Source organism: Scleropages formosus, chromosome 3 (assembly GCF_900964775.1).
Source record: "Scleropages formosus chromosome 3, fSclFor1.1, whole genome shotgun sequence".
Taxonomy (NCBI): domain Eukaryota; kingdom Metazoa; phylum Chordata; class Actinopteri; order Osteoglossiformes; family Osteoglossidae; genus Scleropages; species Scleropages formosus.
In genome coordinates, this window is record NC_041808.1 from 12429051 (window position 1) to 12501139 (window position 72089).

The window sequence follows — 72089 nt, forward strand, 5'->3', positions numbered from 1 at the left end:
TTTTCTTATTTTCCAACCGCTAGCAGACACCGATTAGGAGGCACGCCGCTGAAAGAGCAAGAGTGTGCCAGAGATGTGGTGAGAAAGGAACGATAACTGAACAGTGCCCCTCCTCGTTTCCATGGCAATGCCAAACACCATAACACTAACACTGTGACAGATAAAAAAGAAGGTGGTGGTGGTGCCGAGGGTTGGATGGTGGGTGGGCGGCTGAGGAGGGGGTAGGGGTTTCCTCACACCTCCCGCCTACGCAAACATAACAACCGGTTGACAACAGCGTCAGAACAACGTGCAGAGCTGTTGCAAAATATCTAGAGACACGTTTAACCGTTTCAGTTCCAGAGGCTCCTTAGTGCTCGGGAGAGAATTTGCAGCTACGTAATAAAACTGTAACTCCTGTTATAAACAGAGCCTTTATTATGTTGAGAAAGCAGCGCAATCACATTCGTTTTACTGTCAGCGTGTACAGAGATTTCCTGCTGGGGGGATGATTCAAAAAATGGCACCCTCCCACCCACCCGCCCTCCCACCTAGAACTGCAGCGGGGGATGCAGAAGCATTTCTCCTAAGCTCAGTCATATGAGGAATTTTAAACATTGAGTTCTGAGTTTGACGCTGCTGAGAAAGGATGCACCTTCGAAAAAAGAAGTGGGCGAGAGCGGTGCTGTTTGTGCCGTTGTTTTTATTGACATAATTGACCTTATTTCTTTGAATAAGGTTAATGAAACACAACCCATTAATTCTATAATTATGAACAGACCATTCCATCGAGGGGGTGCGGTGGTGCAGTGGGTTTGGCCGGGTCCTGCTCTCTAGCGGGTCTGGGGTTTGTGTCCCGCTTGGGGTGCCTTGTGACGGACTGGTGTCCTGTCCTGGGTGTGTCCCCTCCCCCTCCAGCCTTGTGCCCCGTGTTGCCGGGTTAGGCTCCGGTTTGCTGCAGCCCTGCTCAGGACAAGCAGTTCCAGCCATTTCATCACTTAACCAGCTCTTTTGTCCAAAAAAACACCGTTTTTTAGTTTTCACACCTAGATTCATTACGAGAGTAACATCACTGTATTTTTCAAGTGTTTTGCAGCAGGTCTCTTCCTGGGACAGGAACCAACAACCTTCAGGCGCTCTACACTTTCCATTGCCCCTAATCAGTGGTATGTCCCATGTACCTGTTACTGGAGTATCCCTTTGAAACCCAGCCATTCCTTCTGTCCACTTTTGATAACGCACATTTTTCAGTGTACCACCTGAACCTTACAATGCCGAGCCTATTGCAAGTCACGGATAATATTGTATGCCTTTTAAAGAAACACGTCTGGGATGGGGGCTTGGAAAACATGCTAGAAATATATCGAAAACCTTTTTGGTTTAGTCTCAGGAGGCTATAGAGTGAAACATTTTAGCCAACACACATTTTCTGAAACCGCATGTCCCGAGCGGGGTCGCGGCAAACCGGAGCCTAACCCGGCAACACAGGGCACAAGGCTGGAGAGTGAGGGGACACACCCAGGACGGGACGCCAGTCCGTCGCAAGGCACCTTTAGCCAACAGGTAAAAGCAAAAAGACAGCATTAGAACAGCTGAACAGGCAGTTCCAGGTTTGAACATTAAAAGCAACACTGAAGTGCCATAACTAAACTGCCTAAAGCATAAAAATAATGCATGTTAATTGCTGTGGATAATGAAAGCCTAATGTGCAGTTATAAAAATGCAAATGAGCCAAATCATATTAGCAAATTTAAGCATTTGAAAATGAAAAACGTTTAATGCACATATCAGTTGATCCTCAGTAACAGTTAAATAAGATTATTAATTATACACATGCTGCAACCTGTACATATTTCGAATTCTTTTAAATGCCCAATTAAAATGATAATAGTTTTTAATAATACGTAGCTGCTGTTCTGTACAATGTGCCTTATTTATACTAATTAGGGAATAATTTAGGAATAAATAAGTCTAATGTAATCCCATTCTTTGTGAATGAATTGTTTTTAAAATGATTTTTTCCCTTTTACCCTCATCAGTTTTCGGGGATCGGCACAGTTGTCATTTCCTGTTAAGTTAAGCAACAATACCATTCACATTCAGCAGTGATGCAATCTGTGGAGAAGCTTGGCAACAGGAAGGACACGTGGCTCAGGCGGTAGCCTATGTCACTAAAGCATGTGTCTTATGTCCATGGTCTTGAGAGTCCCGCTTCTGAAAGAGCCTGAGATAAAACTGGCTCCTGGGACAGTCCCTGTGCCCTTCACTGTCCTTGACAGCCACCAGCGGAAACCCTAGGCTGGAACATAGACCAACAGATGAGGCCATCATCAGAAAGGTGGACAAAAGGATGATCCATGGCCACACTGAAGACTGAAATGAAAATAAATGAAAAATGAACTGAAATGAAAATGGTAACTGTATACCCAACCGGTGACAGTGAGGACGGAAATAAAAAGTACTGACAAATCACTGATAATGCCAGATTACCCTGTTGTAGTGAATGTGGGACTAAAAAGAAATGGGATTCTTGGTTACTGCAGGATCTTTCTGTTGTTGTGAGTATCATTGCGCGCACACACACACACACACACACACACACACACACACACACATACACACACACACATTGTCTTAACTGGTTGTCCCGTTCGGGGTTGCGGGGAGTCAGAGACTAACCTGGCAACACAGGGCAAAAGGCTGGAGGGGGCGGGGACACACCCAGGACGGGACACCAGTCCGTCGTAGGGCACCCCAAGCGGTACTCGAACTCCAGACCCACCAGAGAGCAGGACCCGGCCAAGCCCGCCTCGCCCCCGCACCCCCAGTGGCAAATCATTGCTTTCAATCCACTTTATGCTTGTATCATTCTATCAATTCTAATACTGCATTTCAGATTTAATAAATATTTTAAATAAGTACTGTAGTAAATACTCGGATAAATATTTGCGTAGTTAATACCTGTAATATATGAATTTGCTGTATGTAGATTTATTTATCAAGAGGAACTCTATAGGAGTTTTACAAAGAAAAATACTTTTGCGTATTTTCTCTTTTCAGAATCTTGCAGATACATTTGTCCATTCTTTTGATCGTCGTTACTGGTACAGGTTCAGATATTGTAACATGAAGTACAACACTATTGTCATCCATAATATGGGGATGGGTGTCTTTGAACCAGTGGTACATGACTTTCACATTTACTATGCTCAGCACTTCTAGCCTCGTCCTGGGACAGCTTGGAGAATAGCAGGTAGCACTGTATTTAAAAACTAGGCTTGTGACTGAAAGACATATACTTGACCCAAGTCCTTAACCCAAAGCGATCTACTAAAAATACATTCCAATATAAATGGAGGGGGGTGCGGTGGCGCAGTGGCGCAGTGGGTTGGACTGCAGTCCTGCTCTCCAGTGGGTCTGGGGTTCGAGTCCCGCTTGGGGTGCCTTGCGACGGACTGGCGTCCCGTCCTGGGTGTGTCCCCTCCCCCTCCGGCCTTACGCCCTGTGTTGCCGGGTAGGCTCCGGTTCCCCGTGACCCTGTATGGGACAAGCGGTTCTGAAAATGTGTGTGTGTGTATAAATGGATTAAATGTGAAACTGAGAGTTATGTAATTCACTCATTGACTAAATAGCTAAATTAAACATTAATTGTATTATTAAACAGGGGGTGCGGTGGCCCAGTGGGTTGGACTGGGTCCTGCTCTCCGGTGGGTCTGGGGTTCAAGTCCTGCTTGGGATGCCTTGCGTTGGACTGGCGTCCCGTCCTGGGTGTGTCCCCTCCCCCTCCAGCCTTATGCCCTGAATTGCCAGGTTAGGCTCTGGTTCCCCACGACCCTGTATGGGACAAGCGGTTCAGAAAGTGTGTGTATTATTAAACACTAGGTACCTATTAAAGAGCTCTTAACCCTCCTGGGCTCAGTCCTGTAACCATATAAAGAAGAAGACCATAGTTGCCCTTATTGATGGTTCTGTGGTGCATCAGCAGTGTGTCAGTGCTGCTAGAGCCATTGGGTCTTCCATCTACTGTAAGAGAACAGTATGGATGATAACAGATCCAGATTTATATCTTCATCTGTGGATCCATGTTCCACCCAAGTTCAGGTACTGTAGCTTGTAATATGGAAGTAGAGTCTACAGACTGGGCCATCAGATGTTTTGGTAAGACTCAACCACTGTGATCATGAGGGCTGCAGTCTCTGCTCATTTGTGTCTCTTTGAGACCCATAGTAAGGCTGAGCTCCAGGCCAGGACATTTTTATATAACCTGTCAGATGAGGCTACAAGACTTGGATGGCAACAGTAGTCTTTGGGTCAGTTTTTTCTCTGTTTACTAAATTCCCCTGCAGGTTTAGAGCTGAGCAGGCTGCAGTAGCTGGGGAAGGGCTGGTTGCTGAAGGGCATGGAGTGCAGTTGTTAGTGTCTGAGAGTTCTGCGACAGGTACAAACAGCACACACTCAGAAAGTGTTAGCTACAAGCCCATAAATTGGTCAACCCTCCCTCAGCAGGTCAAATGTGATTTATACAGTAATGGAAACATAACACAAGTAATAAAAACCAAACACCTTCTGCTCAAGGAAAGAAACATCCATCTTTTCTTGCACCGTCTGGTTAATGAAGTGGAAACCCTCCCCTCAGGAAACTAACAGATGGGACTGATAGTGCACATGCCCCGTCATGACAGCTGTCGTGGGGTCAGAGGTCAAGCCAGCCCCTCAGCTGGTGGACCTGAGCACCCCATCCCCCTTCCCCATGGCCCCACCTCACATAAACTTCATTAAAATTGTTCCACAAAAGCGGCGCAGTCTGAACTTGTTTCACTTCACAGACGGAGCTGGGGGGTGGGTGAGGTGGATGCCCGGGGGTCATTTTGGGGATTGTCAGCTGCCGTGGTCATTCATCACTTTACCCAGAGGGGGGAAATCCTTTGAAGCTGACAATCCAGGCCTGCAATTGTGGACAGGTTCCTCAAAAAGGGCTTTTCCTCTTTACAGCAGGAGCAGGCCAGCGGGCTGAGTAAACACGGGTCCCGCTGTGGTGCAGCCAGCAAAGGATATCCCTCCGCTTCCCTTATCGGTGGTCTGACTCATTTGATAAAGCGTGCATGGAAACAATGGCACCATGGAACCCTTCACAATTGTTTCACTATTTTTAGCAGACTGCGTCACGGAATATAGCTAGCGAGGGGGAGCCTTTTTTTCGTCAATGTCATTTCCATCAATCAGGAAAAATAAATCTCAATTTCCTTCTTTCCTCGCCGACATTACAACTGTACTGTTTCATTTAGGCGATTGCAGATGCTTGGTGACGTAGGCCCTGTGGGAGAAGCTGAACATGCCGTCTTCGGTTTGTCTCTCTTTCGCTCTCTTTCTTTTGAGTGAATTAGCTCTACTGCATTCCAGCTCCATCCGTCACGCCGGCTGTCTGGCCTGGCCGGCTTGGTTCTGTGGTTCACAGTAAATAAACCTGGGTAAATAAACTCCGCCTGTCTCGGAGTGAAATACTGTAGGCACTGCTTATTATCCACCTCGTTGTCAGAGGCCCAGAGTTCTTAATAACCAAAGTTTTTAAAAAGTGGAAAGCAACAGGCCACCATTTCTGAACTTTTTACTGACACTGAGTACAAAATCAATAGTAGAGGAAGAGAGAGAGCTCCGTTTTCCATTATAAATGACTCACTTGGTTGATTTTGATATAATAAATTAACAAACTATCTTTCCTCGTATTTCTAGCCAGTGTAATTATTTTTTTAATTGCTGCATTTTCTGCAACCATAATTTTGTCAGCGTGTAGAATGACCCTTTACTGAAAATGGAGTACATTAATTTTGATTTCCATGATATTCATGCATCCTGATCTTAAATGGAACCAGCATTCCAGATAAATGTTAATTCCATTCCAAAACAACAGATTTTCAGCTATGAATCCAAGACTATGTTTAATTTGAGTTTGGAAAGATCTCTATATTGAAAAAATACTGATGGCATTCATTACTACCTAAGCATACTTGAAATCTTGCCTTACAAAAAATATTTGCCGTTATTAGCACACGAATACCTCTTTTCTTCCGTTATTGTTTTGTACATTGCTGTACTTGGTCAGATTGGAAAAGTTTCCACTGTCTCTGAAGATCACTGAATTGGTTAAACAGTTTTCTCAAGCTTTCCTGGCACAGTTCCAGAGCTTCATGAAACAGATTTTAAAACAGCTAGATATGGTAAGTTTGGTAAACTTGCATAAAACAATGAGAGCATGTCTTTAGGAGAACACTTTCTTTTTCATAACAGGTTATCCTCATCATCATCATCATCATCAACATCCCCTTAAGGGTGTGGTGGCACCGGTGATGACCATTTCATAATGTCCCTCCATCCCTCATGATCTGCTGCTGCTCAGATATCACATCTTTCCATTCCTGAATACTGCCTTCCCATATTTTTCCTTGCCTCTCCTTCATCCGCCTGGCACAGTCTCGTGCAAGGTGATCATTGCAAGACCGTTTGACAATAGCTGTACCACCTCAGCTTCCATGATCTTTGCAAGGTCCAATGGCTTGCTCAGTCACGTTATGCCTTTCTCCATGAATGATATGGTCCATAGATGAAGTGCATAAGATCTTTTGGCAGCATCTCATCTCCATGGCCTAGATTCTTCCCTGTATGTCAGCTATCAGAGTCGATGTCTCACAAGCGTAAAAGAAAACTGACAACATGAGTGAGCGCTTCGGTCTCATTTTGGGGGATTGGCTATGTGGGTGTATGACAAACCAGGCTGACAGGTTAACTATTGCACCAACCTTAAAATACCTAAAAGCCAAACGAACCAACATAAGGATAGCACACAACAAAGGGACACCAGAACAAAGAAGACACCATTAAAGTAATTAATAAAACCCCTGGTGCATTTCCTTCTCGCTACAGGCCCTCAGATGAGGGCCTCTGTTTCCTGGTTTCTGTCACTTGAGCAATGAAAGAGTCAGTCACCGAAGCAGCTGTGAAATAATTGTGAGGGGAACTGAATTTTTCTTTCATGAGTAATGCAACCAGTTTTTTTTTTAATCATATGCATATACACTTGCATATACCTTTCATTGTATAAACACAAACCTTTTTGCAAAAAGTAGCATGATAGTTAAAGACACAGCCTTGGAAAATATGGCTTTCCAGGTAAATTCTATGAAAAGACCAACTGTATCTATAGTGTCCTTGAGAAGTGAACTTATCCTTATTGTTCCGGTAGCATACCCAGCGATACAAACAAGTACATTTTTTCAGGTATTTTGCATGAAAACAATCAGTAAAAAGCAAAAAAGTAATTCTAAAACAGAAGCACATTTAACCATATAGTTCGATGCTGTCAGACATTTGGCTGGAGTCCGCTGTCTTCAAATGAGATTCTTCTGGATGGGTTTTTGAATTACCCCTCATAACTAAATTAAGTTCCATTGAACACAAAACCTGCAATAAAAGTCACTTTCAGAGTTTCAAGTTTCTTGCACACAAGCAGCTGTGCCCAGATAAGCAGGTAGTGATAACAGATGAACGGATGGACGTTTTTTCCCGTTTTCTCAGCGAGCTTTGAAGTATTTATCGTTCCCGCTTCCACTACAGGAAGTCCCGTAATTAAACTTCTCATTGATTTTCAGCCAGCAAGACATGCCACAGAATTGATGGTGCACATGAAACACTCTTTCAGTGTCTTTGATGGTGTCCTTTCTGCATCACTCGTGCCGTTCTATCCCGTGCTTTCAGCAAGCGAAAGCCGCGTCAAAAACGGAGCGCACGTTTCCTTCGTCAAAAGCCGGTCACGCCTGGTTAGCTTTCTTCAGAGGTGCAATCAGCATTGTCCTCTAAACAGATCAAATCTGTCTCATCCTTTTCATAATGCCTTCTTACCGCAAGTCTCAAAGTTGGAACATGGTCATAACTGTAGCCAAACAGGAAAAAAGGCCTCAAAGTGTAGACTTCACGTTCTGTTTATTCTAAATTAAAGTTCAGGGGGGACTGTACTGTAACACCTTCAGTGAATATCCTCAGTCCCAATAAAGCATCTAGTGGGATAAAATGATAACAAAGTGATATAAAGTTATAGCTTTTGCCTCATATTTACATTTACATTTATGCATTTGTCACATGCTTTTCTCCAAAGTAACTACAATCCAAAGTAAATGTATAAACAGCATATGAAACATTGGCCAACAACATTATGATAAACTTCTTTGATGTCAAAATCTACAAATATGGATTGTGCAAAAACTATGCCAGCAACAACATGCCATGGAAGACTGGAACTGAAAAAGGATACAAAGGATTTAAATGTAGGAAATATGTGAGAACATCTCTTACTTTGGTTCAGGCTTCCCATCATCAGTTAAAAAAAGATGAAGCAGTAGGAGTGAACTTGAGACCTGGTATTTACAGGGGTGACTATTGTGGTGGGGCTGGGGGCTCTTGCCATTTAGCCATATTTTTCACAGCCTTCATCTGAATTTTATTTTATTTTTCTGCCAGCAAGTAGGAGTGATATTTACACAGCTGTCTCCCCTGAGTCAGTTCACATATCTGATCAGACATCTCAAAGAGCCTTAAACAGATGGTCCCTCATGTTCAAAAAAGGTGTATGTTGTCTTTAACGTGAGTGAGATGTACTGCAGTGCTTCTGAGATCCTTCAAAGCCAGATGTGATGAGGCTGAGCAGCTGTGTGCTAACCTGGGAAATACCCTTCTTGCATGCAAGTCCACGTCCCATTCATTATCCGTGTCTTTCCTTTCCCTTTGCTTAATCACTATTACATTCTGAATATGTCAAGGGAAAAAAAAAATCTTGTCATATTTCATCTTATCTATTTCTTCCTGCATTTTTCATCTTAAAATGATATACATACTTTCTGAAGTTTCACGATCAAAAATCCACATAAAAATTACCAACTGTATTTATGCAAAACGAGCCCAGTGTCTAGACCTTGTATATCAAAAGTTCACTTCTTTAAACCAACAGCTAATGCGAGCACCAAGTTTGCTCTTTACAGAAGGTTAACTGCAAGCAAGACAAAACAACACCAAGTCAGTTGCATGTATGTGTGACCAAAGTGTGAACAGAAGACTTGGAGGCTCTCTATTACTGGTACCCTGTGGTTTGCCGCCCCGAACTCTGAGTGACTTGATAACCTTCTCAGTCTTCAGCTGCCCGGAATTACCTGCTCTAATTTCAGGAAAGACAGTCAGCCTTCTTCTTTATTATTATTATTATTATTATTATTATTATTATTACATTTGTGCCACAGATGTGTAGTTAAGATAAGGTTAAAAAAAAAACTGTGGCCCATTCAAGTTACAAGAATTTGATCTTACAAGAAGTTTCATTTAACACTCATACTTTGATTTCCAAGGCATTTTTTTTGCATTTAGAAGGGCTGAATCTAGACTGTCAGTGTTTGATATGTAATACCTAAAAACTGAGTGCAGGCAGGCATACAGTATTATAGAGTAATTAATGAAGGGGAACTGCTTTGTTATCCTGTGTTATGTTAAATAGTGTCAACATTTGAAGTAACTATATCGATTTTAATGGGATCTTACCATAAATGGATGCCAATTTTGGATCTCAGGAATGCAGAACACAAAAGTTTTATTGCTTGAACTAATGGTTATTGCATCTTCAGTTAATGAACAATTTACCTTACGGTGGGTTTTTCCGGAAACAAATTACTTTAGTAAGGCAAGGGAACAATGGAGAAGAACTTCACCTACCGAAATATTTGCCTTTTTGTATGTGAACAAAAAGATCCTGTTAGGTAAAGCATATGCAAATCATAACTAGCAGCAGAAGTGAAAAATAAATTTTTCATTATTACATAATGCAAGGAATGAGTTCTAAAAAAATCAGTGACACGCTTGTTTTAACAGCGCTTCTGGAGGTTTTGTTTTGGTAGGGCCGCACAACAGATGTGAACATGCTGCAGTCCTGTGGGGCTCTGCTGGGACTCGTGTGTTGAGGGACAGCTGCACACAGACACATACACACAGTGAGGATTTGAACTATTGAATGTGAATGAATGGTCGGTTGAACCGGCGGCTTTGTACGCCCCAGCAGGCAGATGATCCTTTTCCCTTTGTGTGGTACGGGAGGGCGGTTGGAAGATCGGGGGTGTGCGGCGGCTGCGGTCGTTGGGTCGTATACCCCTGCCGTCTCTCTGGCAGATGGGCTTGGTTCCCTGGGGGCTCCCCCTGCCCTGGCATGCGGAACCTGCTGACGGGGGGGTGCCTTCCACCTGCCAGTACCCCACAAAGACAGGCTGTCCCCGGTATTTTCGTTGCAAATAAGGGTAGCTGGTATAGATCAGTAGAGGGGAGTATAAGCCATAATAAAACCACCTTTTAAACACATATTATAGGGGTGAACATATATACATTCATACACAAATACAGATACATACATATATATAGGCTCAGATGGCCTCAATTTTTTTTTCAATGATCCATAGCAATATTTCTAACAGTGACAAAGATAATTTCCTTTTCAGGTTCCAGAAATGTCCATTCCACAGAAGGTTAAAGATTCTTATCTTTATGAGCCTGTAGAATCAATTATAGGAGGCTGTTTAGTAGTAAAGGGGGATGAGGTGATGCAGCGGGTTTGGCCTGTGCCTATTCTCTGGTGGGTCTGGGGTTTGAGTCCTGCCTGGGGTGCCTTGTAATGGCCTGGCCTGCTGTCCTGGGTGTGTCCCATCAAATTACTGTCCAGAAAAAATCTGGAAGTGGTCATTCCACTCCCGGAGGATGAGCGGTCACAGTGACACTCTACCGGTCCTGGCGGTGCGCCCAGTAACTGCAGCTCAGCAGCACAGACACATCCTTCCGCCCCCAGCGGCAGCATTATGGCAGTCGGCGCTGGCGAAGGACCAGACCCACTTGCATCCCTTCTCATCTTGTTCCCCTGACGCATCAGCAGTCTGTGGGGGCTCCGCAGGACACTCACTGCTGCTACCTGTGCTCTCAAATTAATCTTCACATCCTCTTGCCGGACTGCCAGTTCTGTCCCTGCTCTCCTCAAGGACATTCAGGCTGACTCGAGGCCATGGCATTCACAGGCGGCCTCGGTCTGCTTTGCTGTTGGTTTGGCACAGGGTGTCACACTGTGGCAAAAGCGCATTTCTTTTTCAGACAGTCTTTGCAGGCAAGGACAATGCAAACCGTGTTATTCCCTAATATTTCAAGGGAATTGATCATACTCACCTTTAGCCAATTTTTAAATGCTGTTGAGCATTTTTAATGTGATCTGAACAGGGGATTATGCTGGTACAGCAGGTTTGGCTGTGGCCTGCTGTGTGTTGGGTCTGCAGTTCAAGTCCTGCTTGGGGTGCTTTGCGACAGAGTGGCGTCTTGTCCTGAGTGTGTCCCCTCCCCCTCTAGCCTTGAACCCTTTGTTTCTGGGCTAGGCTCCTCCTTAAGACAAACTGTTTCAAAGAGTGTGTGTCTAATTTGAGCAATTGCACTGTGTACAAATCAAAGATCCATATCTTTTTTCCCTTTGTATATCTTTGTTAGCTTACTGTTGCACTGGTTCATGGCCAAAATATAAACCCACACTTAAATAATGGCAGGTAGCTTGTATTGCTCTGCCATTCTGTTTTTTCATTTAACATTTTAAGCAGGAAACCAGATGTCTACAAGCATCAATTCATAGTCTTCAGTTATCCCGTTCACTGAATGACAATAGGGGCGCGCGGTGGTGCAGTGGGTTGGACCGGGTCCTGCTCTCTAGTGGGTCTGGGGTTTGAGTCCCGCTTCGGGTGCCTTGCGATGGACTGGCGTCCCGTCCTGGGTGTGTCCCCTCCCCCTCCGGCCTTACGCCCTGTGTTACCGGGTAGGCTCCGGTTCCCCGTGACCCCGTATGGGACAAGCGGTTCTGAAAATGTGTGTGTGTGTGTGAATGACAATAGACTATACCTATCACCTGGGCTGTCTAAAATTTAGATGTGAGCAGTATTGAATGACATGAATATCGGCCAAGTTATAATAGACCTAGTGTGGAAAATCACGCTCACATAGCGCGTTTGCAGTGGAAGTCTATGGAGCAGAAAGTTGGCTATTTGAAGAAATGTTATGCCTGAAGAATGTCATGAATCGAGATTTGTACTAAACCATTAAAGCTTCAAAAGCTGACAGTAACCATATCTGTCCATCCACCCATCCCTTGGCAGTAAGTACTTGTTCAGTGGAAGGTTGTGGTAGGCCAGTGCGTAGCAAGGGCAGCTGTTAGCATAGTGGTTAGTGCTACTGCTACTGGGTCCACCGATTGCAGGTTCAACCTCCCCCCCTCCAGTTGTAGTAGACTGGGGGAAGGTGCTTACTATGAATAATTGCTCCAGGAAAGTTACTCAGTTGTATAAGTGGGTAAATAATTGTAACATTAACACTGTGAGTTTCTTTGGAGAAAAGTATCAGCTAAATGAATGAACACAAATCCCAAATGCATAGAACATAGACTGAACACACTTTGGAAGTGTTGGCACTAAGCTTTATCAAATTATTATTCTAACGTCTTGTCCTAGAGATTTAATTTTACCATATGATTGTTTACGTGAATAGCCAGCTGCTAAAATGAAGTCTTCATAACTGCTTTAGTCCTTCTTGAACTGTCATACAAGTTCTGAACTGACTATAGTGGTACCATGGACCTTGGTTCATGAAAAGCGGGCTCCAATTATTTGATGCTTAAAGCTGGTGCTCTAGTTCTTCTTATAAAGGTTCAGTGATGTTAAAATATGGTGACTCAACAGATCATGGTATATGACTGCATCTTAGTGTTCAAGAAGCTTCTTTTGCAACCATTTGGGGTACATATAAGAAGTTTTCGTCATGGAATAAAGAATGCATCTTGCTATCTGTCTTGCTATATGGGGCATGGAATCAACCATTGCACAATTATGAAAAGCAATCAGAGACTTAGAGACTTCCATGAGATGCTTGGGCTGCACAAGTCACTACAATTTCAACACATGATTCACCATTGTTGAAGCAATTTCTGAATAATAGCTCTGCTATACAAACTCAACATACATAGTTTAAGACTGGATGACAATAGCATTAATTCTGTGGTCATTTTCATAGTTGTGTTTTTTAATGAATGATCCTTGGGCCCCTGTCAAGGAGCTTTGGAGTGCCAAGGACGGTCTTCTATTCTAGTCCATTTTTTTTTTAAAATTTCTGGAATTTTCTGTCCTTTTGCCTTGCTTAATTATTGCAGGTGCACCTGCAATTTGGATGGCAGCCATTGAGCCTCTTTTGAGCTCTGTTAGCACTCTCGTGACACTTTAGAAACTCACATTAAATTACTTCTGACCGTACCCCTTTTATAGCTCATCATGCTGGTAATTGCGTAACTTCTCTCATGATAGTTATTTCAATGTTTAAGCACACCATCAGATGTTGGAAAGCAGAACATATATTTTGTAATGATGGCATCACAATATTTTATTCATACAACTGGTTGTAAAGGTGATTTACCTTGTGTGTTCAAGGGAAAGAAGTGCCATTTTTGTAGCAGCGACTGTTAAGGTCCTAAAATATTGATATGTGCCAGTAAAGATTCCGCTTTTGGACAGGAAGTCACTTATAAACGTATTCATTATGAATGAAATTTCTACTACATTCATACATTGTGTAATTCATTCATTTATTTCTAAGCCTTTCTGTTGGTGCCAAGCTGTGTGTGGGTTTTGCTTTCTCACAAAGGTGCACATGTGAAGATGGCTTCCAGGTGGATGCGGCGGGCAATTTCTGCAGACGGCATGCTCCTGTTTGAATGTCTGTGATTATAATAACATCTAAATGTGTCTCCCACTGAGGGACAGGCTTGCTGGTATCTCTGCTGAAGCCAAGCAGAGCTCTCTGCGTTTGCCGGAAGGCTGAAGCCCCTGTTGCCATGGCAACCTAGTCAGAATTTTGCTGCTTTTTTTGCAGTTTCTTATTGTGTCGCCTCCGTATGTGTGACAAGAAAAAGACGTCACAGCTTCATTCAAGAGACCTTTTTGGGGCACTTGGAATTCCTGATGCTTTCTGCTGCCTACTTATTATTTATTTATCTTCATTATTTTTTGATTTAGCCAACAGCCTTACCCAAAACTTACATTGGAACAATACCAACTGATGCATACATTGAAAGGTTTTTACTCTAGACGACCATTATATAATAAAGAATGTCTGGTCAACTCCTTTAACAAAGTGGCCACATGGGCACAATGGTTCAACTGAAAGTAACACACACACACACACACACACACACACACACACACACACACACACACACACACACACACACACACATTTTCTGAACTGCTTGTCCCATATGGGGTCGCGGGGAACCGGAGCCTACCCGGCAACACAGGGCGTAAGGCTGGAGGGGGAGGGGACACACCCAGGACGGGACGCCAGTCCATCGCAAGGCACCTTTTTTAAATTCAAAAGTATACTGAAAATCAGGCCATAGCTTCATTAAAGGCAACGAAAATCAATAAAGGTTCCAGAACAAAACTGTCCAGAAACAAACAAACCAGGGTCTACTATAACATCGTGGGTCCGGGAGCCTGTGAGCTCTTTCATAGCTCTTGCATTGTGTATTCCACTCTCAGTCTTAGACCATCTGCCATATATAATACCTTAATTGTTCATTTAGAAAGACTTGGTCTTCATTAACAGAAAATTGGCACAGGCAAGGTCCTGGATGCTGTTCATCAAATGCAGACCTGCCCCACACCATGGGGATATTTCTTGAAAAGTCATGCATTTAAAAGGTTTTGACGGTGCTATTGACAGCATGTTGCGCCAAAGCTCCACTGTGTTGGTCCATGTCCCAATGTAGGTGTATATATTTGCCCCATCTGTGGCTGCTCAGGCAATGTACAAGGATTTTAAACATCAGTTTACAGCAACTGTCCCCTCCAGAGGCGTGAATCAAATGTCTTAAACAAATTCTGGACTTTAGCTTCTGTGGAAGTGGGAGTTCTCTTGACTAATAATGTTCACACTTTCACCCATGTAGATTCTGGCAAAACACATACGATGACGCATTTCCGATGCTTTAGAGATAGTTGCAATGTGAAGGGTACGAAAGCTGTATAAAATCCCTGATCAACACCAGGGTCAAAATCATTGTACATTCAATGTTCTTTACAGCTGAAGTTTCAAGGTAATGCGACAAAACAAGATTCCAAATCTAAATGTGGCTAAGGAATGCCTTAGCATGACAAAGAGAATTTGATGTTTATTGTTCATATTTGTAACTTGTAACAGAAACTGATTTTTTTATTCCAGTACATATCCATGTGTACTGGTGAAGTAATTCTGAAAACCTTTACAATGAATCTGAATGGCTCAAGTAAACAATTTGGTGTATAAAAAGAATAAAACTGTGCATCTGCATTTGAAGCCTCAGAAATACTTTAGACCTGTTTAAAGGAATGGAATTAATGTGAAGTCAGACCTCACGCGCAAGGAAGAAGATATAGCTTACAGGCGACTTACATCACTAGTGATATATGACGTGTTCATAATGAACAAAAGTAAATACTTCAGGGGGAACCTAACATTTACAAAAACGTTGCTGACAGATTTGAGTCCCTTGATAGATAGGGACTGCATAGATGCTCCATTTTAAATATTAATATGGAAACTTTGACACTTGGCTGTTTTAAAATGTACTGTATTATTCGGATCTTTCTCCCAACATGCACTCATACAGAATCCAAAATCTTGTTACAGATGTCCAAAAAGTAAATAAAGAATATAAATTTTGAGTTTTGTGGCTATTGCCATTTCTATCAAGCAGAATTCATTCTTACTTAAACAAGACTTTCAACATTGGTTGAGCATGTGGTTGAGCATGTGTTCAAGTTGATAACCTTTTTATTCCAAAAGAAGGTTAAAACAGGTTGTTCACAGTGTTAACAAAAAACCATTTAACATAATCAGACAACTAGTTAACAAACAGCTGCCATGTCACACCCAAACCTTTCAAGCTGCCACCCGTTCCCTGTGCTTTAACTGATCGATAAACATGATTTTCAAGTTTTCTTCCAGGGAATCCCTGCCTGTCTACATTACCGAAGTGCAGACAACCTCCTGATCCTGGGGACTCAAGAGACGAGACCACACACACACACACACACACACACACACACACACACACACACACACACACACACACACACACACATTTTCTGAACCGCTCGTCCCATACAGGGTCGCGGGGAACCGGAGCCTACTCGGCAACACAGGGCGTAAGGCTGGAGAGGGAGGGGACACACCCAGGACGGGATGCCAGTACATCGCAAGGCACCCCAAGCGGGACTCGAACCCCAGACCCACCGGAGAGCAGGACTGAGGTCCAACCCACTGCGTCACCGCACCCCTGAGACGAGACCAATAAGGTTAAAAGAGATGACACCACCCTCTTACTCCCCTCAATGCGACCAGTCTCAATGTCATGGGAAAAGTCACAAGAAAAACTCAGAATGAGTCATTTCTCAAAGTCGATAAACTCAAGACAGGACTCATGTCTAGCAATACTCTTTCTTGCACTGCTAGTAAGTAATTGACCATATATGCCCTTTCTGTATTATTTAGTCTGGAAGAATTTAGAAATTATACAATAAATTATGAGTGCTCCCCCAAAGGCTCAGAGTGATCTGAAATTATCTGAAAAGCTCAACTCAGCAAAAGAGATGTTAATCAGGAAAGAAGCTAACATAATCACTCTATTGCTCTGCTACAACTGCTATAGATGCTAATCACTGAAGAAGCGGTTAACTTGATCGACATCACATTAGGGCAACAACTGAACATGTTCATCGGGGCAAAATCTGTTATCATGTCAGAATTACATTAGGATAACAAGCAGCTCTTCCTCGCACAGCTGAGTCAAGGAAACCTCCACCCCGCCACCTTCAGACACTCCTCACCAGGCCTTGATCCTTGGCAAACGCAGGTGGTGGGTCTAAGAATGTATGATTTGGGAGATGGAGGTGAGTCACGACTGCATGATGTGATGTCAGATTTTTTTATGTTGCCTGTGGCAACCAGCCCCTGACTCAACACATGCAACTCAAAGGTGTGGGAAGATAAAAAAGAAGAAAAAAAAAACTGTTTCTTAACAACACGGCTCATCTGGACAATATAAACTACTGGATCTCTGGCCAATTTATTCGCTGTTATATAACCTCTGAAGAAAACTTCTCTTATTTGGAAGAACATAGATGATTTATAATGGCTTGGCTGATATTTAGCAAAGTAAAATAATTCTTTTCCTAAACCTGTTGCGTACTTTCCACAAAAACAGGCCATTTCACATTAATTAGTTTGATGGCAAAAACTACCAGGGAATGTCAACAAATAATTAACTGATACCCTTGTCATGTGGACCTGTGAGAAACCTTTTTTGTGGGACCAATCATGCTGTGACCCATCAGTCACACTTTGAATAAAAATAATCTTGTGTCATTCTGCTCTGACAGCACAAGAGAGATGTTTGGCTATTCTGTGAGTACATATCGGCACATAACGTGCTTAGACACAAGACGCAGAGGACAAGGTGCACTCCAACATCAGAATCGCTGTAAGAGTGTTGAAATATAAGCCTAACATAAAAATATTCGTATTCAGTTCATATCAGAAATTACTGCAGGAAGAGCTTTTAGAAGTTTTGCAGCTTTGCAATGATTGATCAGGAGACTTTGTGAGTATAAGATTAGGTGATAAATGTGCAGAAAAGCACACATTTATGCCACAGCATAATCCCACTCTAATACCACACGCTCCCATGCTTTTCCCATAAATCAGAAAAGATTAAACACATGAGGACAATGAACTTAAAATTGAACTCTTGGTCCCTCATCTCTCAGCCTCAGATCAATCCCACAGAGTGTATTCAGTTGTTTCGTGCAATTTAATCCCTGTGCTGTAAAGTGCTCACCACGTGTTCAGGACAGTAATAAGTGCAGAGGTTGATAGTTTATGACCAAAAAGGTATCTCTAAGGGAACCACAATTGATCCATGGTTGATAACATGTTATCAAAAAGCTTATACTCGAGAAACTCTCAACAAAAGTAAATAGAGAGCAGGACAAATATTGTTTTACAAACAGATCGAGTTTACAAGAGTGACCTGTCAGGAAGAGTGATAACCAATAAAATGGGTCATAAAAGAAAATGAAAGTATTGCAGTTGTTTCTGTAATCCAGCTGCACATGGTTCTCTAATGACATAACATGGAATAGACCTAAAATGTAATGCACTGTTAGAACACAGTGGTAATAAGCTGGAAATAAGCAGGTCTAGCTGAAGCAATGCTGCATTATCTGAGTGTTTGGCTTGAGTGCCTGATGATTTAATGCTGAAATATTAAAATAGTTGCATTTGTGTTCATCATAAAATGAAAACTTTTCAAATGGCAAAGAGAAGCCATGCACTAGCCAGGCGTGACAGGTTTCACCAATGTCAAGTGAAAAACACTGTGGCATTTGATCTCTTCTGTATCATATTTTCTAATCTTTTTTAAAGAGTTTTTGAAGGTTGGTGATTAGTACATTTTGCTATACTGAGGTTTTTTTTAAAGATAATACCCCTGCTCTAACTTATTCCAGTCCATTTCTCGATCTGTCAAGTCAATGTTTTACAGGAAAATCAGCTTCAAAGTACTGAGATAAGATTAATTCATATCTCAGAGATGGCCACTGTTCTTAATCGAGAAGCTACGTATACTATTTATTCTTCTAACATTTGTTACTTCATGCATTTATGACCTGAAATGTAAACATTTGCAGTTTTAATATTAACTCTGATCAAAACATTGCATAACCTGCATTTGTTTTAAAGACATTATCAGTAAGATCTGAAATAGTTGCACCCCTTGGCATTGCACATCCTCTGTCTGTGCATGAGTGTCAGTGCTGAAGCACATTTCTTGCTGTGTCAGATCAATCTGTAAAGATTCAGTGCAAAAAAGCTGTGGCAATGGCTGAAGAAATAAAAGAAAAAAAAAAATGTGTGCTCTTATCTGCGGCTATATTAAGCATTCATATCACATAGTGCTGTACTTCTAAAGTCCAACAAAGGACAAGGTTACAAGCAAACTTCTGGCCTTCTATAAAGTGGAATGTTTCAGAGTGTCTGATGGCTTTTAAAATTCCATAAATAAGCCAATGAGGAAAAAATTCTTGACTCATTATAGCATTTTCTCTACTTCTGTCTCTCCTCAACATTGGCATTCAATAACTGACAGGTGCAGTTTTACATGCTTTTATTACTCTGACATTACTTTTGCTTGAAGAATGAGAGTCACTCACAGGCTGGTAGAGAGGATAACCTATTACTGTAGCACAGAGGAAGTCAACAATATAGGCCTTTAGGGTAAATGATGCATTAGTGAATGTAAAGTGATATTGCTGAGCGAAAAGGGATGGCAGACAGTCATTAATGAAGTGATCATGTCAAGCTCCTCAGAACCACTACCTTTCAGGATTAGCACCATACAGAAAGATTAAGTCAGCATTTTGGATTACTGGTAGATCTCTGTCTTCCAGGAGACTTGGTGACACTGACTTCCTGTCTGTGCGCCGTGTACCACCTACACAGAGAGTTGCACTTTGGCTTTCCAGATCATCTGCACACCTGCTAATATGCAAATTAGGCCTTAGACGTTAGTAACAAGGAAAAGATATCAGTATGTGAAGTTGCTGTTCCTCAGATGCGTGAGCACCACACTAGACTTAGAAAAGCAGTGGGTCACCTCATTCTCCAATGATGGGAAAATCTAGGGCTGTGCTTTCTCTTGGGAATCTTATGGGAAAGCACTCCTATACCTCCTCCTTTGCTCATGAGTGTTGATATCCAGGACATTTGAATATTTTTTTCTTGATTCAGAAAACAGGTTGTTTAACATCGGAAAGAAATGCCTCCCAACAGACATTAAAATCAAGGCTTTGAAGTCCAATGCTAGGACCTTGAATAAATATGATTCATTCTGTTGGCGTCTGACCTTCTCAGCTCATGCAGTTCTTTTTTTATAGAATTCCCCCCGATATAAATTGTACAATATACTGCATCCAAAAGCAAAGCAGTACATAATAAATATAAGAAGATAAAATAGAGAAACCCAGAAATTAATGTTTTCTTGAATCCACCTTGAGAGCGATCTGTCACTTACAAAATGTCACTCTCAGCAGTTTCATGCTGAAAACTGATATCATAGAATTCATGGAAATGTATTTATTTTCCTGAAATTTCCAAAGGTAGATACACATTCTGGCAAATTGTAGATAAATATTAATATTAAAATACTAATGGAAATTTTGAGTTTAAAGCAGCCTATGTTGGATCAGTATTGGGCACTTTAAATGTTGGATTACAGCGCAGACGTGGTTACTGAGATAACCCTTCATGATGCACTACTTTCTGAATTAATACACTTCATTAAAAACAACACTTCATAAAAAAAAGAAAAAGATTAGAATAACTCAGCTGTGGATGGTCCTGTGAAAAGAGAACACAAAAAGAACATGAAGCTCAATGGTAATGAGATGATACATTCTACTCAGTATTGACCCAGCAATGGGTATGTTTTTTTTACTCAGAATTTCTGGGTGCACATTCAGCAAACCATTCATGTTACTACATGTGTTCATATCTACATAGTTCCTTTTGTCAACAGTATCGGGAAAATGTGAATATTTATGTTGCCCGCCATGGTTAACCAAAGCCTATCCTGGAAACACTGGTGGCAGGGTGAGGGAAGGCGCACAATTTTCATGTATATTCCTATATTCTTATTCGTAAATTGCGATATGCTCATTGCTGTGCATTACGACTTAATCCGGAGATTATTTAAATTTTCCATTAAAATATGTAGATGTTTACACAGTAGACCTTTGCTGTTAATGACTCTTTATGGTTGTACACGTATAATCTTAGAAACACTGGACACATTATATGTGACATAAGAACGTCAGCTTTCCAGAGCACTCTGGCTTTTTAAACTCTACATTTTAATTTGGGTCATAGGCATGTAAACAAAGTGGATATGCAATCCTATGTCTTTAATTAAAGATATTTGATAATTCTTTTAATGGAGAACACTATACTTAACATCTAGAGAACTTCATTTTGTTGGCTTATCTCAGCTACAGTTTGGACTGCAGGAAATATAATTAATTCACCGTTTTTAAATCCTCTTTTCTTCTTACCTCTCCCCTGTCAGAAAAGAGTTTACTGTAAAAATCTACCATTGCTATTTATAGTAAGGCCAGGTTAAAGCATCCTACTTCCTCTGTCTGTACTGGTAAATCCTTCAATAGAATATTTAGACTGATTTGCCTAATTTTTGTGAGGTTGTGAAGTCCAACTGAGGCTCTTTGTCAATAATTTATATGTTGTTAAGTTGTCTTTATAATTCTTTTTTGAAGAATTGTGGATTCTGAAATGTAAACATTTCTTTACTGCTATGTTTTTTTCATGGCATTATTATTGGTATTTGAAGAAGTAAATACTGATATCCCTCGTGGACTCCTGCAACTCCCTCCTGTCTAGGCCTTCCAGCCTCTGCCATCAAAGCTCTCCAGGTGATAGAGAATGCAGCTGCACGAGTTGTGCTTGACCCACCAAAGCATTCCCATCTATCCTCCCTCCTCATCTATCGCTGTTGACTTGCTGTAGTTGCCTGTGTCATGTTTATAACTCTGGTCATGACCTACAGGATCATCAGTGGCTTTGTTCCCTGACACCTGCAGGACCTGGCCACTTGCTACACCCCAACCCAACTGCTTTGCTCCTCCACCTCTAGCTGCTTTGTTATCCCTCACATAAGAGATCCCAAATCAAAAGCCTGAAGGTGTCTTGATTCTGGCCCTAATTTGGTGGAATGAGCTCCCTCTCAAAATCTGAGTCCTTCTCCATCCTTCTCCAGAACAGTCTCTACTATCTCTGCATATTCTCTGTTGTTGAAATGCACTTTGTTTACTCTGAGCTCTTAATCTCTTTGGAGAAAAGCATCTGCTAAATGAAGAAATGTGAATGTGAGTAGAGAAAGCATTGAATATAACCAACAGACAAAGTAAAATTCCTACTGTAAATCCCCAGACCACAACTTTTTACAGCAATTGCAAAAGTTGTTTTAATATTCATCTCTGCAGCACACTTTATCAAGGTGAAAATTATTCCCAGAATTGAACAACACTGATTTATATTAATTATAATAAGAAATATTGATCTGCTTACTGTATTTTCCTTTTAAGTCACACTTCTGAAGAATGCATGTATGATGTTTGCCAAGGACTTGATCTACTGTTGAGCAGTAAGTCAAAGCAACACTTAAAAACTAGAAAAAAAAAAATGAAACCATTACATCTGAAAAAAGTAACTGATAAAAATCTGATATGAAATGAAAATTTCTATGTGGTTTTACACTAGATTTAAAAACAAAAAAAGACAATGCTTCCTGTCTGGTGGGCTTTTAACGTAGATATGGTTAATCAGCATAAAGAAATCACAGTTGACTTCAGAGGCTTCAGAGACTCCAGAGTCAAGAGAATGTTTCCTCTCGAGTTCCCTTTAGACATGAACATCAACATCACTCAGAGACCCTCCAGCAGAATTTTCAGACCTTCTCACTGGCAAAGGAAACCAACAATAACCACAGGCAATGAGCTCTGTTCTTCAGATGTAAAAAATACTAATCATATTATTAGACTAATCATTAATAATATTACTGACTGATAATATCTGTTTGGTTTCAAATATGCTTATTATTAACATATAATTGTTTACTTTCATACATCTGAAGTACAAGAAAATGTAGACAGTCCACAGGAGGTATGGCATCTCCCATGATTTACAGTGGTAATCCTCAACTTTGTGTTCCCTGTTAGATCGTATGCAGTTTGAGCCGAGTCATGGATATAGACGGACGCTTCCCCTCGAAAGGGACTGGCTCATTGACAAGAGCTTACAGGAAGGCCTGGCAGGTGGTCAAACAGGGAAGGGAGAGGACATTTCCTGGCCAGACTGGCCATTAATCACACAAACACACACATATACGTACACACACTTGAGAAATTCGGCAGAAGGAAGGACTTGTTGTGGACCTTCTAGAGAGGGATGAGGGGGACATTAAATAGAAACTACAGCAGGATGAGTCTGGCATCCTGCCAATTACGTTATTAGTCTAAGAAGCACACAAGGAAAGGATTTCAATGTCACCAGCCCATAAACTAAGCCTCTACAGCCACTGCAATCACCACCAACAAAACCATTTGGAAACTAATTTAAGAACAATAACAATGTACTACTATATATACATGTACTGTGCATTCTCTACCCGTGTGCTGTTTAAATGTTATGTGATTGAATGTGTCACAAGTTTGCTGCAAATTTATTCTTGGGAACACAATAATGCACCAATCTTTTGCACTCTCATAGTACAAGAAATGCACAGCTTAAAACTTGTGATCTGAGAAGCTTCTGCCAAATTTTTCTCATTTTCCTTTTTCCTTACTGGGAACTAGCTAATGCACTATTAGTATTTTTCCCCCACTTATTTGGTTTTTGCTGTCTCGTTCTGCTTTTATGTCTACTTTTTACTAATTTGTTTCACTATAACTCAATTATTCACGCCTGTCAATGGCTTTTGTAGATCTAGAGACTGACAGTAACCTAAAACCTTTGCCTATGGAACGTAATACACTGAGCTTAATGGTATGTCCTTTATACTGTATATATATATATATATATATCATATACTGTATACATAAAGATACATGTACATCTATATGTATATATGTATATAAACACAAAGAAATATGTACATAATTTTTATAGGTAGTGTAACTACACTATGACACTCGCTGTGCTAAAACATTAATTTTTCTTTTAATTTTTTATTTAATTGTTCACTATTAGGGGGGCGCGGTGGCGCAGTGGGTTGGACCGGGTCCTGCTCTCCAGTGGGTCTGGGGTTCGTGTTCCGCTTGGGGTGCCTTGCGACGGACTGGCGTCCCGTCCTGGGTGTGTCCCCTCCCCCTCCGGCCTTATGCCCTGTATTGCCAGGTTAGGCTCCGGTTCCCCACGACCCTGTATGGGACAAGCGGTTCAGAAAGTGTGTGTGTGTGTGTATAACTCTAGCTATACAATGATATTATGTTTGTCTTACAAATAAATATTTTATCGTAAATGTCACGTTTGTTTTTCTTAGTGTCTGCAATTACTCAAACCTGTTGATCAGTGTCTTGTAGTGAGTTGATACACTCCTGTTTTTAGACAGGTACATCTTGTGTATGAAGAGTAAACAGTTTCGGGTCTGATGCAGAAAGTTACTGAATGATGTCACTTTTTGGCCAGTAATCCTTCTGGTGACCCATAATCAGTGAATCATAGGTATTGGAAATGTCAGCAGGAGGCCTGCAGGAAATACATTTCCACCTCAGAGCCGTCTGCTTCCTCCTTTGGTGATGAGGTGTGTGGGGAGAAACCGTGACTCCTGAAAGAAGTGTGTGTGTGTGTGTGGGGGGGCACTGGCAAGAGGGGGTTGTGCATAGACACTGCTACTGTTCCTGTCTGGGGCGATACAGTGCCCCAAAAGTCATTCAAAGTGATTCAGAGAAGCCAGTCATCTAAGTCGCTGGCTGACGTGAGATTTTCAGTTCATTTCAGCATGACACATTTTGTGTATGTGCAATTTTCTCCTCTGGTAACTGAATTTTTAAGCATTTAGAAAGTTATCTCAAGAGGAAATAGTTACTCTTTCTCATAAACGCAGTCCCACCTCCGAGCTGTAAGCCAGATGCTCTTTTATTTTCTTCTCAAAAAGTTTTTCATTGCCACATGCTGATTTTAATTTAGATGCAGTTAAAGTCTGGAAGCCATATAAGGTGGCTGTATGTGAGAGCTGTTCTTTATAATGGTACATGGCCTTTCTCTGCTGCTCTTTTTCTGGGTTCACATATTTAAAAGATTTGTGACATGGTGGGAGTCTGTGCTCTTTGGGAGCAGTGGAACATCTGGGGATAACGCTTCCAGCTGTGGGATCCCAGAAGCAGGCAGCTCACTGGGGTGCCCCGGGAGTCAGGTCCGGTCCTGTCGTGAGAACTTCCTGTGTGGGAGGACAGCGATGGATGGACTCACAGTGGCTTCCTCTCTATGCAGTCATGAAGTCAGGGAGCTTGGGGGTGGTGATCTCTGAAAGCCTGTTAAGGGACCCATGGTTGCCACAGGAAATGTCTGTTGGAAAAACATACATGCGCACAATGCATACACACACACACACACACACACACACATTGAATGGCCTGTCTGTGATTTAGTGTCACATTTATTAATTAGAGAGAGATCTTATCTCAATGTCTATTGTTCTGTTGGGTCATGGCTTGTCTTCTATTTCTAATCGATAGTACTTTTTCACCTTCAATTATTACCTTTGGGGTCTTTCTCAGAAAGACATTTCATTTCAAAGAAGAGCTGAAACAAGCTGGTTTTTTTTTTTTTTTTTCAGAAATGGGGAGCTGAAGACGTCTGGTTTGTTTGAAGGTTCAGTGGGTGAAACCTGGGTTCTTGGTATCTACCCCTCTTTTCAGCATGTATTGTACATTCTTGTTTTTGTGGTTGAAACTGACATTTTAAGATGAAAAAATGCCAAACAATATTTTTTTTTTGGCATTACCACTTCAATTGCTGAGCAACCCAGTTTAAATGTTTGTACTTTCAACGTGGCTTCTTTGCACGCAGCATGTTTAAGTCAAACCCCAGCTTTGAATGCTGGACTAAAATGTTTTCAAACCTTCTTTTAAAACCTTGTGTGAAAATCTAGGCTGGTTCATGAGAACTTACTGGGACCTCAAGCTGTTGCCAAGCTGCCTTCCCGCGAACACTTCTACCAAGTAATTACACGCAAAGTAAGATTTCTTACACCAACTGTTAACCACCGTGTGCTTATACATTGTGCAACCTTCTGCTGTGCAAGGAAACAGTGACAACTTGTGAGCAAGGTATAGACTAAGGTTTCGCCTTTCATTAGAGCCTTTCCGTGGCTTCTTTGAACAGCTAGAGATTTCCTCTTACCATGTGTTCCATGACGACTACTTCTGCTTCACAGGCCTTTTCATGCTCCTTTCTCACCCGCCAGACTGCCCTTTCTGTGATAGCCGGGGAAGGCTGTAGGGAATGCATTTCAAGCATGTTTGCTCCCAGACAGACACCCCTTCATTTATCCTTTGCTTATTTATTCATTTATTTCTTTACTGCACTGTGAAATATTAATGACACAGATTTGCAGGTTGTTTCATTGTCACTTTTAGTAAGTTGGATGTGAAGAGACTTTTTTGACTGTCTGTGTGTATACAGTATGTTTACATGTTTTAAAGGTCAAAATGGCAAGATATTTATAACCCCGTCCTGGATACTGACTCTAGGCTCAGATTTCAAAGTGTTTCCACTTCCGATAACTCTCCTGTATTCAGTCCCCTATGCCCACCCCGAAAAGGTTTCTAGCAGAACATCTATCTGAGCAATGTAAGGAATTCAGAGGTTGATTATCTATGTGCTGCTTAGTATGTTTGACAAAGGAAGAATAACATATTTTTAGAGACGTGGTGTGTCTGTGTGTATAAGTGTGTATGTGCAACTTTTCGTAACCTTGTGAGGATTTTCTAAAGAAAAGACACCCTTACGGATAACAAAAAAAAAAAAAGAAAGAAACTTCCTATTTCTAAATAATAATTAAAAAAATAAATAAATTCTATAAAATTCTGCTTATGGTCATCTTTCTCATGTTCTCAAGACTTGCTGGGGGGGGGGGGGGGTTGCAATCATTTGTTGTATTACCGGAGTCATTCTGAAATCCCCGCAATGGCAGGTAAACAAATATGCATGGATGTGTATGAATAATCCAAAATTCAATGAAAATCCACCCACTTGAATCTCATTAAGAATGTATCATGAAAAGGGTTTTAAAAGTGTCAGAGCTCTTCTGGCGCATCAGAATGTTATTTATATTACTAGTGTCTCAGGGTTTGCCCCTTCATCTTTTTCAGGTGCTTCAAAGTAAATGAATCAGACTACAGAACTGCATGTTGTTACTGTTTATTTTATTGCGCTGCTTTTCCACCGTGGAGTGTTCCAGGCAGAGTCTTGGACGGCCCCGTTCCTGTTCCTGCAATCGAATCTTGAGTGTAGTACCAGAACTGATGCGGGTGTAGGAGGTGCTACTGGTAGCTTAGGTGTTACGGGAATTTTTTTGGAACTTTAGCCAGTTAGCAAAGTACGGCATCATGTAAACAACAGATGCATTGGGCAACACAATGAAGAGTGAAGACGGGTCAATTTAAAAAGATACAAGTTTTTTAAACAGAGGTTAATTTTCAAATAGTTGTGAAACTTACGGGAGAATTTCAAATTTGTATCACTCCGAAAACATTCTTAGATGTACTAGATGTACGATCGTAGTTTTGTAGTTCATGTATCATAGTATGTTAGCTGACCCATCATGCTTTCTATGAATGAAAAATGGATTTTCTAAGACAAATTTCTATACATTTGTTTCCTAGTTAGCTTATCAATAGTTTGCACTCTTAAGATTTACTTAGAAGCTTGTTTCTGTTCTGCTGGTATGTTGCTGAACCGTCAGCTTGACAATGACCAAACATGCTTACAGAAACCGCCATCTTTCCCTCTGTCTTCCCCATCAGTGAAATCCCAGTGCCAGGTTTGATCCAGCCTGGGGGAAATGGAAACTTGGAGTGACACTGTCCCTGCGAGGGCACTATTGGCAAGAACTCATGAAGCATGGCATTATTCATGAAACCCCCTGACACAGCATCTCTCCTTCTGCAAAAATGAGTAGGGACAGGTAGAGGTGACTATATGTGAACATGGGCTGAATACAAATCCCACCTTGAAACATCTTTAACAGGACCTGGTGGACCACACCTTCTGTGGATGCTAGTAAACACATCTGTTACCAGCAGACATCTTAGATTTAATTACTTATCTGACACTTTGTTTCTGACTTACAACATTAAGCTACCTCTACCTTTTCACCCAGTTCTATAGCTGGGCAATTTTACTGGACCAGTTCAGGGGAAGCACCTCACTCAAAGGCATCACAGCTAAAGGCAGGGTGTGAACTTACACCCTTCAGGTCTAAAGGCAGCAGCACTAACCACTATGCTGCAAGTATCCATTCTTCTTGGCTCTTCTGGTCCAGCAGTTTACACCTCAAAGTTACATCTATAGCACAGGCCCCGTGTTTTTCATTATGCTCTCTATTTATTGGGCGTTGCATTACCGCACCATCTGGACCGGGGATTGTTTCAGGATGATGCATGAAGAGATGTGACCAGCATTCCAATACGGATATTCTGACACCAGCCCCCTTCCAAATCCCACAGCATGCTGGATGCACCACCGTGACATGAAAGCACAATGAAGCATGTGGTGATTAATCAGTCCGAGTGCAAACGTGGTGGACAGACGCTGACAGACACAGAATGAACAGCGCTTTTCACCGTGGGGCTCTGTTTGTCCATAAGGGTTGACTGTCGCTCTTTCTACTTGCATGATTTCTGGCAGAAGGCTCAGACAGCACCCTCTGCAACTTGAGAAGACACGAGGAGTATCATTGGTTTAGTATGAGCTCTTGTCCAAAGCTACTTGGAGGACAATTATGTTTTTTCCATTTATACTTCTGGATTGACTCATTAAAACAAACCATACGTCAAATACCATTTTTTTTTCCATTTTCTCTCCTGCTTGTCCTAGTAGGGTCGCGGTGGCAACAGGGAGAGCAGAGAGGCCCAGCCGCCCCTGCTCCCTGCCATTGCATCAAATATTTATTGGAATTATCGGAAATGTTCGGTGAGACTAAAATGTATACAATCTTACACTTTTTGTCCCTTTTCACATATTCACATGTGTAGATGAACTGAACTCTTTCACAATTTGATATCCTTGAAATTTGTTTTACGGCACATTACAAACAGATCAATGAAATTTTTAAATGCCTTCAGTTTCAGCTGGACTCCTGGGGAGCACAAATATAGAGTACCTCCAGAATGTTCTGTCCTCTACCAGTGAAAGTAAAGTGTCCATTGCAGCTGAGCTTTTATCTGGTTTCTGGTCTCTTTTTTCAATCCATCCAAGTAATGATGACAGGATAGAAACAAGAGAGAAACTCTAAATAGCAGGATTCAAAATGCTTTTGGCTATAACTTAAGCTTCTGGATCGGATCCTCTCTAAGCTGCTTCCTGCTCTGTATATCTATTCCGTGTAGTACCATTGAAAATGAACACCCATTTCATTACAATGGAAATCTGGCTGGCACATTTACAGTATAGTATACAGTCTGAAAGGCTGTGTGCAGTCATTTCCATTTGGGTATGACACTGGTGAGATACTGCTGAGCAACTGATACTGGCTGAGACCATTTGCATTGTCTTCAGCATCGCTCTGAGCACTTGGGTCACTAAGCTCTGTTGAACTTCTACGCACAGAACTATGAATTTGTTAATGTGCTCCAAGGGCCCTGTAAATTATAATCACTTCTGTTTATATGTGTGTGTGTATGTGTGTGTGTGTGTGTGTGTGTGTGTGTGTGTAAGAGAGAGGACAGCATCAGCACTCTTATTACATACACAGAAAATAAAGAGCAGCATCTATCTATAAGCCATTTACACACACACATTTTCAGAACCGCTTGTCCCATACGGGGTCACGGGGAACCGGAGCCTAACCCGGCAACTCAGGAGGGGGAGGGGACACACCCAGGACAGGACGCCAGTCCGCCGCAAGGCACCCCAAGCGGGACTCGAACCCCAGACCCACCGGAGAGCAGGACTGTGGTCCAACCCACTGCGCCACCGCACCCCCAAGAAGCCATTTACATTTGGGCATAATTTATCAAGATGGCGTAAACGTGAAGTTCTGGAAATCCCTGCATCAAGTGTAAAGCAGACATAAATCAAATGCATATGCCTTGTCTTTCTTTTTGACTCAGCTGATTTAAATTTTATTCTGCCTTTGGTAGTTTCCTCTTCAGCGCTGTTCAGATGTGTCCTTTTCAGCAATGTTGATGTATAACATGCAAATGATCTCCTTTCTTTGTTTAAATATTACAGTAATAAAACAGGAAAGCCATGAGGCCAGCAAAGGAAAAAAATGATCTTTGGTATCATCTCAGTTTTTATAAGGTTTTTGCACTCCGGATCTGATCCCTTAAAGAGCCATACCTCTGTTTTTATGAGCACTCTGTTTTGATATGCTGTGCACACTGTAGCCACTTGTTTCACCTTAAAGTAAGTTAATTCACAATAATTCACCGTATTTATTGCAAACAGCTTTCAAAAGCTTTTTTTTCAATATGATGCAACAGGATTTGTTGTATCAAAACAGTTTAATAATTTTATATGCACAAGAGGAATTGCACACACTTACGACAGATCACCCTTCTCTGTTAACCATGGCTTTATAAACAATCATTAAGGAGGGCCACAAGTGCTACCGCTGAGTCACATTTCCTCTCCGGAATGTTGATTACAGAGCTGGAGAAACAAAGAGACACAGTGTTCCACATGGTTAGCTTGCCATCAAGGGCAGAAGCCTGAGAGAGGGAGGAAGACATGTGGAGTTGATGAGCGGCAGTGCGGTTGGTGTGCAAGGATGACAGTGGGACAGTACAGCGGTGGCCTACATATAAAAATAAATATATCACGCAATGGAATCAGTGAGGAATTTAGCATGAGAGATGCAACGTTTGTAAACTATCACACACACACACACACACACACACACACACACACACACACACACACACACACATTTTCAGAACCGCTTGTCCCATACGGGGTCACGGGGAACCGGAGCCTAACCCGGCAACTCAGGGCGGAAGGCTGGAGGGGGAGGGGACACACCCAGGACGGGACGCCAGTCCATCGCAAGGCACCCCAAGCGGGACTCGAACCCCAGACCCACCGGAGAGCAGGACTGCGGTCCAACCCACTGCGCCACCGCACCCCCTGTAAACTATCAGTCTCATATAAATCAAACCTCAAATCAAACCTAAAGGGATGTTTTGGTACTGGATTTGAATTGGTCAGTCGTTCACAATTTCATACATGATTTTTGGAGGTGCTTCTCATGGTTTAGAACCATTGTCAAGGACAGTATAGAAGAGGTTAAATTGCTTAAAGTAAAACTATATTACATGTCCTTAAAGATTCTGAATAAAGCTATTGCTGTTTCATAACATGGAAAATTAAACATAAATAAATCAAGCATATTGCTAGCTTCTGTGCAACGGGTTTGGCCAGGGCCTGCTGTGTAATGGTTCTGGGGTTCAAGTCCTGCTTGGGGTGGCTTGTAGTGGTCAGGCTTCCCGTCTAGGGTGTGTGTCCCCTCCCCCTCCAGCTTTGCAACCTGTGCTGCCAGGTTAGGCTCTGGTTCGCTTGGGACAAGCAGTTGTAGGCTGTGTGTGTGTGTGCTAGCCTCTGTTCCTATCATCCTTTTGGATAAAATTTCCTTCCCCTATACACACACACATACACACACATTGAATTCTATGGTTACAAAGTGTTTCAGAGAGAAAGCATTCTGTGGTAATAATACATCATACTAAGTTTCATTTATGCTAGATCAGCTGAAGCAACAGGACTACAATTTCTGCCTGAGGGTATAAATAACCTTTTATTCTCAGACAGAGACTATAGACCTGGGAGCTCATCAGTGAGACAGATTACCAAACTTTGGACAGTTTTTACAAATTTCAGCAATGCATTGAAGCATACGATGCCATCACCGATCCAGTTATACACTTCCTCAATAAATAATAGGTGATCACGTTTATACAGGTAACACTTTTGCATCCATGGAAAGTAGAAACACAAGGTCGACTTGTGATGTACAGAAAAATGTCTGTTTCTTACATTTATTCATGGTGTTCAAAGTGATGCACAATGACTATCATTTAACAGTTAGCAGACACACCTGTCAAGGGTGAGTTATAATGCAAGATAGAATGTACTAAACTCCCTACAGTTATTCACCCATCTTTACACCACAGCAAAGTAACACACATGCAAGGAGCACTTTAAAGTTGCCAATCCACCTAAAATGTGTCTTTGGACTCTGGGTGAAAATGTACACAAACACAGCAGAATATGTAAATTGCACACAAAGCAAGTGATGTTCAAACCCGCATCCAATTGCACCCTCAAGACACTGTGAAGCAGCAGCACTAAAGACTGCACCCCTCATATATTTTCTTTTATGCTTTATACTTTATACTTACAGCTTCATTGCTGGATGACATTACTTTATGTGAAATTCCATCCTGATCTCCTCTACATATGTGTATTCAACAGATCCCAAGAACCTTTTCCTGGTAGAGAAAACACTTTACATACAGCTACATTAAATTCACTTTCAACAGCCTTTTAGTTAGTTATCAGTAGTAAATACTTGTCATTTACTGTATATACTTACAATATATTAGTATCAAACAATTATTAATAATACAGTAAAAGCACATCCCGGCAGTAGACATGGCTTTCAGAAGAAGAGAATAAGACGAGCAATGAGCTCCTCTATATGTGAAAATATACTTGGGCTGTGGTCTGCTATGCAATTGTCTGTAAAAAAGACAAAAACATTCTAATCCAGTCTATGAACCACACCTGTTCTGCTCTTCAACCTGAGACAGAAATTATTCATTATGCAAGCGATGGTCAAATTTAGTTGGAACCCTCAGTGATACAAGGAGTGAGCACTGAAGTAGGGTAGGGAAAGAAAGAAAGAAAACCCACAGAGCCGAGCAGTGGGTGTTTGTGGGTCTTTCATTCCTTGAGCTGCTACTCTGTGAAAATTAGCGAAAAGGTACAGGGGGGCCACGTTCTAAGAACAGCGAGTCGTTTCAGTTTTGGTTGGACACTGCGGCAATGACTGTTTGCTGTGGGGAAGTCTGCTAGGGAGTTTACAGTGGATTGGAATCAGCCGCTCAGATAAAGCAGCCTTTGAGAAGGTGAGCCTGTAGGAGGGATGCAACTGGTTTCCTTTGACTCAGCAGAAAGCCCGCGTGTGTCTTTCCGCCACACTGTCAGGGCTCTTTGTTTGTTCCCCGTTGAACATTTCTCTACTTTCACTGCTGTTGTTTGACAAGGTGTGATCTGGAAGCAGAGACCGTCATCATCCACGGAGCAGACAAAGTTACGGTCACACATGGCAGAAAACATTTTCATGTTTGGAGGTTTCTTCTCATAGAAATACTTGGTTTGATGTTGCTTCAACTTTTTAGGATCAGAAATAAGTAACAACATGTATACACACGTACATGTAAATGCTATTCAGACTAAACACGGTGTGCTGTATATTACAGAGAATATTGCACGTATCCTGAAAAACCTATATATATATGCCTACAGTCACGAAAAAAAAAAACTTCTAGGTTTGTCTGTAAATACCGGAGGCTCCTAGAACCACAGCAAATTCCTTGTATGCACACTTGGCACACTTGGCCAATAAAACTCATTCTGATTCTGATTCTGATTAAACACCAGAGATTTAGCTTTTGCTCACTCAAAATACCAGAAGACGATTTGTGTCAAAAGTGACTTTCAGTGCTTGTAGCAGCCTTGGGTTTTTTGTACCGTCTTTATGGCTGAAGGTGACCTCCAGTGAAATGAATTTGTCTTTTAGGTAAGTCATCTACGTCAGTTATTTAAATACTAAGCGTGGCTCTGTAGAGCTGCCTGTGCTGGGGACATTAGCGAGGTTTGGAGGAGCTGTACAGTCACCGAGCACCGGTGAGTGTGGGGCTGCCCCAAGGCTCCGTCTCCCGCTGAAATGGGTTCCCACAAAAAACTCCCCACCGTCTGTGACGGCAAAGCAGACTTTCTCCAAACAGTGGATGCGTGGTGTGTTTGAAACCTTCGTGAGACACTGCAACGCTGTGCATATGACAGTGTACTTTCACATGTTCGGAGGAAGGGAAAAAAGTACTGTAGCTTCCACAAAATGCACCAGAGACCTCGACTGAATTAGGTTCTATTAAAGATACACACGAGGTCCATTCTTCCAAGCCATACCTGCAAATATTTGGAAAGCTAATTAAATAAGCACTTCTGTAAACTTAGGAGCTGTATACATTATATGTGTCATGATGTGACGTGTGTTGTGTTGACTCCTGATAGTAGGTGAATAAAAGATTGACTAAATAGCTCTGCAGGTTGCCAGTCTGTAGGCAGTGAACGTACAGTAATAGCGAAACCAGCAGCGGAGAGCTGTGACAAAACGGTAACCTTTTTTTTTTGTTCCTTTTCCGCTTCCAGTACATAAGCCGAGGAAGCTCGTATTGTTGGGGTGACACGAAGCTCGCTCTGTCCCGCTCTCCAGCCCTGTGCACGAAACAGAAAGGAACAGAACGAAAACTAATGGAACTAAATAGTTCTGAAAGGAAACAAATGTACAGAAGGCGCGTTTAATTTACAATCACATTTATTCATTTAGTTGATGCTGTTCTTCGCAACAGCTTACAATGTTAAGCTACTTAGAATTATTTACTCATTTATATATAGGTAGGTAATTTTTACTGGAGCAATTTATGGTAAGTACCTTGCTCGAGGGTACTACAGCTGGAGGTGGGATTCAGCCCTGCAGCCTTTGGGTCGAAAGAAAGCCGGTCTAATCACTAAAATACCATGTCATACCATTAACTGCTTGGTTAGTTTAATTTGTTTTAAATAATTATAAATTTCCTTTTCTCCCCTGAATAGAACAGTAATTTGAGCACTTAAATTATAGCTAAAAGGCTGAGAAATCTCAGGCTGTAAGAAGGGAAAAAAAAACAACTTGAAAACTGAAAAAGGGTGCGGTGGCACAGCAGGTTTGGCCAAGTCTTGCTCTCTGGCATGTCTGGGGTTCGAGTCCTGCTGGGGGTGCCCTGTGATGGACTGCCATCCCATTCTGGGTGTGTCCCTGAATCCCAGCCAGGCTAGGCCCCAGCTTGCTGCAACCCTGTTTGGGATGAGTGGCTTCAACCTGTGTGCGTGACAATTAAAGTTTATTTATTTAATGGGGTTATTGATGTTTTTAGGGAAAATTATCTTCACATGGAACTATGCTTCTGTCCATTTTCTGATTTTATATATTTGTGTATTATATATTTGTGTAATTTATATATTAAATATATATATTTATTTTAAGTATCTGTTCTCTTAACAGCGAATATATTGGTAGAAGTGCACATTTGTTTGAATTTACTTTGACAAATATCGTTAAGGTCCACATCAAAGGATTTCCAATCACTGCACTTCACTTTGAATATAAGGCTGCTGTCGATTATACTGCATCATCCATGAGGATCAATGATAAATAAATTCTTTAGATTATTACTCAGTACAAATGCCGGAGTTAGGAAGATTTGGCATCATTTTCAGCCACTGAAGGAATGTTTTTAGCATAAATCAGTTTAGGTGTGTACTTCTGAGGTACCTGTTAATATATGCCTTACCTATCTCCTATACAATAAACAATCAATAGACTGTTTTGAAAACCCCATCTGAAAATTTGTGGACTGCTTGCTCCCCTTAGAGCTCTGCTGTCAGTTATCACTAAACATGAAAGATAGTACATTATGCTTGAATCCTGAATTATTTGGGGTGTCTCTGACCTCTGTATTTGCCGTGTGACAGGGTAAAGATTTGCGGACCTGCGATTCTGTCAAGTAGTAAAGTGATGTACTGTTAAATTGCCCAGAGGGGTAAAGAGCAGTGTCTCCCACTGATACAATACGACTCTAATCTCATGATAAATGGATGCCTGACAGCACAAGTTCAACAGCTAAGACACCTCTGCATCCTATGTTTGAAAAAGTCATACTGGAAACTGGTGGGCCTTTTAAAATGTTCTCATTTTCTCATTATGCTATGCAGTGCAATGCCTTGTTATGCTATTTAAAGACTGAGCAAGCCTAGAACAATACAAAGTGTCTCTGTTACTCATGCCTCTCAGACATTAACGAGAACTAGAGGAAAAAATGTGGGCATCCATAAGGGACTGAAATTATCTAGGCTGAGTTGATCTAGAAGAGTTCTTTCATTATTATAAACTCTGAAAGATACTTTCTGAATGCTTGTGTATTAATATACATTTTATTTTTCATAGAAGTTTGAGATTTAGATTTTTTTTTCAATCTGCTATAATGTTTTTTTTCCCAATAATTTAATTGTTTTTTCAAAAAATTGTTTTTTTAAATGACAAAAAGATTTTTAAAACTATAACACCCCCCCAGGTTTCAGTTACACAATTTAGAGAAGTTTCCCCTTCAGTGACTATGCCAGTTGCTGTGGACCTGACTCCTATGAGTTTATTGGACTCCATTAGCCTTTTGCAAACATGCCTGGACTTGTTGAATTCCACTGGGTCTCAGTTGTGATAATGATCTCCAGTTGCTCATAACTCATTGCAATATGAATAGTGAGGGAAGCCCTGGAACAAAGACCTGGGGAATTTTTTTGAGAATGCTTTCACATGACCACTCTTGCATTCTTCTGCATCCACTCTGAGAGTTCATTCTTTGCAAGCTTTGACTTTGAGGAGGTAATTACTTAAAAAGATGACTATAAATAGGTTTTATATATATAGTCCATGGAGCCTGAATACGTCATCATTGAAGTGTTCAGACACAGGTGTCAAAATGGATGTCTTCATTCATGCTTTGGTCCACATCCTCAATCGATTTCCCAAACTTGTGGATGGGTTAGTTTTAATCTGTAGAACACGAATGTAGAATGTAGTCCTTCTGCAGTTGTCCGTTAGACCTGTTTTAGAGGGGATTTTAACTTTCATGCCGAGTCACATGTCTTAGAGATGTATCAAGCCCCCTTTCGGAAATGACCTGGTTAACCTGGCAACAGATGGGTCTTTATCACTGCCCACTGGCACCCCAGATGGACACCCTTTCCGCTTTTTGGCACATAAAGTCAAGGCACCAACAATCATTTACCTCATGTGCCCCGGGCACCAGCAGGAAATAACTGTCCCTGCACACATATGAGAGCTTGTCCATCTGACCTTGAGCACAATAAGGCACAAATGCTGAATAGTAGTACAAGTTCTGAAATGGGGCTTGTTCATTTTTAATTCAGCTTTCAAAAAACTAGATTATCTTGCCTCTAAATGTACTTTTTGGACTGTGAAATGAATAAAAGATCAACTGGCAGTTCCGAATTGGAAACAAACTCCTGAATATCAACTGGTTTCTGCTAAAAATGTAGCCCTTTATAGAACTCCACTTCAGGCACTTGGTGTGAACCCTTTGGGACATAAAATACATTTCAAGCACCAACTGCTTCCCCTTATTTCCTTTAGGCTTAAGCAATTTTTTTTTCTCTGCATGAGACAAAAATCCTCAAAATTCCTTGTATACAATCATGTCTTTAGGAGCAGCTCTCTTTAAACAAACTGTCGAAGACCTTAATTAATAATTAATTAACCTCTATATTTTTGGGTTAAGCAGACAACTGTTCTCGTTAAGATAATATTGAAGACATGGAAACCTGGAAAAAACTTTTGATTTGATAATCCATGTGATCATCCCTGTGATATGAATATGCTATCTATTTTTAGACTGCACAAGAATTAACTGCACACAAAAAAATTTGATCTCTTAAACACTCTAATCTGTATTACATTAATCTCCCTAAGTGAAGCATGCATTTCATCTAGGCTTGTAATTGTAAGTATAATGCTTACCACTACTATTTAAAGATAATTATAACATAAATATGACAAGAAAATTTAAGGGGGACTGTAAATAATGAGAAATATTACACAACAATGCATCTTAGCATTCTAAAATTTCCCTTTTGCTAGGTTCCGATTAAAAATGTAATATTGAAATGACTCAGCTATTATAAGTGCAAATCCATAATTATGTTACTGAAACTGCTGCAAAGAATGGTGAAGTCTGGAATTTGAAAGATTTGATTTTGTCCTACCATATTTAGAATAGAAAGCTTTTTAAAATTGACATGCATTAATCAGCTCTCATGTTCAGTTTCAGTAGCTTTAATGAAAGCAGTGACAGTTACTAAGTACAAGGTATGCCTCGTGTAAAGGTGATACTGCATAGATTACTGCACGTATCATTTATTATTAAACATATTTAGATGTTTAAATATCTTTTAAAAACTACATATATCTATATATGTATATATATTATATACATATGAATAGGCTATAGAACTGCTGCTACTAGTAAATATTAATCGCTATAGTGATATATATGTATATATATAATGATATTTAATAGCAGCAACTCACTGTTTGATCAATATGCAGTTCTGTAGCCTAACATAAAGCCTTGCCATGGCAACAGTGACCGAGGTGGCAGAGAGCCCAGACATTAAGCTCCTTCATCCGTACTACTGTAGCACAGTGCTTATTTCAGTCCGGTGCTGTGTTTGCCCACTGATCCTGCTCTGTAACTAATCATTTACTCTCAGAGACTGGGTATATTAAAACTTATCCCAAACTAGAGTGCAGGTTACTTACCTCCACAGATCGCTCAAGTCAAACTGGAACCACAGCATTAGAGTCCTAGCGTTTCATATTCAAATTTTTGGAAAAGACTCATTCGTCAATCATTCAAAGGTGAGATTATTATTGCAAATGTGCTTGTCATAGTATTATTATGGCGTAGAACAACCTACAGTGGAGTGGCTAATGCTATACACTTGTAACATGAAACTTGCTGGTTTACATTTTACCGCTCAATGTAATATGTGAAGTATTTAGTATGATTTGTTCTAACAAAATATCAAACTTGTTTAAATGGATCAGAAAGTGTAAGATGTCAGCTAAGTCATGAATTAATACAATTTTGTCATACGGCAATGTAAAGATTTGCATTATGTGTATCAAGTATTGCATGTATTTGGAGGAAGTGATGATCGGAATGATTTATCCAAGATATGGACTTTATGTCTGCTTTAGCAGCAGGTAGTGTAATATTTAGTACTACTGTCTTTGACGCAGCTTCAGATCCCTCTGCGGTAGTTAACTTGAGTGAGGTACTCATTCTGAATTGGTCCAGCAAAAAGTAGAAATGGATTAAAATTTATAAATAGCTTAACTTTGTATATCACTTTGGAGAAAAGCATCCACTTTATGGACAAATGTAATATAGATGGATTGTGGTGCTGAGGACCACTTTTGTGTATTGATTCTCTGTACAAAGAAAAATTTCACAAGAAACTGCTTAGGCAAACTCTTGACTTTAAGAAGGGACTAGCTAAAGACTGAAACACTCACACTGACAATTGCTTAGTATGACATGTTTTGTGTGTGGATTTCCTCTGGGTGCTCCAGTTTCCTCTCACACTCCAAAGACATGCAGTTCAGGTGGATTGGTGATGCTAAATTGCCCTTAGTGTATGAATGGATGTGTGCTTGTGGCTATGCTGCTATGGATTGGCATCCTGTCCAGGGTGTACCCTCCTCTGCCTTACGCCCAGTGATCCCAGGCCAGGCTCTGGACCCCCTCTCCCCACCCTGAACAGTACTAGTGGTAAATGAAAATGGTCAGTTTCCGAGCTCACTTTCATACTCATCTGTGAATGCTGTAATCTTGCTGTCAGAGGTGATCTTTCACAAGCCACCTTCACTGTCACAGAGAAGAGAGATCTGTATTGGGTCTGACCATCTGCTCATAGGTGTACATAATAATAATACGACAACACATTAGAACTGGTGTTTCACACCTCCTTTGCCTTGGGTTCGGACTCAGTCTCTGCGAAATTTGCATGTTCTCCCCATGTTTGCGTGGGTTTCCTCCAGGTGCTCCAGTTTCATCCTGTAATGCACAGATTTGTGTCAGGTATATTTGTGATTCTAAATGACTCTTAATATGTGCATGTGTGAGTGATTGAGCATGTAAAATTGCCCTGCAATGGACTTGTGTCTTTTCTAGGGTATACCTTGCCTCATACCCCATGTTTTTGGTAGGCTTTAATCCAAAGCGATCTTACATTGGACAAGCAGTTCTTAATACCATCTGGCTGAATAGTCAGGATAGTCAGGATAGGTTCATGTATTCATTCTTTTAATTCCAATTTCTGATGTTGCCATCATTTTGTTACGACAGAAACTGTGATTTGACCAAGCAGGACCTTTTTTCCCCTCTTCAGTTTTCAAGTTTTAGTGACTCTGTATTCGCTGGCACTACAGCTTCTTTTTTACAAGATAAGCCCAATGGGGTCTTCTGCTGCTGTAGCCCATTCACTGAAAAGTTTGATGAGTTGTGCTTTCAGAGATGGCCTTCTGTTGTACCAAGCTGGTATTTTAGCACTTGTTTCCTTTCTGTTAGCTTTACTGAGTCTCACCATTCCACTGCTACCGATCATTAAAAACCACACGTAATGTTACATTTTCAAAAAAGAATTTTGAAAAATAAGTTGCAGTAGCAGTTTTAAATCCAAAGGAAGCATAAGCCATACAATGACGTACAAACTATTCATTTAGATAAGACTCATTGATCAAATCCTGAACAGTAGCTTACTGGTGACATAGCACTTGGCTGTTAAGACATAAATGTAACCTGTCTTAATCATATAACTTGGTTGTCTAAATGACAGATTAAGATTCTTGAGGATAGATATGATGTAACCCATGTGATGACAGGATAATGTGTTTCCCCCAGGGCTGCAGCTTAAGATGACAACCCATCATGCATCTCTCTCTCATGACCCTGTAGACCAGTTTGGGGAAACTCTGAGGTCAGAACAAGGGGTTCAGCTGAAGAGCCGAGGGGCAAAGGACCTGCGGAAGCCCAGACCACCACCACTTGTAGTGAAGGGTGCAGAATTGTCACGTCGCAACTCCATGCTCAGTGTCAACCTCAGCTCCCCATTCCTGCGCCGGGAGTCACTGACCATAACCAAGCACCCATCTCCCGGAGCATGGGTACACTCAAGCCGGCTCAGTTTCTCTGGCTTGCCCATACATCAGCCTCCACGTGAGATCCGCCTAGAGAACACTTACAAGACCGGGCCAGATGACAGCTGTCGATTTGACGCCAACCACATTCAGCGGATCCTACAGTCAGCATTGGATGGCTTCTTGGGTGATGCCTTATACTCTGCAGCTGCTGGGGGCCAACTGAGCCGGACCCTATCAGAACGCCTGCGGAGCCAAATCCGAGACATCAGTCTGCCACGCTACAAGCTCATCTCCTTCGTGGTAGTGGGCCAATGCAGTAACCATGACCTCCAGGTGGCCAGCCGCTGTCTGTGGGACACCCAGACAGACAGCTCTGCTGTTGCGGTTTTCCAAAACTCTTCCCTTTTTGCTGTGGCTATCATTTATGGTGTGTATTTTGAGTGAAACAGGCAGCCAGGGAGGTGAATTGGTAGTTCACATCTAGACCATCCATATCAATAACTTGCCTAATGTAGAGTTGCTATAGTTCAGAGTCTATCCTGCAAGCATAGGGCATGGAGCAGGGTAAACATGGACAGGTCTCCACTATGTTACAGAGCAATCACACAGACACATTCACATGCTTTTGGCAACTTAGCATCGCCAGTTCACCTGAAATAAAAATCTTTGGGCTCTAATAGGAAAGACAAACGCATGGGATTGAACTAGTTTATCCAGGCCTAAATGAACTGCCTTATGTTTAAAGTATTGGATGTTTGAACCCAGTGGGACAAAACTAAAATTGTAAGTCGTTAACTCATTTGAAGTGCTCAGAGCATTGCAACAATTTGCAATAAAAATGTCAAAGAAATTCTCAATAAATTTTATTTTTTTTTTTTTATCTGCAACACATGTGACCATATTGAACATCTCCCCTGGTTTCAACGACACAAACACACACAAGCAACATACAAAGTATAAATTAAAAAATAAATATTTAAAGACGATGTGCCACCAAAAATAAATAAATTGTGAAAGGGCTCTGAACTTCTTGACTGACAACACTTGATAATTTAACACTTAACACTTGACTTATTCAAGGTCGTAGTATACAAAGACATGATTTCAGGGCAGAGGAAGCAAAAAATGTGTTGTTTTCAACTGTAAGAGCAAAAACATTTTACCAAACTTTCCAAATGACACAGATGTCTGCTCTTAAGAGCCAGGAGCACTTCACAAGGCAGTGTGATGCTGCTTTGTTGGTTTTTCAGGTCAACGAAAACAAAAAACGGGAAGTACCCAAAAAAAGAAAAAAAACCAGGCTCCTCCCACTTCCTTTGTTTGCAGCTTTTGCGATTCAGACAAGGCAATTATTGCACAGTCCAGACTTCCCTCCAAAAGGCACTTTGCACCTCCAAACTTCTCACTGTATGAATTTTGGAACCACATTAAGCGGTTGATCTCACACGCACATGCGTCTCCTTGAGGTTTAAAAAAAGAATGACCTTTTGGTATCTATAGCTAAAAAAATAAAACGCTGCATTGTGTGATAAAAGGAAGTCTGCCTCACGAATAACCAATTCATAGTGCAAATTGTGTTACATCGAGCCTCTTACCTAGCCCCTTCTTTCCTGGTGTATGCCGTTGAGTGAAATTTAATTCTCACTAAAAACAGTGCTTTAAACTCGAGTGATTTTTAAAGCACAACAAAAATCCCTCTGCACATTTTTTTTTTTTGGGGGGGGGGGGGGGTGTGGGGTCACAGTCATTTCTCACCATGACGCCCAACAGTCAGTACAGCAGGCCTGCGCTGAAGGATCAGGGTCAAGTTATGTGCGGATGAGTGAAGCCAGTAGTGTGATATTGCAGTTAGCTTTAGGTTCATTAAAAAAAGAAAAAAAACAAAACTGTGCACCATAGTCCAAAGAGGCCAGACACTAGCCAAAGAGACTCCAAAGTGGTGGAGTCAAATTCGCTCCACAATGGAAGCAGGAAGCAGCTCATCTTTACTCATTGGCCGAGTCTAAGTTTTGGTGAGGTGCTGCTTAGGAGCGAGCGTGGTGCTGCAGCAGCTGGAGGACATAGCGCAGGCGGTAGCACAGCTCGGTGGAGCAGCCCTGCTCAGCCAGCGTACTCAGATCATATGACGAGGAGACGCGTTCCTGACTGATGTAGGTCAAGAGGTAGGAGTCACCACTCTTACACAAGATGATTTTGGTGTGGTCTGTGTAGAAATTCACCTGGGGGAAAAGGAAAAAAATTAGTCGGCGCCAAACTCGAGTCAATTGCTCAAGATCGCTGTGAACCAAATAGATGTAAAATACCGTCAAACATCTTTAATCTTTGAGAGACCTTGAAACTATGCTCACCTGTAGGGTGCCATTGCTGAAGAGCATGACTAGGGCATGGTCAGTCTTGACCCACTGCAACAGCAAAGGTGAGGGAGCAGTATGGTCCACACACTGAAGATCTCCACCCTACAACCCATAAACATTGAATACATCCAAGGTTAGGACTGTCAAAAGCAAAAACATACATGTACACATACAAAGCCAGACCTATAACATTCACAGCTTTTAACACATGACCTAATAACTAACTGTTTTTCCATGTACTATGGTTTTACAGTAGTAAGTTACTTGCCTCCATTAGATTCTGCTCCATGTAAGTGGCCATGTACTCCACAATCTGCATCTGGGCTCGCAGCTGCTCTGGTACAGCTGATACCTGGAAAGTGTACTCCTTGTTGCTCCTCAGGAAGTAACGGACAGTCCTGAAAAAGACCAGACAGTAAGTGCACTGTACTCAGCAAGTTACAGGAAAGTCATAAAAAGCCACAGCTGTATAACTTAGTGTCTTACTTGCGTTGGTCACACAAACTCAGGTGGGTGCCCTCGTTGAATAACACACCGATGTCCTGGTTGGACAGCTGGTAGCCAAAGCCATACTTGTTTGAGTAGTCGACCCATTTCGTGACCCAGACAAAGGGTTTGGGCCTGGTGAGGCAGGGTGGATTTGTAGAAGCTAAATAAAAAAGCAAGTTGTGAACATGAAAGTTGTACTGCCCTGGCCATGTAAAAAAACACAAAAGCACTCCAAGCAACTAAGCTCAGAATTAAAAATAGAATAAAAATACAATTTGACTTTGATTTGGAAGGTTGAAGGTGTTAAAACGCTTTTTCAAAAAAAAAAAAATCGGCATGCAGATATAACATGTACATTACTGAACCTTACCTGCAGGCATCGAGGACAAACAGCTGTTGAGAACTTTAATGGCTGACTCAGCCACCATGGCAGGGGTGAGGGCATCTTCACAAGCTGTAGGAACAGAAGGCACCGACACATGAGTAACACTAAATAAAATCTGAAATACTTGACCAGAAACCTCAAACAAGAAGGCTCACCTTCAGTACAGCTGGCCACGGTGCCTTTGAAAGAGCGCGAGGTGGATTTCCTTGACTCTTCCTCTGCCTGAGTGTTCACTGGGCTGTTGGTGGGATGTGGACCACTGGGTGAGGTAGCCTGGGAAAGCAGGAGATGACATATTAGCATTACCATGGACCACACACACACACCAAACACTTTTGATGACTTTAACATGACTAAGTGTACACACCTCGTTGCCCTCCACAGTTTTGTAGCTCATCTGACGGCCAATTGAGCTCTTAACAAGACCTGTCACCAGCTTGGAAATGTCATCTCGCTCTTCGCAAGGGACCTTCTCCACTGCAAGGCAAGACAGAGATGCTTGGTGAGATTTCAGTCAATGGGTCTACACCGATATAGACACGGGAGACAGTACAAAATCAAGGTGCGAGGACTCACCTTTAGATTTCTTCTTTCCAAACAGACTTTTGGCCATCTTAGTGAAGAACTTCTTGGCTGGACTTGGTGGGTTGAGCTCTGGCACCATCACACAACTACTTGGAGGCAGTTTCTCTGGGGTGAAGCCCTAGAGAAGAGATCAGTGGGGTTTAAGAAAGTGCATACAGATTCAGGACTTTCAAGTTGTCCCAGTGAATAATTTCTGTTAGGAGTTGGGCAAACAGCATGTAATAGGGTGAGAACCTGGCAAGCCTTGGCATGCTCAGCAAACCAGCCACTCCTTAATGAAAAACCACAAAGTGTACTCACCTTGGTGAAGAACTCATGGTTGAGGATCTGGTCCAAAGTGAGGCGGTCAGAAGGGTTCCTCTGCAGTATTCCAGAAATTAGCTTCTGGGCAGCTGGAGTGAGAGACGTGGGCAAGGTGTACCGGACCTCTTTGATACACCTGTAGGTCTCCTTCAGATCCAGGGTCTCGAAGGGTGGATTGCCACACAGTAGCGTGTACCTGCATCAGAACGAGTCTATGAGTTTCTATAATTCATCACACCTAAGGTGCTTCTTGTTCCATAATTCAAGCATGAATCGCCACATATGACTAATGTGACAAGGAAAACCAAAACTGGCTGCGATTGGCATTTAACATTCTTGCCTCAGGCAGTCAACATACATTAGCTCATTGAAAGACAAAGGAAGTCAAATTATCATGCTTGTTCTTTCACGTCAAGTCCCTTTCAGCAGGAGTCCTCCCCTCATTTTTCTGTACCAGCTTCACAAGTCAGCCAAGCAATTAGGCCACAAACATTTTCTCTGTCAAAGTTCTGCCCTCTGGTGAGAAGGTGCCGATAGTTAAAAAAAGAAAGAAGCTTGAAATCCTCAAGGCTCACGTACATCACACAGCCGAGTGACCACACGTCAGCCTCCGGTCCGTGTCCTTGTCTGTTCAACACTTCAGGTGCAAGATAGTTCGGAGTGCCACAGATTGTCCTGGGGGAGGGGAGAGGGGAAACAAGCGATTCTGCTTTAGCTTGCTCCACATGGAATGCGAAATGCGTAAAAGGCAGTTTATGGACACCTACTTCTTCCTCTGCTCCACAGGCTCCAGCTTGGCCGCCAGCCCAAAATCCCCCAGCCTCAACTCCATATTCTCATTCACAAAGAAATTGCCTAAAAGAGCAACAGCATTTCAACACGTTGGTGAATGCGACCCTTACATCATGCAGGCAGCAAACCATAAGCCACAGAGCATCAGGACAAAAAGAGGGGGGGGAAAAAAAAAAAAAAAAAAAAAAAAACCCTGCTTTGTTCCAGGATTACTTCATTTATGACCACATAATGCAACAATGCAATACTGTGTAACAGATCTAATGAAAAATCCCCCAAATTCCAAAGGCGTGGAGAAAATGGAGGATCAAACAAGGAGAACACACCTAATTTGAGGTCTCTGTGGAGGATGCCTTTGTTGTGGAGGTACTTCAACCCCGATATGATCTGCCGGAGGTAATAGCGCACTTCAGGGTCCGTCAGCGTGTGTCGAGCTTTCCAGATATGTGCCAAGGACTGGGGATGGGGGGGAAAGCAGCAGTGTGTATCAGTGCCAAGCCCAAGCTCGGCGTGTGCCTGCTCTGCAGGAAAGAGACGCTGCGGTGCTCACCTTCCTACTGCACAGCTCCAGGAAGATGTAAATATTGTCATTGTCTTCAAAATGATGCGAGAACTTCACCACATGCTTGTGATGCAGGGTCTTGTGGAGCTCAATTTCATTTGTAATCTGAGAGGGGGAAAAAAAATTGTATGAAATATACACTAAAACATGATGCTTTGTCATGCAAAATGAGTAGCCCACCCCACCCCGCATCACGACTTTAAACAAAAACTAAACATACCTTTTCCCTTTGGTGAGGTTTCGACACTCTGCTTTGCGGTATAACCTTCACAGCATACGACTTGTTGCTGGTAAGGTCCGTCATTTCATAGCATCTCGCAAAACCACCCTTCAAAAAATGAAAATTAAAAAAAATCCATCAAGAAATGCTGAACAATAAACTCCACCCACCTGTACACATGCAGGTACATTCAGTGTGCCGAAGCATAGTATAACACGTTCCTGCAGCAAACCATTTCAGAATACAAATGCATGTTTCTCCCACACAAACAAGAGAATATACACAAAATCCAAAGCACAAACCTGTGCGCTATGGACAGTACTAACCATCGCATGCCGTGACATTGAATGGTGTGGTTTGAGGAAGGTTGCACCCAACATGTATATAAAGCATATTCCATTTTTACATTTAAATATGCGTATCCAGGTGGTAAAACGGATATAAAGTGTGCGATGCCCGGTAAAACACCGCATGTCGAATGACACTTTCTCCATGGTTGTTTGTCTCTGCAAAGAGCCGCATTGTTCACCAGAAGGTCATCAGCACCACCGCCAAGCACCTCACAATCCAGCAAATGCTAGAAAAACCACTTATAACACCATCCTGCTGAATCTTTTTCAGTGCCAATACATGAACTGCTTTACCCTGCTGTGAAGAGACATTTAAATCAGAATAAGGCACTTTATATGAAGCTCATCTCACCAGTCCTACATAAAATACAACCTCCTTGGCTTGTACTTAAAATAATTAAAAAAAAGCAAAACCTCTACAAGAAATCCTAAGAATGAACAAATCTGGAAACTATTCTGCAGTAACAGACATGATATTAGCAGGATGATGTCTTTTTACAGCATTGTCACATGAATTAAACGAGAACACCAATAAATTAACACCACCACTAATAATAATCAAAATAGTTATTTTAATAAATCACCACCATATTTAAACATTATTTATTCAGAGGGGACTGCATTGTCCAAGAACAATATAGTTCAATATGTAGGCATGGTTTCCGAAAGGGAGCACGCACACGCGCACACGCGCGCGCACACACACACACACACACACACACACACACACACACAACTCCATGAGAAAATTTCTCAGAAATGTCACCCAATAATGAATATAAAATAAACGGCCCAGCACTGACTGCCGCCCGGTGTGCGACCATTCAGAGACCAATGAATCAAGCGGCTTATCTCGCACTGCGTGACGATCATGTGTGACATTAAGTGATCATTCATTTCCTACACGTGTGTGTGAGGCTGTTCAGCGGAGGTTCCGAACACACTCGCGGGAAATTAATCAGCCAGGATACCTTTCCCAGCAGCTTCCCTTTGCAGTACGAGCGTCCGCTTTTGGCGTCCTTCACGATGTGGGCCAGTTCGGGTTTGACATGCGCCGACTCGGATCGGTTCTGCTCCGACTTGCCCCCCCGGTTCGCCTTGGCCGCCGGGGCGCTTTGTAGCCGCTGGTGGTGGCTGGCTTTCAGTAAATCCGGGTTCATGATGTGGCAGGACAAACGTTGGGCGTTGGAGAAACACGCCGAATCCATTCATCCGTTCATTCACGGGAAAAAAGAAAATAAATAAATAATTGAAAGCCCGTCCGTAGTGTCTTATTCCCGCCCTTCAAACCTCGCGTCCACAGCCACTCAGCAGTACATCCAACAAAGGTAGCCAGGCAGGGAATTCCTACACCATATAGTCCGAGGCTTTCTTACGTCACCGTTGTAGGCGGATACGTGGGCGGAGACTCAACCAGTAACTTGCGCAAAGATTTTTATTACGTCATTACCATGGGCGGATATAGAGGCGGGATTATAGAAAAGTAGCCAATACTATAAACTTACATTTCCCTACGTCACCGCTATGGGCGTGGAAATGGGCGGGGACAAGTGAGAAGCAACTAATCAATTCTAGCGACGCACCTCCTGAATGAAGTAATGTTATAATGTAGGGAGACGCCTCTAGTCCGTGTAACGTTGAATGAACACACACACACACATTATTGAAATTAAATATATCCTAAACGTTGCTTCATGACTAATGTAACACTTGACTCGTAGTTTTTACCCTTATAGTTTACGTTTTATACAGGAAATCGTAGATATTTTTATCTAATCTTATTGTTACAGATGTAAACTGCTGGATTAAAGAACCAGAGCGCCTAACAGCTATTTCTTTACTTTAAAAATACAGTAAATGCACTGCATATGAAGATATTAAAATTTACCGCAATCAATGAAATGGCAAAGTCACATAGCGCCCCCTACTGTTACCGATGTTTACAACTCCGTAAACAGAACCTCATTGAAGCTGAATAAACGGAATAAAGCGTAGTAAAATTACTTTTTGTCAACGTGAACCACTTTTCCAGGGGTGCCATCAGAAAAAAATACACTGACAAGTACACAGCTTACCTATTAACATTACACAGAATCGCATGCAAATGTAGTGAATATAAAAGGTAGATTTGCTTCAATACTATTAGTGGTCGCTGTTGTAGAGATTTGGACGCATTCTGCGTATAATATTCAAAACACTGTTCCTTCCATAAACTCCAGTGTTCACTGGCGAATAAATGAGAGAATGTGCTTTTTCCCCACGCTCTCATGTCCATGAACAGCTGACTATTGTTAGTGTTTAAATTTTCTGTGCAATACTTTTTCCCTCATTATAATTCATCCCATCTCCCCTTATTCATCCCCTCCTCCCCCTAAAAAAAATGAATCGCTGTATGTATGTTTGCGTGTATGTATGTTTTTTTTTTTGTCTATTTTACAATTTGAGCCACTGGCAACCGAAGCAAAATTCCTTTTATGTGTGTGCACACTTGGGCAAATAAATCGGATTCTGATTCAGAGCTATGGCCACATATGACATTTATCGCTGTCTGACTCGTTCAGATTTTTCAGTTACAACAGAAAGCAAATATCGCCACCTCGTGGCCTAAAGTAAGCAGTCCAAATATTAATAAACAGGTTTAACTGCTTCTATCATATGTCACAGTCAACCCCCAGCCCAGGGCAGTATGCAGGATGAGAATTTGTTAGTCATTATTATCATTATTATTAATGTATAGCTAAAATAATTACGGACTTTAAGATAAATATGCAATGAAGGATGAAACAAACAATGAAAGGAGGTTCAGAGCTCGGTTCTGTTTCCCCATACAGCCACACTCCAGCTACTTGTGTTTAAGTCCCCTCTTCACAATACCACCAAAACCTTGTATGAGCACTAGAAGCAATTGCTGTTTCAGCCCCACAACACTGCAAAGGTGCAGATCTGCTACAGGTCCAAACATTTCACTACCACATAAATAAAATAACATTCTTATGCGCTGTTACTCAATATTTATTTCCAATGTACATGGATACAACAGAAACCATGCTGTCAACAAAAAGACACAACACAAAGAACGAGGCAGAATAAGAGCAAGGTTGTTCTGGCTCAGAAGTCCATGTCCTCCCCCCGGGCCTTCTTCTCTTGGGATTCTGTCCAGGCCTTGTTGATGGTGCGCTTCATTTCATCATCCCCCTCTGTGTAGATCTTCTTCAGCATGCTCATCAGACCCTCGCTGGGGTCTGCATTCTCATCAAAGTTGGGCTTCCTGCAGGGAGACAAGATTTGCTTCAGTGTCTTTTTTTTGTAAAGGTGTAAAAGGGAGTTACGACTACGACTATTACTACATTACCTATGGTAATGCAGCTTGAAAATAAACTGTAAACCCCAATGTGTAAATCAAACCCCTACAAATAAATTAGGACTACAGAGATACTATGAAAAGTGTTGCCTCAAATTTTTTTACATTTCCTCATGTTAATGCACATTCATTTACTACAGATTATTTTACTACACTCATGGACTTAAGGCTTCCACTATGTATAAACAGTCAAAAAAAGGAATCTGTGCATTATGTACAAATAAAGTTTGAGACCAATTCAGTTAAAGTCAACAATTTTAACAGCTTTCGCCTTGTGTACTAAAGCTAAGAATATGCAATTAATAAGTGACCTGCTGACCAGACACAAGGTTTGAAAAACAAAACTAATTAAAAAAAGTTACTGAGATATTTACAGTAAGCCAATGGAATTTCCATTTGAGTACTGGAGAGACTTTCCCGCTTTAACAACTGCTATTTGGTGAAACCACATTTTCCTACAACTTATGTCAGTTTAACCTGACTGCTGCTGTACTCTTCAGACATCGAATGAGTGACGCAGTACATTGAAGAGAAACAGGAAGAACAAAACAAAACACCAGTATGTGACACTACCGAAACACAGCTCAATGTGCACATTACAAGACTGGAATAAAGAGCACAAACCTTGGAGCCATTGAATACAAGACAAACAGAACATTTTACACAATAAACTCTTTGCCCAAGGTTGCGGATTCTGTTCTGCAGGATTCTGTCCCCATTCCTACAGGCCTGGCCCTCATCACTGCTCATCAGTGGTTTTAGAACCTGCTGTGAACTCCTGTGATGTGTAGTGTTGGCAACGTTGACACACTGTCCCAGCAACCCCTCTCTGCAGCACTTGGCGCTCAGTTCTTTATCCATCACTTCAAGCTGTGACGAGGATTCCCAGCCAAAATCACACCTCTGCATTATTACCTATCTATACCTTTTCCATACTTAAACATTTTCACAATATTATTTCAAACATGATGTATGGATGAGTGACCCACTGTAAGTAGTGTATCTAGCAGTGTAAGTCACCTTGATAAATAAGGTGTGTGGGCTTATAACACTACATAGGGCTCAATGGAAGTCGCTCTGGAAAAAAAAGCATCTGCTAAATACACACATTTTCCAAACCGCTTGTCCCATTCGGGGTCGCGGGGAGCCAGAGCCTAACCTGGCAACACAGGGCATAAGGCTGGAGGGGGAGGGGACACACCCAGGACAGGACGCCAGTCTGTCGCAAGGCATCCCAAGCGGGACTCGAACCCCAGACCCAGCGGAGAGCAGGACCTGGTCCAACCCACTGCACCACCGTGCCCCCCTATCTGCTAAATAAATAAATGTAAATATGAAGCTAAATATTATAACTTTAGTAAAATGAAATGGCTCTCAGTACCATGCTTAAGTGGCCCAAAAGCAGTACCCTTTCTGGGACTTGAGTCCCTGGATTTCTGTTAACTGAACTGCAATTATCACTAATCAGACATGCACAGGTAAAATAATTAATTTCCAGTGTAAATATGCTGACCACTAGATTAATATAGTAATGAATGTATATTACTAAATTAATAACTTATTAAATGAAGAAAAACTCACTCTTCGACAAAAAGCAAAGCAAGAAAAAAGAAAGTGATTATTCACATGAGGACCTGTTCTGCAATATATCACAAAGGTGCAAGAGAACATAACCTACATGAGGTATGAGAATGAGCAATGACTTCACATGGATGACTGCATCAAAAACACAGGAAGACCGCATTAGTAATACGTTTGCTCGGCATACTTTGTTAGTTTTTCTGGTATTCTTTTACAACTAGAACGATAAGTGATTGAAATACTTTTCAATTTCAGACCAACAATATAAATGAGATGATGGTATGCACCCTGCTTATCTGAGCAAAGGGAGTGCTGAAAATCAGAAGCTCAAACCCTGTGTTACTCACTCTTTTTCTTTTGTCTGCTTCTCCACCTGGGTTAAACACTCCCACTTCTTTTGGCTCTTCTTCTTGCACATAACTAAGACCATGTCTGTTTTGACCTGCAAGACAGGAACACAAGAACATGCTGGTAGAATGAGCACTGATTAGAGGCACAGCAGCCACCAATACAGTATCCATGCTTTTATTCCAATCTCAGCACCATCAGATACTTTAGTCATTTGACTGTGACTGTATAAACACCAATCATGCACCAGCAACCAGAGCTGCAGTAAGAACACAGACACCTTAATGTTGTGCCTTTCACCTGGGATCAGAAGCACTGAGAGAATTTTCACCAAACAATTATTTTCTAAACTAACTGCAATTAATTCATTGAAGAGAGGTGGAACAAAAACCCAGAGAACCGGTCGATGTCGCCACTTGAACACCAGGATGCAGTAGAACGAAAGGAAGTACGGCGATTTAACTCACCTTTCGACAGCTCTCCTGTACATTGATGGGCCACAGGAGGTTGTTCACAGTCATCTGGTGGTTCTTCCCATCAAGATCCTTAACAAGCAACACGAACGACCTGCGATGCAAAATGTCATCTGTTCATTTGCCATAGTTACCTGCATCTCACTTATTATTCACCATTGTGAAATATATCTACGAGCTAAAAAGCAACCCACCACGTACTTTTCAAATGCTACTATTCATTGATAAATAAAAGTTTAAATCTTTAGTTTTAAGTTTGGTTGTGAAGCACATTCTGAAAACAGCATATGCATTAATTCAGATGCAGATATGAAACAACCTTAAAGTCCCTTGGACAGGCAGCACTTTGCTTTTTTATTAATATGAATTACTTTCTCTGGTGTTAAATAAATCACAGTTCTTTTCCTCAGGGTTGTATACTGGACCCTTAACCCTTCAACTTTCATTCAGTTAATAAACTTTCTGATGCATAATCCTTAACATTATAATAGGGAGACAGAGGCAGCTGGTAGCATAGCTGTTAGCGCTGCTGCTGCCTTTAGACCCAAAGGTTGTAGGTTCAATTCCCACCTCCAGGTGTAGTACCCTTGAGCAAGATACTTACCTTAAATTGCTCCAGTAAGATTAGCCAACTGTATAAATGGGCAAATAACCATAAGTACCTTAACACTGTATGCTGTTTGGAGAAAAGCATTACATGTAAATGCCATAAGATAAGTAGAGGAAGTTTTTGTGTGTAAAACTTTTCATCCTCAAGACTTTAAAACAAAATGTTTCCCAGGAATTTCTGCATCAAACACTTAGAACACAAACAGACAAAATTGTTCTGGTCTATTAGATGACATTACCTTTCAGCAAAACTGGCCTCCACATTTTCAGCAGGGATTTTGTGCACTCCTTTCAGCGTTATGTAGATTTTGACAAAATTATCTGACTGATCCCACCCTGCATAGACATAAAAACACAAAACATGAATATAAACAGAGTGACTAAAGGGTTACTGCTGTCTGGGAGCTGATATTTCAGCAAATAAACAGGGTGACCATGACCAATTATAGCAGATTTATACAAGACCCATAAGCATTTTTGCTGTTGTTATCATAATCATCATTATTATTACTATTGGGGGCAACTGGTAGTGTAATGTTAGAGCTACAGCCTTTGGACTCAACAATTGTACATTTTATTCTCAGGCTGTAGTACTCTGGAGCAAGGTACTTACCTTAAATAGCTCTAGCAAAAATTACCCATCTGTATAAATGCGTAAAAAACTACCTTAACATTGTAAGATGCTTCGGAGAAAAGCATCAGCTAAATTAATAAATTATTAACATCCTCATCATTGTTTCACATCACAGTCAACTTCAACAAACAACTTTCCAGTTGCATTTTTGCTAATAAAGCAGGGCTGCGATGGTACAAAGCCTATCTAGAAAGCGAAAGGTGTGAGGCAGGATGCACACTGAAGGCGACACCAGTTCATCACAGGGTGATCAAACACACTCGTTCACACATTCACACACTACGGGCAATTTAGATTCGCCAATCCACCTGAAACGCATGACTCGAACCACATTCAAGCTCAGAGCCCGGGAGTTATGAGGCACCGGTGCCACCTGCTGCACCACCATGTCACCTTTACAAGCAGTAACTGCAACTCCTTAAGAAGTCATTTTAAACGGACTCACTGAGCCGATAAAATGCAGACGATGGTGCGACAAATCAACGTAAACATGTTAAAGAGTGTACAGAAATGGAAGCAGTACCGTAGTTGTTTATCTTTACTGTGTATCCTTTGGTGGTGGGGGGCTGTGCTCTTTTGTTGGTATCCTGCTTCTCCTTCTGCTGCCATTTCAGCGCGATCTCCGTCTCAATCTTCTTCTGCTCTTGGCTCAGAACGTCTCGAAGCCGCCTCCTCGTACTCTTCTCAAGCAAGCTCTTGACCTCTTGAAGGTCGCTCTCCAGCTGGCTGATCTGAACAGGGAGAAAATAAGGTAAATTATGCCAAGATTGCATAAACCCCCCCAACCCCCGAGAGACACAAAATAGAACACAACATGATGTTCTGGAACCAAAGCACCAGCACGTGTTGCTTGCCTTTGAACACAGTAAGCTATGCTACTGAAAAAATTCAGGGTAAGTATCTCGATCAAGGGCTGTACTGCACGACAGTGGGACTCGAGCGCACATCCTTCAGGTTACAAATCCTTCCCTGTGTACGGCTATAACGTGAAGTAAGAGTCTTCGACCCATCTAGCGAGGGCAATTTTGACTGGATCAGTTAACGACCACGTTCAGTGACACTGCAGCAGGAAAAGCGGGATTCGAACCCACAACAATCCCCCCCACTGCCTGCGCCACAAGTATCTCCGACTACAAGTTTAGTTAGACGCGAAATACGGAAGCAGCAAGTCAATGTCTAGTAAAAAACGACACATTTTAAGTTACATAATTTGATATGGCAGTTTAAAAATGACAAGTTCAAGTGCGAAGTGTGAATCGACCGGCGCAGAGACTCCTCACGCACCACGAGTCTGACTGGGCAAGTTGTTCTGTGTATATAATAATATAACTGTATATTATTTGCTATATTAGCGCAGCTGTCTCTGTTTTATAATTAGAGAACGAGTTTAACTTATTTTACTTCTGTTTGGTGCTCCACGTATGCAAGAAAAGACGCGGGGATGTTGTTACCTGCTCGGTAATGTCCATCGCTGCGACGTGGGACTGCTGCAGTTTGTGCTTGTTTTGAGCGGAACAAGTCGGAAGAATGCAGATGTATGTATCTCACAAACGCAAAATATGTTTGTGTTTTTATTTTTTTTTTTAAACACTTTGGCAGTGAATCCGTATCTCTGGAAGGGAAGCGCGAACACGACTTACAGTTAGAGTTATACCTATTCCTTCTCCAATGGGAGACACGAGTACTTTCTAGAAATATCTTATTTCTCCTTCCTACTTCCGGCGAGAGACTTTCATTTCAAAATAAAAGTCCCATCTCAGCGTTACGTTGACTTCAATTTTGTGGGGGGAAGCGTCGCTGTAGAATCATACTTTAATAACACAGCCATATATAACCATAGTATATAATTACTTTTTAAAAAATAAAACAGCGGAACGTTATTTGCTGTTATAACTACTGTAGTGAACATAATCTAGAGGTGACATTAATTGTCCTGGTGAAGATGCTGAGGACTTTTAGTGAATTTCGAAAATGAATATTTTTGAAGTATTACTCCCTTCATTTTCACGTACACTTATACACTATGACTAAGTAAATGAATGTAGTTAAAATACAAGTAATAGCAACCTATTATTTAGGGTGTTTTTTTATTCATTTAGGTGATGCTTCTCCAAAGCAATTTAGAGTATTAAACTACTTACAATGATTCACCCATTTATACATCTGTATGATTTTTACTGGAGCAATTCAGGTTATATACTTTGAAGACATGTATGACATCAGGAGATGGGATTCAAACCTGATTTCTTGGAGCGCAAGGCAGTGTCTCTAACCGGTACTGTACATGCACCCATGTTTAAAGAAACATGAAATTGCAAAATATAAGTTCTACACTGTCATTTCAAATGCTCTTTTTTTTTTTCCATGTTCAAAATTATTTCAGTGTTTATATTTAACAGTGGTCAAATTGTTGCCCTGATGGTTTGAATTGTTAGCTGAAACACTAAACTTCATTTTACACCCAGATGCCTTCAACAAATAAAAACCAATGACTACTTTTGAACTTGCTTTCAAAGATACTCGGAGTCTTATTACTAATGAACCTTATTAGTATTAACGAACCTCACTGCAAAATGTCAGCTCTCATTAAAAAGAAAAAGCACAAGTCACAAAAGTCCTGAAATGGAAATAGATCACATTACAATATCAAAAGAAACAGGTAGTTAATTAAAAAAAATCTGGAATACCACAGAACTGGTGTATGTACATGCTTTATTGTCACTATTATCACAAACAAAGGCCAGTACTTCTGGAAATCTTCACAAGGCCTCCAAAAAGACCAGAAATGTCCACTGATTCGCTTTTCCCAAAATGAGGTGTCACCACATGGCACGCTGGATCCCAGACATCTGATTATGGTCAGCTAGGTCACGGAACACGATGCGGCTGAGCCGCCACCTCCTCTTCACCCCCCGCGGCCGTGATGTCAGCACACACCTGTTCCGGATGCGCACTGGACAGCTGTCTCGTGGCAGGGAGGCAATCTCTTTGTCTGCGACCTCCTGCAAACACACATCATATGGTTGCATTGCACAACTACAAGGACACTGTCCGACCTCCTTTGACTTTTTTCTTGCCAGAAATATCCAGTTTTGCTTGACACCCTAATGTCTGCAAAAGGTTCCCAAAAGCATGTTGTGATGCCTTAAAGCTAAGCAGTACATGGTCTCAATTAAGAGAAGCACAGCTCTCAAAATTCACATTCCTTAGCACATTACTCATTTAACTGACACTTTTCTCTAAAGGTACTTAGCATTAAGCTATTTACAATTATCGATCCATTTATACAGCTGGGTAATTTTTCACTGGAGCAATTTTAGAGTAAGTACCTTGCTCAAGGGTACTACAGCCAGAGGTGGGAATTGAGCCTGCGACTTTTGGGTCCAAGGACAACAACTCTAACCACTACAGCTGCCCCAGCTTGAGCCTTCTGTAGATACTCATCTTTAACATTTTTATAACACACGCACACAGTCCGAAACCACTTATCCCCAGTGGAGTCGCAGCGAGCCGGAGCCTAAGGTGGCAACGCAGGGCGCAAGGTTGGACGGGGAGGGGACACATCCAGGATGGGACGCCAGTCTGCCACAAAGCACCCCAAGCAGGACTCGAACCCCAGACCCACTAGAGAGCAGGACCCGGCCAAACCCACTGCACTGCCACGCCCCCCTCCATTTAACAGGCACTTTTCTCCAAAGCGACATACATCTCAGAGAGCAATAAAGAGTGCATTACATCAGAATAAATTTGGAAGCAGAAGCTTTATATACAAAACATTATTTTTTTAACATCTGCGGAAGAATAACCACAAACTTTGTACCTGTAGCTCTTTGGGCAGGATGACGTTCTTTCGAATTGCATTGATGCGCAGGCGCTCGTCTGCATATTCATAGGCCATCTTTCTCCTCTTCACATCTCGCAACATCCTCCAGTTCACATACCGCCCCCTGACCTGTTCTGCCAAACCCCCGGGGTTTCTGAACACCTACATTTCATTCAGATGAAGAAAAAGCAACCCATGATGTATTTAAACACAATTACATAACCAAAAATATTTAACTCCGTTGCAACTGTAGTATATATAGATATTAAAACTGCAGGAGGTCATGTCACACATCAGACTGATCAGCTTACCACTCACTCTGTGACTGACCTCAGGCTCATCATCATCATCCTAAACTACGCTTACTAAGACAAATCTTATACTAGGCGTATTTTAAAGGTAGCAATAAACGTAGCATGTAGCTTGCCTGATTTGATATGTAAAAAGAAGACTGCAGAATCCCTGAACCCACACTGACAACCTTCTTCAATATAACAGCCGCCATGATGCCAGAAACACGAAGCGCATTCAAAATGAAACTTTATTTAAAACGCGGGCTCAATATTGCGCATGCGCGTTTTCTGCCGTCTCCTTGCCTTGGTCATCAGCTGTTATACCGAAGAACATGTTTAGGAGCGCGCGCGGTTGGGTCAGGGTTTCGGAGCTCATTCTTATTTTCGAAAAGGACGAAGCTAAAATGGCATTCAGTACAGTAAAATGCTATAAGATTTTAAAGTGAAGGAACATGAATGAATGAACTGAGAAATTTAGTACTGGCGTGAATAAGACGAGCGTTTTTGTGATGTACAGCACAACCTTATTTTTCAAAACAAAAGTATGAAAAAATCATGTAAAACTATATTTGTCTAAGGGATTGTATTGGTTTAGTTTTTATAAAATGCAGTCCCTATGGTTTCTATAAGTTTTTTGTTAAAAATAATTGATTTACTGGTTTTATGTTTTAATACTTTCAAGTCAATAATTAATTTTGGTTATTCCATTGGATAAGAGTAACGGTATTAAGAACTGAAATGGTTTCAGGCCTATCTATCAGGTAGATCAGTAAGGTCTGGTGTGGCACTGTGTCTTCTCATCTTCTCCTTCAGCTTCTCCTCGCCCGCTGGTGTTCCACAGGGCTCAGTACTGAGTCCCCTACTTTTCACCATCTGCACCACCTCCCTCGGTTCTGTCATTGAGTCTCACAAATTCTTGTATGCCTGCTATACCTGTCTATATCCAGCTGTTTTTCTCTTTATGGATATATCCTTCTGGTTCTCACACATCTCTGTTTGGGCAACCCATCATCATCACCCTCATTGAGCTCAACTTCTCCAAAACAGATATCCTTCAGCTCCCTGTGAATCCATCTATCTGTCCAGGACTCTGTGAAATTGGACAACTAATTAATTTCACCTGCTTCATCGATCTGGGTATAACGATCAACTCACATCCCTGCTTCTCTTTACGTATTGATGCCATCTGCAGATATGTCCTGCACGTAGTAGGGCATAGTATCTGCCTTTATCTTACAACAGCCTCTACGTATCTTCTGCTCCAGTCCATGGTAATATCCCCCTTAATGACTGCAATGCTCTTCTGTCTGGCTTTCCGGCCTCCTCCATCAGACCTCCCAGCTGATCAAGAATGCTGCTGTATGAGTTATCTTTGGGCTCAAAAAAGGGTCCCCATGTTTGGCCCCTCCTTATCTCTCTCCATTGGTTTCCTGTATCTCCCTCTATGAAGACTCTGGTTATGACCCACAAGACGATCATGGCATCTGCTCCCCAATACCTAGAAGGCCTTATTACTCGCTATGCTCCAACCAGACTGCTACACCTCTGGCTGCTTAGTGGTCCCTCACACAAAAGGTCCAAGATCAAAAGCCTGAAAGTCCTTGGTTCTAACTCCAGTGTGATGGAATGAGCTCCCTCTCCCACTCAGAACTGCTGAATCTCTTGCAATGTCTAGAAGTATTTCAGAACACATCTTTTTCAGACTCACTTCACTCCAAACCTCCCATCTACTCCCTAAATTTGCATTATGTCATTGGTCACAAATATCTATGTATATACTATCATCTCTTTATGTTGGCACTCATGGGATGTTACTGTTAATATTACCTGTATTAAAAATCTGTACACCTTACCAGTTCTATAGTATTCACATTAATGTATGACAGTGTAAATGGTGATATCAAACAAAGTAACTGTACTTTGAGAATTGCCTGTCAGCATTTATGTTTCTCCATCTGTTGGTGAAATGTGCTTTTGTTATGGCTGAGTTGCATGTGATTTTGGATAAAAGCATCTGCTTAATAAATAAATGTAAACATAGACTGCTGTGAAGGATGATGCTTTGATTTGTCTGGAATACAGAAGCAGTATCCAATAGAAGGCGCTGTTTGACTTCATGTAGCCTGACACTGGAGTCATGCTTTTTCTCGGTGCATCAGGTTCATAAAGAGCCTTAAACACAATGTTCAGTTCCGATGACTTTATTTTCCAGAGGGCAATACCATCACCCAAAATAACACATGCCAGATAAATTTTTTCAACAGATTTTTGTAGACAAATAGTTGAAGGCACGTAAGGTAGCAATGCCGAAGACGCGAACACTATACAGGCAGACAGTGAATTTAAATTATACGCTAGCTGTCACACTTTTGAAAAACATATTTTACGTAAGTAATAATTTAAAAATACATAATCATTGAATATTTTATCACCAAAAGGAGCTGTTGTGCTCATTGAACAACATTTACAAAACTTAATTTTCAAAAATGTCAATAAACCAAAAAGAAGCCATAAGAGGGATATGCATCGACAAATTTACATGTAAATCCTATTTCAGCTCTTTCCCTCTGCTAGGCTTACTTGAAAGGGATATACTTCCTACATTTGTCTTTATTTAAATACTGTATCTGTATTGCGATTACTGTGGTTTAAGTTGAATTAAAAATGCTAAAACTCTTTACGATTGCTTGCACTTTGGTGAAAAAAATGTTGTAAACTGTAAACTAACTAAAGAAAGTCATAGACGTTTTCCGATTTAAGTAAAATGAATTGTTACCATGCTCAATAACACTGTGGAAAAACACACAAACATAAATAAATACCCTTTCTTTTAAAAATCATATTTATTCATTAAACAGTCATTAAATGTTTATTAAGTCACTAGCTGGTAAGTATTGCACCTTCCAAACTATTTGAAAATATACCACAGGTCACAGTTGTTACAAACTTGCGAGTGACAAACTTCACTGATGCTTCTTTGAGAGTAAGAAAGAAGACTTTTTTTAAAGTAAATGTTTACTATTTTTTTTCATAAAGAGAGCTAGCATATCAAAGCTTCACCTGATGTGTTGAAAGGCCCACTGCTAGAACACCCTGCTCTAGGTCTGGCCAGGATTTTTAATTGTGCTTTCCTATTTGCAATGCATCGTAAGTACTCCTTCCAGTAAGTGCATGTGTGTGAATGAGGCATCCCGGCTCAGCAGAGGAAGTGCACCCATCAGTTCCTGTCCAAAATGCCCCACTGTTGCCCCCTGCCCAGCAGAGCCATCCGGGTTGTTAACATTTACATTTATTAATTTAGCAGACACTTTTCTGGAAAGCGGGGGTGTGGTGGCATGGTGGGTTTGGCAGGGTCCCACTCTCTGGCGGGTCTGGGGTTCGAGTCCTGCCTGGGGTACCTTGCGATGGACTGGCGTCCCGTCCTGGGTGTGTGTCCCCTCCCCTCCAACCTTGCCCCCTGTGTTGCCGGGTTAGGCTCCAGCTTGCCGCGACCCCACTTGGGTCAAGCGGTTTCAGTCAATGTGTGTGTGAAATCAGTGAAAAACAAAATTTTCTAGAAAAGTATCTTATGTTTTATTACTTTGAATTTCAGTATTTTTAACATCTCTTACATAAGAATATTTAGTTGCAAAGCAGTAAAAACACACATAAAAACTAACAAACAAAGAAGGAACAAACAAGAATAATTTGGTCAATAATTCAGACAAACCAAAAACACATGGTGTTAAAATACACAAAGTGAATTTTCCTGCAAATTTCGAAATTCCTTCTATGCTGTTCAGTGTGCAGGCTACATTCTCTTCATTTTCCCAAGGGATTTTCAATTTTTGGAAAACTTGAAGTATAAACACATGTTGGGTTTCATAAAACAATACAGTACCCTTCTTCTTACACACAGGTACAGATTTTGACCGAAGATAAAACAACTGTTATGTTTCCATTAAAAGAAATATTAATTAGAAAAAATGGCAAATCAATTACAACTTTAAAGAAATGCTCTATAAAGAAATTAAAAAAAATTGTGTAATTACATTTATATTCCATCAGACAATGGTTTATACCATTTAAATGTGCTTGGCTGAAAAGAATAAAAAATCTGTATTAAATGGGAAGTGAAGACAGCTCATATGGTGTTAGTTACTATCTGAAAATAATCCAACAGGTCCAGTTTTGGTTCAGTCCCTTACTTAGATTACAGATCTGAACCACTGAACCGTCAGACAACACAAAACAGTCATTATTGTTTGAGGTTCTAAATTCTGAGAACTGGGAAATTTCTCCAGTCTCCACCTCTTCTCCCCTGTCCCTTCTAATCAAGTATGTCAATCTGAAAGGCCATCAAGGAGTTTAAATTCGTCACAAACACATTTGCACGCATAAATAGAAATTTAAAGAACCAAACAATGTGCAGCATGTGACTCATGTCAGAGCATTCCTTCCAGCTTCACATCAGTGCCATGCTGAATAAATAATACAACATTCTCACCACAAATACTTCTCATTGGTCCAGGACATAAAACAACCTGGTGTGCATTTTTTTTGCCATCATCTTTAACAGAGTCATTGTGTTTTAATAAAACTAACACATTATATCAATTCCACTCTCTGCTTGGTTATTCTCCGTTCAGGGACTGGGTCACACTGGTGTTCTGATGAGAGGGTACCGCAGGATAGCATGTGGTCTTCTTTTAGTGTTAGCCCTGGGTTATGGTCTGGAACAATGTGTTGGAAATACACAAGGTCTTCTTGGGGGGCAATGTCGTCCACCTCATAACGAAATGGAAAGTTTGCTGCGTTTACGCAAAACATGTGAAATACATTAAGTGTAAGTCAGCGTAGCCAGACAAGGCAAGAAGCTGCATCTTCCCAGTTCTCACGTGTTTTGAGCCACACACACACACACACACACACACACACACACACACACACACACACACACACACACGTTTTCTGAACCGCTTGTCCCATATGGGGTCGCGGGGAACCGGGGCCTAACCCGGCAACTCAGGGCGTAAGGCTGGAGGGGGAGGGGACACACCCAGGACGGGACGCCAGTCCGTCGCAAGGCACCCCAAGCGGGACTCGAACCCCAGACCCACTGGAGAGCAGGACCCAGTCCAACCCACTGCGCCACCATGCCCCCCTTCTGCGTAAACACTATCTGTAAATAATGGGTATTCCGGGAATTTTTTACGTAAATCCAGATTTACATAAGTCAAATATACGTAAGTGGGGGGGGTGTCTGTACTGATAATGAATGAATGAATGAATGAATTAATTAATTAATTAATGGGGTGTGCATAGAGATGTTAAACCTTTAAATCCCCATGGAAATCCTTTCTATTCTGAATGCTTTCTCACACCACATATTATACCATCTGCACATTTCTTGACGATTTTGGGGAACATTTTTATATCAGAATAAACTTGCATCTGTAGAACAACATTGCATAGATTATTCCAATAGTATATTGTTAAATGAAGATGCATATTTTGCTCTGGGACGGTGTGATTAACTGGTATGAGTGACTTAATATTTCTGTGAGAAATTCTAAAGTCCATGGATTTTACATGCAATCATAATAGCATTCATAATTTAATATTTTATATAGTTATTTAGTTACTTCTGTGGAATATAGATATGCAACTTATGACTCCACACATACATACACGCGTACATACATGCATGTAATAAAACTTTAACCTCAAAATGAAACACCTCCAAAAGTCCATTTTCAGTTTTGTCCATGGTGAAACTGAACACTGCATTAACTGCAACCCTTTCATATACAGCATCATGGTCTTGTGGAATTGAGGATTTGGCTTGTTTATGCTTCAAAAGAAAGGACTTAATGTAATAACACAGTTTTGTCAGCTGCAACTATTTTAAAACATAAATTCCATAAGGATTTGTCTGAAATGAATGCTGCATTATCTTTTATTTTACAGTTTTATAACAAGAGAGTGAATGTTAATGAACTATGGGAAAGAATACATCTGTATTAATGGTGCTCTTTCAACATTTCTGAAATGTATTGTATGTGTGAATGATGTGCTATGACGCACTTTTCCAAGAAGATGAAACAACTACATTATTCTATGAAACACAGACAGAAGTCAAACAAATCAAAACGTGTAGCCTAGTCAAGATTAATATGAGATTGTGCAGAATCAACCTGAGAGTGTGATTGTTCTATAGTAACGTCTCAGATTTTGTCCAGAACAGCTGTTCACAGGAGGTCCTCAAAGACTGGAAATTCACCTTCTACATCAACCTCATGCACACAAAGAAATATATGAAATGTGGAAAACATTTATGCAAATACACCTTTGACTGCATCTGGAACAAAATGTCTTAGGAGGAATTAAATTCACAAGTATTGTTTATGCTTGTTCCTTTTGTGGTTTTTGTTCCTGAGAACTGTTCCTGCCTGTGTCACAGTGGGCTCTTTGGAGTTTTCTCAGGGGAAGTTCATTTTCCAATTGTCATGTGCTTGTGTCTAGATTTGTTTTTTTTTTTTTTTTTTTTTGAATAATGTACTTTTCCATGCCTCCTTCTCACTGACAAAACTTTTGGGTAGATTTATGTGTAAAGCTGAGAAACTTCAACAGACTTACAGAAACATTAAAACTGCAATGTTCTTTATTCTGCATCTCTAGTGCAGAGAACTAGACCCATATAGCAAGTGCGAAAGAACATCTCCAGCTACCAAATGACTGAAATGAATAAGAGCTGAAACAATTCTGTTTTGATCAGCAGAACTAAATACAAGCATAGTTTTATATGCAGTTATGTTTAACAGATATTTCACAGACATTTCAACAGTGTATGCAAGAGATGGTTAACTACACTTGAAAAAAACTTAAAAAATATTTAACATATATTACTTTATACATTACAGTGACTTTTATAGTGAACTGCATCTACTTAATGAAATAAATATCATAATTCAATTAATTTATCTGAATGCCAGGTGACTGATGCCCCATCCCTTGTGCTGTCTTGGATTGTCTACTAATTAGATATGTGGTCATTAAAAATGGACCAAGGATAGTTGGATGAACACACATGGATGGCGAGATTTGAGCATTCTTTAAAAAAAAAAAAAAAAAATACATAAGCCAATACTTTTTCAGCCAAAAATCAGTTAAGATATTTTCTAGGAAGTGGTGCTCACCCAGTTTCATTGCATCAGTAATTTTTGCATTTGGTTCTGCTTTCTCATGTATTCAGTTCTCCAAAATCTTTTCTGAGTTCAACAGAAATGTTCCGCGTCACCGTTTGTCATAAACAAAGTGCTCCCCCAAGAGGGTGTCGGAATACACATCTGCTGTGAGGTGAGGCAGTAAAACATACACTGTGGCTTGCCCCTCACATATTTACCCAAAAGACAAAGTTCACATACTCATAAGCCTGTTGGCCCTACAAGGAAGTATAATTTTACCAGACCAATTTAGAATAAAACAATGCCGCTTGTCCTCATATAATGGGTTCCCACACAATAGAATACAGTGGGTTTATTATTCAGTACAATGGCATTTTTGTCTGTTATATACTCATTTTACTCTGACAATGAAAATTTTATTATGTGCAACAGCTTGTGTCAGATGCTTCTATTAGACGTTATGAAACAGAGATACACATTTGGTGTCTTAAACCCCAAACGTGTTTGTCCCTCAGTGTCAATCTGGCCATTTTGAAGCTAAATCTAATTTAGTAATCTCTAAATTACCTTGGAAACAATGACCAGCAGCCTTCAAGAAGCGTTTGAATGCTCTTTTAATATAGACATTGGACAAAGACGGAAATTCTTTGAAGCAGTTTAACACACACACTTATTCCATAACAAAACCAATTTACACAACTTATATATTTCCTACCTCCTATCACACTGACAGTCTCAACCAGCCACAACCACTGATTAAGGTCAATATAAATTACAAGTGAAATAGCTTTTCTTCAAAGCAACTTACAGTATTATGCTGCCTAAAATTATTTACACATTAATAAAGCTGAGCTATTCATGGCAAGTACCTTGCCCAAAGGTACTGCAGTAAAAATGAGATTTCAGCTCAAGTCCTTTTGTCCTTATAGAAATAAGACACAAACATGTAACTGTTTATTTAACTAAGTTAAATAACAAACAGCTTTTATGAGATGAATACCCTTACTGAAGCATAAATAAAGCTTTAATCTAGCAGACTTTTGTTTGTAAGGCTACACAGCATCTCGGATGGCAGTCTCTGTGTGCTATGAAAAACACGCAATGATCTTGTAAACTTTATTTCTTCATATCATTAACTTCATCAACTTGCATTTGTTCATTTAGCCGACATTTTTTCTCCAAAGTGACTTGCGACATGAATGTACATACAACTAGTTTCCCCATTTATACAGCTGAGTAATTTCACTGGAACAATTTAGGGTAAGTACCTTGCTCCAGGGTACTACAGCCAGAAGTGAAATTTGAGCTTACAACCTTTAGGTCCAAAGGATGTAGCAGCTCTAACCACTACACAACCAGCTGTTCCTATCCATGAGCTAAATTATCTAAATGTTTCTGTCTATGGTATACCCACCCTGAAGTCTTGTGCTTCCTGCATATACTATAGACCACATCAGCCCTGAAATGGATAAATGGTTATTAAAAATGAGTTAAAATATTATATTAAAAGACAATCTAGAAATAGGAAGTGTTGCTAAATAGCGTTCAAAAGTATTTATTGTAAGTTGCTTTGGAGATAAGCATCTGCTAAACTTCTTGCCTTTTATTTTGATATTTAATTATAGGGGACATACTTTTTTTAATCCAGGAACTTTTTTTTTTTTTTACATAACTGATAGCCTTACAACAAGAATTTGCCTAATGAGGTAACTTCATGAAAGGAATTTACTCTGTTTTGAGAGGAAAAGATGTATCTCCTTTTAGCAGTGGAGTGTATTTAAAACTTTCAATGCACAGTCCAGTAAACAGTCATATATAAATGGAAAAAAATTACAGTATGATTTACAGGTCAATAGGAAAACCTTGCCAAAAACTTACCTCCAAAGAATTCAGACATGTCCAAAAATGTCAGTTCAAGTTTAGAATTCAAATGGAAGCTCCTTCAACCATAATTAATTAACAGCTCAGTTGAAATGAAAACTATGTTAGTTATTAAGCCTCTGGGAGCACGTGCTGGGAAATGTTGCTCTACTGAACAGTAAACTGTGAAAGGCAATTAAACCTCCCCTTTTTACACATCTTGGCCTTCAAATATGTTGCACTGTTGTACCACAATGTATGGCGACGCTTGTTTCCGCAAAGCTTCTCATTAATTAGCCTAATCTTATTAAGTGACCCCATTGTGGAAGTATTGCTGTGGTCTAACCCATTCTGCATTATTTATTTTTGTTACAGGTTTGTGATAAAGTGATGAATCTTAGGCCATTTTTTTGTTTTGGTTCCTACATTTGGATTTTTCATATCGTTCTTACAAACTATACATTTAAAATTAATTGTTTAATTATTTTCAGTTATTGTTTACTTAAATTATGCCAGCCTTTCAACAAATGCAACTCATGCATCGATTAAAATCATTAAATACCAATTTAGAAGAAATACAAGAAATGTAAGCAATGTCAAGTGAACATATTACAGACTCATAGCATAACAATACCTTAGACACATTGAAAAGACTATTTCAATACCTGTTTGTGTTTTTGTCACAGTGCTTAAAAATCACACAAAATGTACCTCCTTGAACTGTTAGCTTTAAGATGAACTTGCTTAAGAATCACCCTTCATGACTATGGATGTGCTTAATAACAGTATAAAAACAAAATGAACTTTATAAGCTTGGAGAAGCTTTTCTTCAGCCCTTAATGAAGCAATTTGCCTCAGATGGTTTGTGGGCGCCAATCAGTGGTTTCCGTCACAATCAGCTGCTCCTACTTAAGGCAACTCAGAAGACCTCGCTCTGTAAATGCCAGTGTAAGCAGTACTGAAAAAAGGAGGAAAAAAAAGGCAGGCAAGAAGATCAGACATTTTTCTTTTTTAAGAACTTGAGGACTAGTCTGGTAACATGAATTTAGTTGCTTGGCTATATTCATGGTAAGCTGATTTGTTTTCCTAATGGCTGGCATGGTTGAATAACCACAAATACTTTATTTTAAAGTAGTCCATTTGAGTGGTATGTTTCCTTTTGTTAATGGCTTTTTAAATACATGATCTAACTTTTTAGTTCCTGGCTGTATTTGGTGTTGGTTTTCATTCCCTGCAATACTGCTCCTGGAGGTAAGCGTTTGAATTTTTCTCAAATGAACTGCTACTGTTCAAACCTTGCTCCACTTGTGGGGGAAGAGAGCTGTTTACCACTTGTCCTTTTCTTGCCTTCCATTCTTACTCTGTTTTAAAAGGCATTCCTGAGGCTGGAGAAGATCTGCAGACTGTGACAAACCACAAGTCAAGCACCTCTGACCATCATGATAGTGATGAGGCCAGTGCTGTGAGGAATGACCACGGTATCATTGGTTTGGGTCAGACAGAAAGTGTACCCTTGAGCTTTGAACGAAGTGGCAGCTATGATCCGAGTACAGTGAGACGTTCTCCTAGTCCTTTTGACTCTCGTCAAACAGGAGGTGGACCCTGGAGCTATGAATATGGTGGTAGCTATATGCCAAATGTTGTTCACAATATCCCCAGTCTGTTACCATTGGGCCTGACAGGAAATGCACCCTGGAACTATGGCTATGGTGGAGCGTATGTGCCCAGTGTTGTAAGGAATACCCCTAGTGTCTTGTTCTCGAGCCAAGCAAGAAGTATGCCCTGGAGATATGAATATGGTGGCAGTTACATGCCCAGCCCCAGTGCTGTAGGGACTGTACCCAGTTTTTTTGTGTTAGGCCAAACAGGGCATGCACCTTGGAGCTATGAACATGGTGGCAGCTACTACCCCATTGCTTTGCAACATGATCCCTATAGCTATGAGTCTGCTTACAGTGGAGGTGTTCCCAGTGGTTATGGGTTCACTCCTTCAGGGCCATCACATGTGCTTTTTCCTGGTTACCAAAGAGAAGGTGAATATGTTTATCGTACAAAATGTCAAACTCGTGGCAGGTATATTTACACAGTGAAGCCGAACCCTGGCAGCCATGAGCCCACAGGTGAAGCATCTTTTGACCCTTCTGACTCCGATAACACAGGAAGTGCATCAAGGAGCCAGGGTGTTGCTGTGAAACCTGAGCCTGGCAGTTATGGAACTGCCTCTGTTGGTGATGTACCCAGCAGCTATTGGTATGGCCGCTATGAAACTGGGTCCTCAAGGCCTGTTTTCGGTGAGCTGGAGTCCTTTGCAATGGGGAGTGTCCCAGGTGGCTATCATTCCAGTGGTGCAGAAACCTTCAACCGCTTTGGAGGTGCTCAGACAGGAAATGGTCCCAGCGGTTATCCGCAAGACAGCTATAAACCTCATATGAATTTTAATCATGATGATGTCAAGACTGTTCCAAGGTAAACTGAGCATTTTTAATCCGGTATGACTTCAGCATGTAATGTATAGTATTTGGTTATGTCAATTACCTGGCATTAATGTTTTCACCCATTCTAACAGGCCATAAGTTAATCATTTGGATGTTCTTCTGTAGATTTCTATGTAATTGAAGACTTTGTAAACAATGGGCATCTTGTTTTGCGCTTGTAAAGTTTCCCCTTTTTTCATTTGTTTATGGTTTGAATAGATAATTCTCTAACCTCAGTGATTACCCTTGCACTATTGGAATAATTAGCACTAGAATAACTTTTTTGGGGGTCTGTCTATACTGACATGGCTTTAAACTGGTAAAAGCTGTATTTTTAGTACTGGTAATGAATATTTAGTCTCTACTTCAATGTGTAACAGCTGGTCCAGTTTTAAGCAACTGTTCAATAGTTTGTACTCCATCTTGGCTCAGTTGCAGATGTGCCTTAAAACTGTGGGGGAAATATTTATTAAACTGGAAAACGACTTGTCTTCCCCCTGCTGAACAACTTCATATGTCCTGTGTTTATTCACTTAAGGTGTTTTGAGGTGCTTGAGTTGTCATTTATGCAGTAGCATTAAACTATACAATTTATTCCCTGGAGATGGATCTGTATTTTCTTGACTGGATTTATTTTCAGCTAATGTACTTCTAAATTGCTGGATTAATTTTTCACAGCTGTAAATGTTTCATACTGGTGTGAAAGTTGTTCCTTGAAGCCCCAAACAGCAAATCCTTAGTAACTGCTTACTCAAAACAGCCACCAAAGGCAGGATTGGACCTTCCCTTTAGCTTTAAGCAAAGATTTTCCAGTAGACCACCTTGTGTATGAAGGTTTTTTTTTTTTTTTTTTTTTTTTTTTTTTTTTAATATTTGTGTTGATGTCTTGCTAAACCTGATGACGTAAATGGTAGGATGCAGAACATGTTGCAGTAAAGGTGGATGCAATAAGTCACCTGTCTGACTAAATGGCCTCTGCTTCTCTGAATAGCTGCTACAAAGGAAAGCTGTTCTTGGCATGGGTTTCCTGATTTTGGGGAATTCAGCTGTCCAAATGTGATGCCAATTGACTATGATGGAGGTATGGCAGTTGTAGTTACTGAAAGCCTCCAAGGCCATGCTGTACTTGACCCCAGATGGTAATTTTTGCTGTCATCTAGCAAAAAAGAATTTCAGGGTAAATGCCTTCAGTTTCAGAGTTTGGTTTTTGCTGAAGATTAACTTTTTTTTTTTTGAAGGGCTGCAGTGAAACTGACTCACTTGGTGACCAAATACAGATCTGTTGGACAAGGGTTCTCGGAACAAAGTACATATTACTGTTTGTATTAAACACTAAAATGTAGCTGTAGCAATATAGTAGTACTTGTTAATTAGTTGAGTAATAAATCCTACAACTCTTTGTTCATAGAACATACAATAGTGGTACGGTATGAAAGCATGGACTAATTGCACCTCTCACTACTGTTTGCTGTTATACAGATAATATTCAACTTCAAATTGCCTTTGTGGTGGTGGGTACAGGTCCCACTGAAGTGCTTATGGTAGGGGGACTCCTTAGGCATCTTTGTTTCAAGGGGTGATTACACTTGTGATGAGCTACAGCTGCGGTATTTCCACCTCATGTCAGTGCTAGTGCAATTAAATGCTGTCAAAAACAATTTTCAAATGCAGTCTGTTCTGACTTAGGCTCAAGTTCATTAAAAGGCAGTTGTCACACCTGTCTACAGAAAATATGTAAAATCAGTTTTTTCCTTCTGGTCCTGGTTTTTATTCACCAATTAACACACATAGAGGGCAACTGTACTATGGGACACTAAGGGGAGCAGTAACTGAGATGCAGGATGTCACTCAAAGTCCACACACATTTTCTGAACCGCTTGTCCCATTTGGGGTCACGGGGAGCCAGAGCCTGACCTGGTAACACAGGGTGTAAGGCTGGAGGGGGAGGGGACACACCCAGGACAGGACGCCAGTCTGCCGCAAGGCACCCTCAAAGTCCATATCTTTGATAATTATCTTGCAAAATTCAAGGAGCATAGGGGAGCGTATTCGGAGGAGCAAGGTGGATGCTTCTACCCTATGGACTTTAAACGGTGCTGCCAAGGCGCATATGGCGAGAACGTGATAGACTATATGGGGGGGCTGATGATGGAAAGTGATTTACAGTATTTTTGTAAATCTCAAAACTGAATCTTCTGTGGTCACCTTTGTATAACTTTAATATAAGTACATGTGAACAAAAATGTGCAAATTTCCCTGTTTTCTCAGGGGAAAGGGGTACATTTCAAAATATTGTCCTAGTCCCAAAAGCAATGTTTAAAAGGAATAATAGATGATTTCTCTACTTTTGAGGTATAAGCAATTAAAAAACACAATCCAGGAACAAAAAATGTGGTGTGTAGTACAGTCTGCTCTCTGTCAAGGTTTTATGTTTCTGCTGAAGCTCTGTCCGAAGGGTTAGTTTGAAAGACTGATTTCTTCC

The 72089-nt window shown here is 41.0% G+C and overlaps 4 protein-coding genes across 4 annotated transcripts; 1 reads left to right on the plus strand and 3 right to left on the minus strand.

Annotated features, from left to right (window-relative positions):
- Positions 1 to 38455: 38455 nt before the first annotated feature.
- On the plus strand, positions 38456 to 41658 carry dynlt4 (dynein light chain Tctex-type 4). The gene is made up of 2 exons (XM_018753400.1): positions 38456 to 38659; positions 40707 to 41658. The coding sequence occupies exon 2, from the start codon at positions 40721 to 40723 to the stop codon at positions 41387 to 41389; it is 669 nt and encodes a 222-aa protein (XP_018608916.1). The 5' UTR covers positions 38456 to 38659; positions 40707 to 40720; the 3' UTR covers positions 41390 to 41658.
- A 135-nt stretch (positions 41659 to 41793) lies between these two features.
- plk3 (polo-like kinase 3 (Drosophila)) lies at positions 41794 to 48329 on the minus strand. Its single transcript, XM_018753797.2, has 15 exons — positions 47957 to 48329; positions 46636 to 46743; positions 46404 to 46520; positions 46180 to 46309; positions 45829 to 45916; positions 45641 to 45736; positions 45059 to 45257; positions 44750 to 44876; positions 44541 to 44650; positions 44329 to 44446; positions 44159 to 44242; positions 43786 to 43948; positions 43568 to 43697; positions 43294 to 43401; positions 41794 to 43164 (listed from the first exon to the last, which is right to left on the minus strand). The coding sequence occupies exons 1-15, from the start codon at positions 48191 to 48193 to the stop codon at positions 42970 to 42972; spliced, it is 2010 nt and encodes a 669-aa protein (XP_018609313.2). The 5' UTR covers positions 48194 to 48329; the 3' UTR covers positions 41794 to 42969.
- Positions 48330 to 49979: 1650 nt separating this feature from the next.
- On the minus strand, positions 49980 to 55680 carry cacybp (calcyclin binding protein). The gene is made up of 6 exons (XM_018753289.2): positions 55443 to 55680; positions 54515 to 54722; positions 53597 to 53693; positions 52743 to 52842; positions 52275 to 52369; positions 49980 to 50253 (listed from the first exon to the last, which is right to left on the minus strand). Exons 1-6 carry the CDS (start codon positions 55458 to 55460, stop codon positions 50094 to 50096), a joined length of 678 nt encoding a protein of 225 aa, XP_018608805.1. The 5' UTR covers positions 55461 to 55680; the 3' UTR covers positions 49980 to 50093.
- Positions 55681 to 56686: 1006 nt separating this feature from the next.
- mrps14 (mitochondrial ribosomal protein S14) lies at positions 56687 to 58363 on the minus strand. Its single transcript, XM_018753392.1, has 3 exons — positions 58242 to 58363; positions 57812 to 57976; positions 56687 to 56993 (listed from the first exon to the last, which is right to left on the minus strand). The coding sequence occupies exons 1-3, from the start codon at positions 58317 to 58319 to the stop codon at positions 56811 to 56813; spliced, it is 426 nt and encodes a 141-aa protein (XP_018608908.1). The 5' UTR covers positions 58320 to 58363; the 3' UTR covers positions 56687 to 56810.
- Positions 58364 to 72089: the final 13726 nt, after the last annotated feature.

Excerpts from the sequence above, each read along its gene's own strand:
- dynlt4 (XM_018753400.1), top strand. The coding sequence starts at position 40,721 with ATGACAACCCATCATGCATCTCTCTCTCATGACCCTGTAGACCAGTTT.
- plk3 (XM_018753797.2), bottom strand. The coding sequence starts at position 48,193 with ATGGATTCGGCGTGTTTCTCCAACGCCCAACGTTTGTCCTGCCACATC. Across the intron at positions 44,877-45,058 it reads ACCATGAGTTCTTCACCAAG|GGCTTCACCCCAGAGAAACT; the intron begins GTGAGTACACTT and ends TCTCTTCTCTAG. Across the intron at positions 43,949-44,158 it reads TTTGTCCTCGATGCCTGCAG|CTTCTACAAATCCACCCTGC; the intron begins GTAAGGTTCAGT and ends TTTTTTATTTAG.
- cacybp (XM_018753289.2), bottom strand. Across the intron at positions 53,694-54,514 it reads AGTAAAGATAAACAACTACG|GGTGGGATCAGTCAGATAAT; the intron begins GTACTGCTTCCA and ends ATGTCTATGCAG. Across the intron at positions 52,843-53,596 it reads GAGGCCAGTTTTGCTGAAAG|GTCGTTCGTGTTGCTTGTTA; the intron begins GTAATGTCATCT and ends TTTGCATCGCAG.
- mrps14 (XM_018753392.1), bottom strand. The coding sequence starts at position 58,319 with ATGGCGGCTGTTATATTGAAGAAGGTTGTCAGTGTGGGTTCAGGGATT. Across the intron at positions 57,977-58,241 it reads CTTTTTACATATCAAATCAG|GTGTTCAGAAACCCCGGGGG; the intron begins GCAAGCTACATG and ends AATGAAATGTAG. Across the intron at positions 56,994-57,811 it reads TCCTGCCCAAAGAGCTACAG|GAGGTCGCAGACAAAGAGAT; the intron begins GTACAAAGTTTG and ends GTGTGTTTGCAG.